General features: G+C 37.0%; 4 protein-coding genes and 1 long non-coding RNA gene across 6 annotated transcripts; 1 reads left to right on the top strand and 4 right to left on the bottom strand.

Annotated features, from left to right (window-relative positions):
* Positions 1-2871: 2871 nt before the first annotated feature.
* On the bottom strand, positions 2872-4332 carry LOC111461952. The gene is made up of 2 exons (XM_023105594.1): positions 3857-4332; positions 2872-3601 (listed from the first exon to the last, which is right to left on the bottom strand). The coding sequence occupies exons 1-2, from the start codon at positions 3989-3991 to the stop codon at positions 3017-3019; spliced, it is 720 nt and encodes a 239-aa protein (XP_022961362.1). The 5' UTR covers positions 3992-4332; the 3' UTR covers positions 2872-3016.
* A 3259-nt stretch (positions 4333-7591) lies between these two features.
* On the bottom strand, positions 7592-10865 carry LOC111462127 (nuclear transcription factor Y subunit C-9-like). Of its 2 annotated transcripts, XM_023105830.1 has the most exons (4): positions 10769-10827; positions 10599-10644; positions 7966-8781; positions 7592-7933 (listed from the first exon to the last, which is right to left on the bottom strand). In XM_023105830.1, the coding sequence occupies exon 3, from the start codon at positions 8772-8774 to the stop codon at positions 8016-8018; it is 759 nt and encodes a 252-aa protein (XP_022961598.1). In that variant the 5' UTR covers positions 8775-8781; positions 10599-10644; positions 10769-10827; the 3' UTR covers positions 7592-7933; positions 7966-8015. The 2 variants fall into 2 exon arrangements, with proteins under 2 accessions (XP_022961598.1, XP_022961597.1); XM_023105829.1 differs by having other exon boundaries at positions 10599-10865.
* Positions 10866-32236: 21371 nt separating this feature from the next.
* Positions 32237-37047, bottom strand: LOC111462064 (cation/calcium exchanger 5). Its single transcript, XM_023105742.1, has 3 exons — positions 35967-37047; positions 32568-33311; positions 32237-32528 (listed from the first exon to the last, which is right to left on the bottom strand). Exons 1-3 carry the CDS (start codon positions 36816-36818, stop codon positions 32508-32510), a joined length of 1617 nt encoding a protein of 538 aa, XP_022961510.1. The 5' UTR covers positions 36819-37047; the 3' UTR covers positions 32237-32507.
* Positions 37048-41365: 4318 nt separating this feature from the next.
* Positions 41366-44113, bottom strand: LOC111462065 (signal peptidase complex subunit 3B-like). Its single transcript, XM_023105743.1, has 6 exons — positions 43844-44113; positions 43654-43701; positions 42353-42415; positions 42017-42070; positions 41852-41938; positions 41366-41750 (listed from the first exon to the last, which is right to left on the bottom strand). The coding sequence occupies exons 1-6, from the start codon at positions 43967-43969 to the stop codon at positions 41625-41627; spliced, it is 504 nt and encodes a 167-aa protein (XP_022961511.1). The 5' UTR covers positions 43970-44113; the 3' UTR covers positions 41366-41624.
* A 1562-nt stretch (positions 44114-45675) lies between these two features.
* Positions 45676-69925, top strand: LOC111462088. The gene is made up of 3 exons (XR_002713701.1): positions 45676-45686; positions 54680-54689; positions 69788-69925. It is a non-coding gene; the product is annotated as an uncharacterized LOC111462088 (long non-coding RNA).
* Positions 69926-72089: the final 2164 nt, after the last annotated feature.

Below are 72089 nucleotides of genomic sequence, written 5' to 3'. Positions count from 1 at the left end.
AACGGTTTGGAAAGGGGTTAAAATTGAGAAAATCCGAGGGAAGGTCAAGTTTTGGGTTGACATGGTCGGTTCAATTGAAGCGGCCACATCATCGTCTTCTTCCTCCAAATGGGAAGAAGACGCAGCCGACATATAGCACCGCCGTCTGAAACTCGCCCTCCCCAGCTCTGATCATGCCGTTTCTCCCCTCGATTTCTTCATGAAACTTAAAGATGGTGTTACAAGGAAGAGCTAGGGATTGCTTTCCTACCTTTTCATGGATTGTAGCCTAAGATATTCGCTTCCAAAATTCGTCCAAAATATGATTTCTCGCCGGAGTAAAAATAGAGGATTTCTTATTGGGTAGCCGATTCTAGGGGTTTTCGAGGCCCGATTTCTTCACAAAACCTCTTCCTTATTCTGCACTCAAGATAAAGGAATTGGTTTGGAGGAACGACTTTGAGTGTGGGATCTTAATTTTGAGAAACCACTCTCAGTCTGCAAGTTACTCGACACCTCCGATTTTTTATCTCTTGGGTATCTTGTTCTATGACGTTTCAGCTCTCGATTCCTTCAGCAAAGTTACTCGACTTCTTCCTATGAAGTTGAAGGGATCCTTAATTTGAAGGAAAAGAGGTCATAGATAGGAATTCGACATTTACCCCCAATTTGAACCCAAAACGGATTTTCTTCAATTGGGCACGTTTATGAGGTTATTTCTCTTCTTGGTCTTCTATGGAAATATTCTTTCGAGGTGCATAAACTTATTGGGATCGTCCTTGATCGGCGAATTCTTGTGTATCCTCGAATTGGAATTTTGAGTTTTCCTTGAAGCTCTTTAACCGAGGATTGGATTGGGGGAATGGTTTCTGGGCAATTTCAAGACTCTATTCCTTCATAGAACTTGTGGGTAATCTTGTTTAGAAGTTATGAGAACAAGTTTGAAAGGAAATGGTGAAGAATTGCTCTGGAATTTGGAAGAAACCCGAGAGTATGAGACCTAAAATATAAACGCTTATTGCCAACGACTAGGAGCTCAACCTTGCTCGATTCTTGATCCAAACTATTGCCCCAACTTCAGAATTTATAAGAGAAACTTAAACCGATATTGAGAGCTCTAGAATCGTTGTGAATTGTCGATTGGATTTTCTAAAAAATCCGTCGGAAATATCTACTCCGATCAGAGCCTCACCGACTTTGGTTTTGAATCCTAGTCGTTGGATGTGACGATCCGTGAGTGTTCTGGATTATATACAAGTTTGGAGGAGATCCAACGGCGGAGAGTTGAGATTCGAAGGATTTTGTGTAGAAGGCACGGTGAAGGTTCTGATTTTTTAGCAGAATGTCACATCCGTAATTATCCTTAACTTCAAGGGTATTTTGGTAATTTGCCACTTTCAGAATATTTTATTATTATTTTCTCAAAAAATCCATAATTTTCCTAAACAGTCTTCATCCCTTTTTGGTCATTTGTCCCTTCTTGAGCATCTTAAAATTCATTCTAGATAAGGAATTAAAAATCCGAAAAGATCCTTGATAATTGGTAAAATGACCTTTTCATCCTTTTCGCTTAGGCTTTCATTCCCAATCCTTCTCCAAAGGTCTCACGTCCTTAAGATTACTTCTTAGGGTATAGAAATGACATACTAAGACCCCTTTCCTTGCTTAAGCCTTATAATTTCCTTCCTTGGATCCTTTGGGTCTTACATAGGTGGCTTTCCTTTATTTTTGGGGTGTTACACGTACCTTACGATATTTATGTTTACCATGATATTATGTGGGTCATTTCCCTTCGTAGCATCCAATAGTGCAACTGTGACCTAGTCTGACGAGCCAAGCCTAGGAGGTATGGTATGAACCAAGAGACATCAATCATACAATATGCTTCAATGAAGATGTGAAGAAAATATTGTTGAAATTATCAAAAGATATTTCGATTCATGCCACATTGAAGAAGAATGAAGTTTCATGTTTTAAATTTTGGGTGGATTACAATTTAGAGTAATTTAGAGTTATTGTATTCCATTAATGTATTTTAAGACTTTTAATTTACTTTAGGTTACATTTACATAATGGTTAATTATGATCATTAAGTATGAATGTTACAACTCTTGGAATGTCTTCAGTAGTTTCATTTTGAGGCTATATAAAACCATGTATTTTGCATTTGTAAGAAGACTTGGAAAATACAGTAAAAGAAGCATTTGTGCTTTTATTTAGCCAATGGTTAACTTTCTTTGCAATTGTATGTTGTTTAGGTTGCATGTAGAATCATTCAAGCTCGACATGATCAATCTTGCTGGTGGAGTGATTCGAATCTCAATCAAGTGTTCTTGCCTTGAGATATTTGATCAACAAGAATCCTTCAAGCTAGACATGATCGATCTTGCTTGTGGAGTGATTCGAATCTCAAAACAATGTTATTGCCTTGAGATATTCGATCAACAAGGTAATCCGAATCTTACTCCCCTTCTAGTGATTCCTTATCATATCAAGGTACGTATATGAGCGTGCGCTAGACTGGTGGGTCCATGTGCGTGTGTGTGAGCCATGTATAAGAAAGTACTACATATCCAACTCTGCCTCCCGGAAAGTGAAGCCCAAGGGCATGCCATGATATTTTTAAGAAATACTTAATGAGTAATTTTAAATACTCAAGTCACATGCTGCCTCTTTTTTAGGTAAAAAGGTAAGACGCCCTTGTACAAATGATAGCGTCACTATGAAGGTCATGGAACCAAAGCTAGGACCGTTGTGTTTCATAGTCAAATTATGACATTTTCATTGTTTTTTTAACTTGCCATTTAATTTCCGCTATTTTTTTTTTATATTTACTTTTAATTGAAATGGGTTTTTACAAATGTTTAAGTCCACGACATTATTTACGAACTATTTTAAACAAAAAAATTCGTGCATAGTAGTCATACATACCGTGACAACCTTGTTTTTACGGAATCACTCCACAAAATTCTTAATTCCTAAGACATCCCACGGACTAAATCTAAGCAAGTAACATGAAAGCTCCTACCACCAAAATTCAGATCAAGTTGTATACACTCAACCTCGAAGAAGACAAAATCGAAAAATCGAACCGATCAATCGTTTTGCTACCTGACCAACGCAAACCGATCTCTTGTCCATAATCAAGACCCCGTTTCTTTACTATGTGTCGAAACGGCTCGATCGAATAAACAAACGAAGATTGATATTTCTTCGACGACTTCTCACCAACCAAAGGCAATGGTTCAAACCAAAATGCCTCTTTTTTCACCAACTTTACCTTATAAGTCTCACAAATATCAACATCAAAGATTGATATTTCAATAGGGATCATCTCATTCAAATCTCTATAGCTTCCTTCATTCATATTCCTCAACATCATTTCCTCGAATTCCGTGCCTTCCGAGATCTTGAGACTATCCCAACGTAACCGATCCGTCGACAACTTCATCCGATATGGCCAATAGTTACCACCTCCATAAATCCTACTAATAAGCTCTTCTTTATCCTTCATATCGATCCTCCCACATGTTGGATCATCCAAGCCTCGAGACTCCGAGATCGTTAGACCTTTTGTAAGAAAGGGAAAACTCGACTCGAATTTGTCCAATGATCCAAAAACCTGTCCAAAAGTTATGTAAGTTTCAGCAAAACGCTCAAGAGTCGGGTTACAAACCGAAGCTCTCTCTCGTTTGGTGTATATATAGGATTAGATTAGAGATATGACAGTGTTTTCTTTCAATGTTTAAGCTGTAAATTTCAAACTTTTGGTGTTTGGTTCAGCTCATTAACAGCTGGCCAAGCTGTTAATGCATTGTATTTGAATGCCAGCAAAGAAATTTATGCTGTGCAAGATAAGGTAAGAGCTGCAACGTACCAGAATGTCTCTGTCTTGGTTTGACAGGACCGTATGCACGACAACATGCGATAAAACAAAGAATGTCTTGTAGAAAAGGCTGCACATGTGTTCAAATCGACAGTGGAGCAAGACAAAAGCTTCCAAACTTGTCATCGTTGAATCTGAACAGATAATTTCCCATACGCTGGCAAGGTTTGAATGTCATTATGCTGCCCTTTCATTGTCTCAACCTCCTTTTTCATCGGATTTATCTCGTTTTGTGTACTCGTCGTCACAACCCGGCTTTCTGTTTTTCGGTAACTCGATCCAAATGCTCGTTCTTCATAATGTGCCTGCAAAACTTCGAAAAAATTCATGTTAATATCACTCAAAAATCGATCTTTAGATGAAACTTACCATTTCCCGAGCGATATATAAACGGGACTTTCCTTCCATTCAGGTGAATATCGTTCTCTATCCACCCGTGTGAGATCCCACATTGGTTGGAGAGGAGAACGAAGCATTCCTTGTAAGGGTGTGGAAACCTCTCCTTAGTAGACGCGTTTTAGAACTGTGAGGCTTACGCGATACGTGACGGACCAAAACGGACAATATCTGCTAGCGGTGGGCTTGGGCTGTTACAATCGTTCTCCTGTAAGATTTCACCACCCGAGTAATAACAGCGAGATTGTAAACATTTTCATCATATCCATAGCTCTTGACAAGTAAATCAGAGGCATGTCAATTACCCAACATCATGGCCAATCTACAGCCTAGTTAACAATTCAGAGACAATCTTCATTGCAGATCCCGAGGTAACCGAATTTCTTCTACTGAAAGCAACCGAATCAAACTTTCAACCGCTTTCAACTGTCAAATTCTCAAATACATTCATAGTCACCGTCAGAACAGCATTTCGGGATGCGAAGCCATTTGGCGCTTCGGGGTGATTGTATGAACACGAAATGATAGGTGGGATCTTTTGAACGGAGATGCACGTGTCGGTGTATGAGGAGTTTACCAATTCTTGTTACTTCTTTCCATAGACTCAACAACCATGCTTGATTCGACTGGAAACATGAAACACTTACGTCGGAATTTCCCGATCAAAATTCGTCCTTCCTTCTGTTATCTCGACAAGATCAATGGTCGTAAACCGATACTCTAGACAAAACTAGAGACAACAATCATTACTTTTTTGTTCTTCATTTTCATCCACAAAACAAAGAAGTTGATGACCTCACCTTTGTCTGTCATTGTCTTCCCCAATGCAGCCACTATCACAATTCTCATTCATATCATTAGCTGTTATACCATGAAATCGAATGTTTCATCCTCAGCTGAAGCTCACCGCTAGTAAATATTGTCCTCTTTGCGTTTTCCCTTCTGGACTTCTCTTCAAGGTTTTAAAACGCATCTACTAGGGAGAGGTTTCCACACCCTTATAAAGAATGCTCCGTTTCCCTCTATAAACGATGTGGATCTGGGCCCCAAAGGGGGTGGATTGTGAGATCCCACATCGATTGAAGAGGGGAACGAGTGCCAACGAGTATGTTGAGCCCCGAAGGGACATGGGTTGTGAGATCCCACATCGGTTGGAAAGGGGAGCGGAGCATCTACTAGGGAGAGGTTTCCACACCCTTATAAAGAATGCTCCGTTCCCCTCTATAAACGATGTGGGATCTGGGCCCCAAAGGGGGTGGATTGTGAGATCCCACATCGATTGGAGAGGAGAACGAGTGCCAACGAGGATGTTGAGCCCCGAAGGGGCGTGGATTGTGAGATCCCACGTCGGTTGGAAAGGGGAACGGAACATTCTTTATAAGAGTATGGAAACCTCTTCCTAGCCGACGCATTTTAAAAACCTTGAGGGGAAACCCGAAAGGAAAAGCCCAAATAGGACAATATCTGTTAGCGGTGGCCTTGGACTATTACATGTATGGTCTAAAATGTTTCACAACTATTAAAGAAACGAACACTATATAAAAAAAGGAAAAAGGAAACCTTCCTACAAGCTCGCCTCTCGTACGAGTGTTCAAGTGTTCAAGTGATTAGCATGTGTTTATCAAATGTTGAACTCGTACAAGTGTTCAAGTGTCCGACACATGTCCAACATAGATACACTAGTCAAACTGAAGTGTTCATGTTTTTTTACCGAATGACTTGTTCATTTTTCAAAGCCGCTAATTTTTAACTAAATCAGGTAGATAGTATTTTATTTTGAATCAAACAAAAGTTGTCTTATAATATAACATTAAGTAGCAAGAAAGAAAAAGAAAAAGAAATCTACATCTTTTTTATATGGGTTCGCACGTGTGGATCGTGTGTCGGAAAGTACTGCACATCCAATTTTGTCTGAACTGAAGGCCACCTCTATGATGATTTTCAATAATAGGTCTCTAATCATGTTTTGCATGTGTTTGCATCCCCGACCCCAACAGTTGAGTCACTTACTGAGTATTTCTTAAAATACTCAAGCCATGTGCTACTTCTATATTTTAGGTAAAAGTAAAAAATCCTGTACAGCTGACAACAGCATCACAATTAAAGACCATGGAACATGCATAGGGTAGTCGTATTTAATTTCGTAGACTTTAGGTTAGTATAAGGCTTTACTGGTTTAGGGTTTAGGAAAGTACTGCACATCCAATTTTGTCTGGATTGAAGGTCACCTCTATGATGGTTTTAAATAATAGGTCTCTAATCATGTTTTGCATGTGTTTGCATCCCCGACCCCAACAGTGGAGTCACTTACTTAGTATTTCTTAAAATACTCAAGCCATGTGCTACTTCTATATTTAAGGTAAAAGTAAGGCATCATTGTATGGCTGACGACAGCATCACAATTAAAGACCATGGAACATGCATAGTATAAGGCTTTACTGGTTTAGGGTTTAGGAAAGTACTGGACATCCAATTTTGTGTGGACTGAAGGCCACCTCTATGATGATTTTAAATAATAGGTCTCTAATCATGTTTTGCATGTGTTTGCATTCCCGACCCCAATAGTGGGGTCACTTACTGAGTATTTCTTAAAATACTCAAGCCATGTGCTACTTCTATATTTCAGATAAAAGTAAGGCATCCTTGTACGGCTGACGACAGCATCACAATGAAAGACCATGGCACATGCATAGGGTAGTCGTATTTAATTTCGTAGACTTTAGGTTAATATAGGGCTTTACTGTTTCATTTTTATTTATTTTAACATTTCGATCGTTATTTAAACATGTAAGTCTATGACATAGTTTCATGAAGATGTTTTTAAATGATTATTTCCGCTTGAGAATTGAAGGATGAACAGAAAACGAAGACTTTTTCAAGCTCAATCAAGATTATCGACTCTCGTCAAGCGAAATATCTACATAAAGTATGATGCAGGGCTTTAGACCAAATCTTCTATGTAAATTCTCCGGTCAGTCTATTGTGTGTCTGTGTGTGGTTCGGAACCAATGTGAGCTTGCTTCAGAGGAGACTCCGTCCACAACAATTGACACGAAAATGGTGAGTATAGGCCAAATGGAAATCTAATCTACGAGGCGATTCATGAAGGTGTTCGGTTCTCGAGTTCGAAAAGTTTGAATTTGTGTAGCCTAGAGTTGAGAAGCCAAAGTTTGGATGGTTCGGGACGAATTTTTATAAGGAATGAATCTTCGTTGCAGTAGCAAGCTTATATAGTTCGGGTTCGACATTGATTTGTGTGTTTGTGATCACTGTTTATGTAGTTCATAGGATCTACAAATCCATAGTCTAAGATATGCAAACACAAATAGAGATTCAAGAACTGTAAGCTGTATGTATGATTGAAGATAATATACTCATAATGCATTTTACAAGCCAGTGTTTTCACTAAAACGTGCATTACTGTAATGACCCCGGCCCACCGCTAGCAGATATTGTCCTCTTTGGGCTTTCCCTTTCGGGCTTTCCCTCAAGGCTTTAAAACGCGTCTGCTAGGGGAAGGTTTCCACACCCTTATAAATGGTGGTTTGTTCTCCTCCCCGACCAACGTGGGATATCATAATTACATCATAATTACAGAAGACTAAAGAGAATCTAAACACAAAAACATAGACATAATGAAGCATATATATATATATATATATGTACCAGCACACAACATTCATTTTGAATAAAAGAGATGCCACGAAAAGGACAGAGAGACGTACGGTTCTCCTTCACCTCCGTGCACAAGCTACTATTGATGGGTCGGGGTTCGATCTTGGCCGTGCTGCCACATTTGTGGAGGCATGTAAGGGTGTGATTGTTGAGCATAACTACCTGGGTCCATCACGGGCTTGCCCATAATCATTCCTGGTGTCCCAACCTGAGGTGCGTGCTGAGACGACATATAGCAATAAGGAAGTGCATCTCCGGGGGGCCCGACCGTTATTGAGCCTCTTGGAATCGACGTGAGTGCTTCATCTTTCAGATCCTCCCTTGGCACGATATCAACGAGAAAGTCGAAGATATCAGTTCTTGTGATAGCTGCAGCAATGTCATTCTTTTGCAGTGTCCTACGCTTGTTCTCTTCGGTATGATTCCATGACCGTAAAGTCAATTCTAGGATGAACATTTCACATGCTCTAGCGAATAAAACAGGTGCCTCGGCTGATATCATTCGCACGTCTTCGTCAGCCTTCATGATCTTCTTGATCCTTGCTAAGGGAAGACTATGGTTCTTGAAGTCTATTACTCTCTCAATCTCTTGGTATTGATTTGACCAAAAGGCCTGGAGCTGTTGTTGAAGCTGTTGCTGCTGGTGGTGGTGGATATGCTGATAAGCAAGTTGATGTTGAGCAAGCTGAGCTCCACTTGGCTGACTAGTAGACTGAGATCCAGATGTCGGGCCGACAGTCATTTGGCTGGGATGGTACATGCTGCTACCATACGCTATCTGACCTCCGCTGCCTACCGCTCCCATGGATGGAGACTGGCCATGCCCGTGCTGATCCATCCGACAGCTTTTGAAAAGAAGAACAACAAATGGAATAATCAAATCATATGCACTACACAGATAAGCACTACATATAATCTATCATACAGAATCTTTACAAGACAGAGACCATCAGAACCACCGAGCTCGTCTAAAACAAACTCGATGCACATTAAGAGAGTGATCGTCGATCGAAGTAAAATTTCCCCAAAATCAGTAGATCTGTGATGTCCCAAATTGGTTGGGGAGGAGAACGAAACACCCTTTATAAGGCGCATTTTAAAGTCTTGAGGGGAAACCCGAAAGAGAAAGCTCAAAAAGGACAATATCTGCTAGCGGTAGACTTGGGCCGTTACAGGATCTCCTCATGTTCTTTCATTATTCAAACCGGTTCAAGTAATGCCCAAACCTTTCTACTGATAAATTTCAAGTCATTACAGAAAGTTCTCAAAGCTGCAATAATCAAAGAAGTCCAAATGTTCAAGAATCTATATCTACGTGCTTCCTGACCTTATGTTTCATTGAACAAGCTAAGCAAAAACAGCTACATAAATCTTTAATGGCACAAAAATAAATCACATCCAAGCCCCAAATCCCGTGCATGTTGGGAGGGAGTCCCACATTAGCTAATTTAGAGAATAGGAATACATCTCCATTGGTATGAGGTCTTTTGGGGAAGCCCAAAGCAAAGCCATGAGAGCTTATGCTCAAAGTGAACACTATCATACCATTGTGGAGAGTCGTGATTCCTAACATAGTATCAGAGTCATGCCCTTAACTTAGTCATGTCAATAGAATCCTCAAATGTCGAACAAAGAAGTTACGAGCCTTGAAAGTGTAGTCACAAGTGACTCAAGTGTCGAACAAAGGGTGTAAGTTGTTCGAGGACTCTAGAGAAAGAGTCGAGACTCGATTAAAGGAGGTTGTTCGAGGGCTCCGTAGGCCCTAGGAGAGGCTCTATAGTGTACTTTGTTCGAGGAGAGGATTGTTGGGAATGAGTCCCACATTGGCCTAATTTAGTGAATGATCATGGATTTATAAGTAAAAAATACATCTCTATTGCTATGAGGCCTTTTAGGGAAGCCCAAAGCAAAGCTGTAAGAGCTTATGCTCAAAGTGGACAATATCATACCATTGTGGAGAGTCGTTATTCCTAACATGGTATCAGAGCCATGTCCTTAACTTACCCATGTCAATAGAATCATCAAATATCAAACAAAGAAGTTGTGAGCCTCGAAAGTGTAGTCACAAGTGACTCAAGTGTCGAACAAAGGGCGTAATTTGTTCGAGGACTCCAGAGAAGGAGTCGAGACTCGATTAAAGGGAGGTTGTTCGAGGGCTCCATAGACCTCAAGGGAGGCTCTATAGTGTACTTTGTTCGAGGAGAGGATTGTTAGGCTTTTTAGGAAAGCCCAACACAAAGCAACGAGAGCTTATGCTGCAAATGGACAATATGTGAAGAGTCGTTAGCAATGCATGGTGATTAAATGGGCTGCAAAAACAATTTCTACAAACAACCCACAAGCTTATAAACTCCCCTTTACTGTTGATTTCCCTCACAGGCATTTCATCAAACAGGTAGAGGGCAAAAAAAGAAAGGAAAAAAAAAAACCCAACAAGCAGTAGAGAGAACCAATCTTCCCATGGAGTTAAGCTCTGTTCATTACAGAACATCATCATCATCATCCGACAATTAGAGAGACCACGTAGCAATATCCAGAACAATCATTAATTTCCACAAAAACCAAATCATGTACCAAAAAAAACAAACGACCCAGAAAGAAAATCACACAATTTACCGAGATTAAGGATCAAGCAACCAAGAGAGAAACAGAGTTTAATTACCTTTCAAGAAACAGATGGTACTCAATAGACCAAGATCTTAGAGACCGTGAAGGAAAAACGAAAATAGATGAGAAAGAGCTTCAAAAAGAGATCTATGGCGAAGAAGGGAAGACGACCCATTTCATATTTTATCATTTTTCTGTTCGTTCGGGTTTGGAACTTCTTCTTACATGAGCGATGAGAATTTTTTTGTTCCGAGAATTTTGTCTCGATTGTATTCGCCTACAAAAAGAAAAGAGAAAATCAGACATGTTTTTTTTTTTTTTTTTTTTGAAAAGATTAATGTTCAGAAAAGACATGACATTTTTTTTTTTTTGTAAAAATAATTTTATGTAAGTTAATATTTTAATTAGAGATATTTAAGGTGTGAGGCTTATTTTACCCGAACCGTTTGAATTAGCCTTCCGATCGTATTTCTCCCGAGATTAAAGAAAAGATAGACATTTTCAGAGCTATCGTCCCACTGAAAAATATTCTTGTGAGACGGCTCTCTCCTAGTGTATTTCTCCCGAGATTAAAGAAAAGATAAGTATTTTCAGAGCTATCGTCCCACTGAAAAATATTCTTGTGAGAGTGCTCTCTCCTAGTGTATTTCTCTAGGGATTAAAGAAAAGATAGGCATTTTCAGAGCTATCGTCCCATTGAAAAATATTCTTGTGAGAGGGCTCTCTCCTAGTGTATTTCTACTGAGATTAAAGAAAAGATAGGCATTTTCAGAGCAATCGTGCCACTGAAAAATATTCTTGTGAGAAGGCTCTCTCCTAGTGTATTTCTCCCGAGATTAAAGAAAAGATAAGGCATTTTCAGAGCTATCGTCCCACTGAGAAATATTCTTGTGAGAGGGCTCTCTCCTAGTGTATTTCTCCTGAGATTAAAGAAAAGATAGGCATTTTCAGAGCTATCGTCACACTGAGAAATATTCTTGTGAGAGGGCTCTCTCCTAGTGTATTTCTCCTGAGATTAAAGAAAAGATAGGCATTTTCAAAGCTATCGTCCCACTGAAAAATATTCTTGTGAGAGGACTCTCTCCCAGTGTATTTCTCCTGAGATTAAAGAAAAGATAGGCATTTTCAGAGCTATCGTCCCACTGAAAAATATTCTTGTGAGAAGGCTCTCTCCTAGTGTATTTCTCCCGAGATTAAAGAAAAGATAAGCATTTTCAGAGCTATCGTCCCATTGAAAAATATTCTTGTGAGAAGGCTCTCTCCTAGTGTATTTCTCCCGAGATTAAAGAAAAGATAGGAATTTTCAGAGCCATCGTCCCACTGAAAAATATTCTTGTGAGAAGGCTCTCTCCTAGTGTATTTCTCCCGAGACTAAAGAAAAGATAGGCATTTTCAGAGCTATCGTCCCACTGAAAAATATTCTTGTGAGAAGGCTCTCTCCTAGTGTATTTCTCCCGAGACTAAAGAAAAGATAGGCATTTTCAGAGCTATCGTCCCACTGAAAAATATTCTTGTGAGAAGGCTCTCTCCTTGTGTATTTCTCCCGAGATTAAAGAAAAGATAGGCATTTTCAAAGCTATCGTCCCACTGAAAAATATTCTTGTGAGAAGGCTCTCTCCTAGTGTATTTCTCCCGAGATTAAAGAAAAGATAGGCATTTTCAGAGCTATCGTCCCACTGAAAAATATTCTTGTGAGAAGGCTCTCTCCTAGTGTATTTCTCCCGAGATTAAAGAAAAGATAGGCATTTTCAGAGCTATCGTCCAACTGAAAAATATTCTTGTGAGAAGGCTCTCTCATAGTGTATTTCTCCCGAGATTAAAGAAAAGATAGGCATTTTCAGAGCTATCGTCCCATTGAAAAATATTCTTGTGAGAGGGCTCTCTCCTAGTGTATTTCTACTGAGATTAAAGAAAAGATAGGCATTTTCAGAGCTATCGTCCCATTGAAAAATATTCTTGTGAGAGGGCTCTCTCCTAGTGTATTTCTACTGAGATTAAAGAAAAGATAAGCATTTTCAGAGCTATCGTGCCACTGAAAATTATTCTTGTGAGAAGGATCTCTCCTAGTGTATTTTTCCCGAGATTAAAGAAAAGATAAGCATTTTCAGAGCTATCGTCCCATTGAAAAATATTCTTGTGAGAAGGCTCTCTCCTAGTGTATTTCTCCCGAGATTAAAGAAAAGATAGGAATTTTCAGAGTCATCGTCCCACTGAAAAATATTCTTGTGAGAAGGCTCTCTCCTAGTGTATTTCTCCCGAGACTAAAGAAAAGATAGGCATTTTCAGAGCTATCGTCCCACTGAAAAATATTCTTGTGAGAAGGCTCTCTCCTAGTGTATTTCTCCCGAGATTAAAGAAAAGATAGGCATTTTCAGAGCTATCGTCCCACTGAAAAATATTCTTGTGAGAAGGCTCTCTCCTAGTGTATTTCTCCCGAGATTAAAGAAAAGATAGGCATTTTCAAAGCTATCGTCCCACTGAAAAATATTCTTGTGAGAAGGCTCTCTCCTAGTGTATTCCTCCTGAGATTAAAGAAAAGATAAGCATTTTCAGAGCTATCGTGCCACTGAAAAATATTCTTGTGAGAAGGCTCTCTCCTAGTGTATTTCTCCCGAGATTAAAGAAAAGATAAGGAATTTTCAGAGCTATCGTCCAACTGAAAAATATTCTTGTGAGAAGGCTCTCTCCTAGTGTATTTCTCCCGAGATTAAAGAAAAGATAGGCATTTTCAGAGCTATCGTCCCATTGAAAAATATTCTTGTGAGAGGGCTCTCTCCTAGTGTATTTCTACTGAGATTAAAGAAAAGATAGGTATTTTCAGAGCTATCGTGCCACTGAAAAATATTCTTGTGAGAAGGCTCTCTCCTAGTGTATTTCTCTCGAGATTAAAGAAAAGATAGGCATTTTCAGAGCTATCGTCACACTGAGAAATATTCTTGTGAGAGGGCTCTCTCCTAGTGTATTTCTCCTGAGATTAAAGAAAAGATAGGCATTTTCAGAGCTATAATCACACTGAGAAATATTCTTGTGAGAGGGCTCTCTCCTAGTGTATTTCTCCTGAGATTAAAGAAAAGATAGGCATTTTCAAAGCTATCGTCCCACTGAAAAATATTCTTGTGAGAGGGCTCTCTCCTAGTGTATTTCTCCTGAGATTAAAGAAAAGATAGGCATTTTCAAAGCTATCGTCCCACTGAAAAATATTCTTGTGAGAGGACTCTCTCCCAGTGTATTTCTCTTGAGATTAAAGAAAAGATAGGCATTTTTAGAGCTATCGTCCAACTGAAAAATATTCTTGTGAGAAGGCTCTCTCCTAGTGTATTTCTCCCGAGATTAAAGAAAAGATAGGCATTTTCAGAGCTATCGTCCCATTGAAAAATATTCTTGTGAGAGGGCTCTCTCCTAGTGTATTTCTACTGAGATTAAAGAAAAGATAGGCATTTTCAAAGCTATCGTGCCACTGAAAAATATTCTTGTGAGAAGGTTCTCTCCTAGTGTATTTCTCCCGAGATTAAAGAAAAGATAGGCATTTTCAGAGCTATCGTCCCACTGAAAAATATTCTTGTGAGAAGGCTCTCTCCTAGTGTATTTCTCCCGAGATTAAAGAAAAGATAGGCATTTTCAGAGCTATCGTCCCATTGAAAAATATTCTTGTGAGAGGGCTCTCTCCTAGTGTATTTCTCTCGAGACTAAAAAAAAGATAGGCATTTTCAGAGCTATCGTTCCACTGAAAAATATTCTTGTGAGAAGGCTCTCTCCTAGTGTATTTCTCCCGAGATTAAAGAAAAGATAGGCATTTTCAGACCTATCGTCCCATTGAAAAATATTCTTGTGAGAGGGCTCTCTCCTAGTGTATTTCTACTGAGATTAAAGAAAAGATAGGCATTTTCAGAGCTATCGTCCCACTGAAAAATATTCTTGTGAGAAGGCTCTCTCCTAGTGTATTTCTCCCGAGATTAAAGAAAAGATAGGCATTTTCAGAGCTATCGTCCCACTGAAAAATATTCTTGTGAGAAGGCTCTCTCCTAGTGTATTTCTCCTGAGATTAAAGAAAAGATAGGCATTTTCAGAGCTATCGTCCCACTGAAAAATATTCTTGTGAGAAGGCTCTCTCCTAGTGTATTTCTCCTGAGATTAAAGAAAAGATAGGCATTTTCAGAGCTATCGTCCCACTGAAAAATATTCTTGTGAGAGGGCTCTCTCCTAGTGTATTTCTCCTGAGATTAAAGAAAAGATAGGCATTTTCAGAGCTATCGTCCCACTGAAAAATATTCTTGTGAGAGGGCTCTCTCCTAGTGTATTTCTCCTGAGATTAAAGAAAAGATAGGCATTTTCAGAGCTATCGTCCCACTGAAAAATATTCTTGTGAGAGGGCTCTCTCCTAGTGTATTTCTCCTGAGATTAAAGAAAAGATAGGCATTTTCAGAGCTATCGTCCCACTGAAAAATATTCTTGTGAGAGGGCTCTCTCCTAGTGTATTTCTCCTGAGATTAAAGAAAAGATAGGCATTTTCAGAGCTATCGTCCCACTGAAAAATATTCTTGTGAGAAGGCTCTCTCCTAGTGTATTTCTCTCGAGATTAAAGAAAAGATAGGCATTTTCAGAGCTATCGTCCCACTGAAAAATATTCTTGTGGGAAGGCTCTCTCCTAGTGTATTTCTCCCGAGATTAAAGAAAAGATAGGCATTTTCAGAGCTAGCGTCCAACTGAAAAATATTCTTGTGAGAAGGCTCTCTCCTAGTGTATTTCTCCCGAGATTAAAGAAAAGATAGGCATTTTCAGAGCTATCGTCCCATTGAAAAATATTCTTGTGAGAGGGCTCTCTCCTAGTGTATTTCTACTGAGATTAAAGAAAAGATAGGCATTTTCAGAGCTATCGTGCCACTGAAAAATATTCTTGTGAGAAGGCTCTCTCCTAGTGTATTTCTCCCGAGATTAAAGAAAAGATAAGGCATTTTCAAAGCTATCGTCCCACTGAGAAATATTCTTGTGAGAGGGCTCTCTCCTAGTGTATTTCTCCTGAGATTAAAGAAAAGATAGGCATTTTCAGAGCTATCGTCCCACTGAAAAATATTCTTGTGAGAAGGCTCTCTCCTAGTGTATTTCTCCCGAGATTAAAGAAAAGATAGGCATTTTCAGAGCTATCGTCCCACTGAAAAATATTCTTGTGAGAAGGCTCTCTCCTAGTGTATTTCTCCCGAGATTAAAGAAAAGATAGGCATTTTCAGAGCTATCGTCCCACTGAAAAATATTCTTGTGAGAAGGCTCTCTCCTAGTGTATTTCTCCCGAGATTAAAGAAAAGATAGGCATTTTCAGAGCTATCGTCCCACTGAAAAATATTCTTGTGAGAAGGCTCTCTCCTAGTGTATTTCTCTCGAGATTAAAGAAAAGATAGGCATTTTCAGAGCTATCGTCCCACTGAAAAATATTCTTGTGGGAAGGCTCTCTCCTAGTGTATTTCTCCCGAGATTAAAGAAAAGATAGGCATTTTCAGAGCTATCGTGCCACTGAAAAATATTCTTGTGAGAAGGCTCTCTCCTAGTGTATTTCTCCCGAGATTAAAGAAAAGATAGGCATTTTCAGAGCTATCGTGCCACTGAAAAATATTCTTGTGAGAGGGCTCTCTCCTAGTGTATTTCTCCTGAGATTAAAGAAAAGATAGGCATTTTCAGAGCTATCGTCCCACTGAAAAATATTCTTGTGAGAAGGCTCTCTCCTAGTGTATTTCTCCCGAGATTAAAGAAAAGATAGGCATTTTCAGAGCTATCGTCCCACTGAAAAATATTCTTGTGAGAAGGCTCTCTCCTAGTGTATTTCTCTCGAGATTAAAGAAAAGATAGGCATTTTCAGAGCTATCGTCCCACTGAAAAATATTCTTGTGGGAAGGCTCTCTCCTAGTGTATTTTTCCCGAGATTAAAGAAAAGATAGGCATTTTCAGAGCTAGCGTCCCACTGAAAAATATTCTTGTGAGAAGGCTCTCTCCTAGTGTATTTCTCCCGAGATTAAAGAAAAGATACACTGAAAAATATTCTTGTGAGAAGGCTCTCTCCTAGTGTATTTCTCCCGAGATTAAAGAAAAGATAGGCATTTTCAGAGCTATCGTCCCACTGAAAAATATTCTTGTGAGAGGGCTCTCTCCTAGTAAAAAATATAGTGAAATCACTTTTTCTATTCTTTCCCAACCGTGCGACTAAGAAAGATGTTCACTTCTTGGCGGGAACAGGGGTAGGGTCAGATTTATCCCGACGAGGTTAAGAGTAATAATAATGTTTATAATGCTACAATAGTCGGTATATTAAGCAAAATAATACGAAAAGAAAAAAGGAGGATATGAAATAACCATAGTGGATGCATCGAATGAGCGTTAAGTGGTTGATGAATTTATGATTAAGGATTAAAACCAAAATGTTTGCTAAAGAAGTGAAAATTCGTTTTTAACGAAGCAATAATATATATACATACATATATATATATATATATATATATTAACTGTATAAAAATTTCTTAAACATCTTAGGGCGTTTCAAATATGATTTCCTCTATCACTTTTTATTGCGATAATAATCACAAAGACTATATTAAGAAAATTATAAAACATCAATGTGTTTAGAGTATGATTTCGAGAGACAGTGACCAATATGACTTTTTAAGGATAGTCATTTTGATTATATAAAAAGACTCTCCAAGCTAAAGTGTTTGAGGGTCACCTAGAATGTCTTGGATTACAAGACATGTCTCATCTTCTCTACGTTAAGTGGGAGAACATGTTCGGTATAGAATATGTTCTAGGACACATGTTTCACTTGCTTTAGTGCAAGTGGGAGATTGTCGGGATTTATGCCCTAAAACCTCGTAATTATTTACTTTTTTTTAATATTTTACTTAAACTTTAATATTATTGAAGAGGGGGAGTTGGCCTCCCTGTTCCTTATTTCATTTTATCCTCACTTGAACGGTTTGAAGCCAATTGGAGAATAAACGACTCAAGACCGACATTTTGGCTGATCCTACTTGGGTTTGATACGCTCAGACCCTTTCCCCTAATTTTAACTTTTTGGAAGCGTTTAAAGTTAGTATGACTATTTTTAAATTATTAGAATTATTAAAAGTAATTTAAATTATTTTATGCAAAATTAGAATTAGCTAATTTAAATTATGAAGAGCAAGTTTAAATTATTTTATGCAAAATTAGGTCAACCAACTCCTATATTAGAATTATAATTTATGGTTGTTGGACTACTTAGACACAATTAAATTTTAGAGAGCAGCGTTAAGCTAGCATTAAGAAGTCGTAGTAGATTCGGCCTAGGCCAACCCAAGTAAGTGGCCTTATTATCAGCTCGGTCGGAAGACTTGTCTTATGTATGACGATATATGCCCAGTGGCTCTTGCACGTGTCATTTATGTTTTATGTTATATGATGATGTGATGGTGTTATATAATGACATGATGATGTATATGATGATACGAGATGATGACATGATGATGATGATGCATGTTAACATGATGATGTAAAATGCATGATGATGAGATGACTTAATATGATGATATTCCATATTAAGATGATGTACATGTATTAAATGCGATGATGCATTATGATGACGAGTTTTCTAAGATAAAACCCTAATTGATGTTAATGGTGATGAACGTAAGAAGGTCAATGCATGCATGGTACCTATGGTAATATTTGAATGATGTATAGGGTTGGTGTCATAAAAATAATTTAAGACGAAAACTATAGGAACCTCATGCATATTGTGTTTTCATATACATCAGGTTACTTCCCCATTTATGATCATGTGTACGAATGCTTATACTATGATGATGATGATAATGATCACGCCTCGTATGCTACTCAGGGGTTTGCTGACCTCCAGACGTCTCGCTACGGACAACTATCCTGACTATAATGGGAATACGGGGTGCAAACCACTTGGGGATTCACGCTTGCACGTGTGGGTCGTGTGTAGGGAAGTACTGCACATCCAATTTTATCTAGACGAGAGGTCTCTAATCATGAGTTGCATGTGTTTGCATTCCCTAATCTCAATAGTGGTCTGAGTATTTCTTAAAATACTCAAGTCATGTACTACTTCTATATTTCACGTCAAGACAAGACACCCTTGTACGACTGACGATAACATCACAATTAAAGACCATGACACATGCATAGAATAATCGTATTTAATTTCGAAGACTTTAGGTTAGTATAGGACTTTACTATTTTTTTAAATTTATTTTAACATTTTTTTGTATTGTTTTCAAGATCGTTATTTAAAACTAGGAGTGTACACCCAATCCGAGGACATGAGAATCCAACCTGACCCAACCCAAATTATAAGGGTTGGATTGGGTTCATTTTCTTGAACTTGACCCGGTTCGGGTTCCAAAAGAAATTGATTTGGTCAACCCAACCCATCCCGAAAACATTAAAAAAAAAAAAGCCCAACGGCCCCAACCAAACTATTGAACGGGTCGAGACCCAAACCTGAAGCCCAAACCCAAAGCCCACGTCCTGCCAACGTCAAACTACCTCTCGTTGCGTCTTGCGACACTATACATGTCTAGCGTCCTCCACTGTACACGTCTAGTGTCCGCCGTACTATCTCTCTCTAACAGCGTCTGGCATCCGCCGTTTGACCTTGAGCCTAAGACTTTGTCTCTCAGACTCCTCTCTAACCTTCTTTGTCTCACTTTCACCGTTCCACTCTCTCAATCTCTCCCTCTGAGCCTCTTATAGTCCTCTCTAACCTTCTTTGTCTCACTTTCACAGATGGTTTGTCATTTTTTTTAAGACAGATTGTTTGTCATTTTTTTAGGACAGATCGTTTGCCATTTTTTTTTTTTGGGACAGATCATTTGTTATGTGTTATTTGTTAGGACAGATCGTTGTTATGTGCTGTTTTTTAGGACAGATGCGTTTGTTATGTGCCATTTTTTAGGACAGATCGTTTTTATGTGCCATTTTTTTCAGGGCAGATCGTTTTGTTATGTGTCATTTTTTTTTTTTAGGACAGATTAGATCGTTTGTTATGTGCCATTTTTTTTTTAAGGACAGAGGTTTGTTATGTGCCATTTTTTAGGACAAATCGTTTGTTATGTGCCATGTGCCATTTTCTAGGACAGATCGTTTGTTATGTGCCATGTGCCATTTTTTTAGGATAGATTGTTTGTTATGTGCCATTTTTTAGGACAGATCGTTTGTTATGTGCCATTTTTTATGACAGATAGTTTGTCATTTTTTTTAGGCATTTTTTAGGACAGATAGTTTGTTATGTGCCATTTTTTTAGGACAGATCGTTTGTTATGTGCCATTTTTTAGGACAGATCGTTTGTTATGTGCCATTTTTAGGATAGATCGTTTGTTATGTGCCATGTGCCATTTTTTAGGATAGATCGTTTGTTATGTGCCATTTTTTAGGACAGATTGTTTGTTATGTGCCATTTTTTAGGATCGTTTGTTATGTGCCATTTTTTAGGATCGTTTGTTATGTGCCATTTTTTTAGGACAGATAGTTTGTCATTTTTTTTAGAATAGATCGTTTGTCATTTTTTTTAGGACAGATCATTTGTCATTTTTTTTAGGACAGATCGTTTGTCATTTTTTAAGACAGATCGTTTGTCATTTTTTAAGACAGATCGTTTGTCATTTTTTTTTAGGACAGATCGTTTGTTATGTGCCATTGTTTAGGACAGATCGTTTGTTATGTGCCATTTTTTAGGATAGATCGTAGAATAGATCGTGTTGGATGATGGAAGTCCCACATCGACTAATTTAGGGTGTGATCATGGGTTTATAAGTGAGGAATACTACCTCCATTGGTATGAGGCCTTTTGGGGAAGCCCAAAGCAAAGCCATGAGAGCTTATGCTCAAAGTGGACAATATCATACCATTGTGGAGAGTCGTGTTTGTCTAACATGGTATCAGAGCCATGAAGAAAAGGAGCCAAGCCCCTCCTCGAAGGCAGTCAAAAAATGGTCATTTTTTTAGGATAGATCGTTTGTCATTTTTTTAGGATAGATCGTTTGTCATTTTTTTTAGGACCATAGATTGTTTGTTATGTGTCATTTTTTTTAGGACCATAGATTGTTTGTTATGTGTCATTTTTTTAGGACAGATCGTTTTTCATTTTTTTAGGATAGATCGTTTTTCATTTTTTAGGATAGATCGTTTGTCATTTTTTTTAGGACAGATCGTTTGTCATTTTTTTTAGAACAGATCATTTGTCATTTTTTTTCATTTTTTTAGGATAGATCGTTTGTCATTTTTTTTAGGACAGATCGTTTGTCATTTTTTTTAGAACAGATCATTTGTCATTTTTTTGTAGGACAGATCGTTTGTCATTTTTTTTAGAACAGATCATTTGTCATTTTTTTGTAGGACAGATCATTTGTCATTTTTTTTTAGGACAGATCATTTGTCATTCTTTTTAGGACAGATCGTTTATCATTTTTTTGAAGCATTTTTTTTAGAACAGATCATTTGTCATTTTTTTTAGGACAGATCATTTGTCATTTTTTTTAGGACAGATCATTTGTCATTCTTTTTAGGACAGATCGTTTATCATTTTTTTGAAGACAGATCGTTTGTCATTTTTTTTTGGACAGATCGTTTGTTATGTGTCATGTGCTATTTTCTAGGACAGATCGTTTGTTATGTGCCATGTGCCATTTTTTAGGATAGATCGTTTGTTATGTGTCATTTTTTTAGGACAGATCGTTTGTCATTTTTTTAGGACAGATCGTTTGTCATTTTTTTTAGGACAATAGATCAGAGCCATGAAGAAAAGGAGCCAAGCCCCTCCTCGAAGGCAGTCAAAAAATGACTAAGACTCCAAAGGAGTCGAGCCTTGATTAAGGGGAGGCGCACTTTGTTCGAGGGGAGGTGTTGGATAGATTGTTTGTTATGTGTCATTTTTTTAGGACAGATCGTTTTTCATTTTTTTAGGATAGATCGTTTGTCATTTTTTTAGGATAGATCGTTTGTCATTTTTTTTAGAATAGATCGTTTGTTATGTGCCATTTTTTAGGACAGATCGTTTGTTATGTGCCATTTTTTAGGACAGGTTTGTTATGTGCCATTTTTTAGGACAGGTTTGTTATGTGCCATTTTTTAGGACAGTTTGTTATGTGCCATTTTTTAGGACAGTTTGTTATGTGCCATTTTTTAGGACAGATCGTTTGTTATGTGCCATTTTTTAGGACAGATCGTTTGTTATGTGCCATTTTTTAGGACAGATCGTTTGTTATGTGCCATTTTTTAGGATCGTTTGTTATGTGCCATTTTTTAGGACAGTTTGTTATGTGCCATTTTTTAGGACAGTTTGTTATGTGCCATTTTTTAGGACAGTTTGTTATGTGCCATTTTTTTAGGACAGTTTGTTATGTGCCATTTTTTAGGACAGTTCGTTTGCCATTTTTTTAGGACAGATCGTTTGTCATTTTTTTAGGACAGATCGTTTGTCATTTTTTTAGGACAGATCGTTTGTCATTTTTTTAGGACAGATCGTTTGTCATTTTTTTAGGACAGATCGTTTGTCATTTTTTTGAAGACAGATCATTTGTCATTTTTTTGAAGACAGATCATTTGTCATTTTTTTGAAGACAGATCATTTGTTATGTGTCATGTGCTATTTTCTAGGACAGATCGTTTGTTATGTGCCATTTTTTTAGGTCAGATCGTAGAATAGATCGTTTGTTATGTGCCATGTGCCATTTTTTAGAATAGATCGTTTGTTATGTGCCATGTGCCATTTTTTAGAATAGATCGTTTGTTATGTGCCATGTGCCATTTTTTAGGATAGATCGTTTGTTATGTGCCATGTGCCATTTTTTAGGATAGATCGTTTGTTATGTGCCATGTGCCATTTTTTAGGATAGATAGTAGAATAGATCGTTTGTTATGTGCCATGTGCCATTTTTTAGGATAGATATGTGCCATTTTTAGGATAGATAGTAGAATAGATCGTTTGTTATGTGCCATGTGCCATTTTTTAGGATAGATAGTAGAATAGATCGTTTGTTATGTGCCATGTGCCATTTTTTAGGATAGATCGTTTGTTATGTGTCATTTTTTAGGTCGTTTGTTATGTGTCATTTTTTAGGTCGTTTGTTATGTGTCATTTTTTAGGTCGTTTGTTATGTGCCATTTTTTAGGACAGATTGTTTGTTATGTGCCATTTTTAGGATAGATCGTAGAATAGATCGTTTGTTATGTGTCATTTTTTTAGGATAGATCGTAGAATAGATCGTTTGTTATGTGTCATTTTTTTAGGACAGATCGTTTGTCATTTTTTTAGGACAGATCGTTTGTCATTTTTTTAGGACAGATCGTTTGTCATTTTTTTTAGGACAATAGATCGTTTGTCTAACATGGTATCAGAGCCATGAAGAAAAGGAGCCAAGCCCCTCCTCGAAGGCAGTCAAAAAATGACTAAGACTCCAAAGGAGTCGAGCCTTGATTAAGGGGAGGCGCACTTTGTTCGAGGGGAGGTGTTGGATAGATTGTTTGTTATGTGTCATTTTTTTAGGACAGATCGTTTTTCATTTTTTTAGGATAGATCGTTTGTCATTTTTTTAGGATAGATCGTTTGTCATTTTTTTAGGATAGATCGTTTGTCATTTTTTTAGGATAGATCGTTTGTCATTTTTTTTAGGACAATAGATCGTTTGTCATGACAGATCGTTTGTCATTTTTTTTTTAGGACAATAGATCGTTTGTCATGACAGATCGTTTGTCATTTTTTTAGGACAAATCGTTTGTGATGTGCCATTTTTTAGGACAGATCGTTTGTTATGTGCCATTTTTTAGGACAGTTTGTTATGTGCCATTTTTTAGGACAGTTTGTTATGTGCCATTTTTTAGGACAGTTTGTTATGTGCCATTTTTTAGGACAGATTGTTATGTGCCATTTTTTAGGACAGATTGTTATGTGCTATTTTTTAGGACAGATCGTTGTAGGACTGTTATGTGCTATTTTGTAGGACAGATCGTTGTTATGTGGTAGGACAGATCGTTGTTATGTGCTATTTTGTAGGACAGATCGTTGTTATGTGCTATTTTGTAGGACAGATCGTTGTTATGTGCTATTTTGTAGGACAGATCGTTGTTATGTGCTATTTTGTAGGACAGATCGTTGTTATGTGCTATTTTGTAGGACACGTTGTTATGTGCTATTTTGTAGGACACGTTGTTATGTGCTATTTTGTAGGACACGTTGTTATGTGCTATTTTGTAGGACACGTTGTTATGTGCTATTTTTTAGGACAGATCGTTGTTATGTGCCATTTTTTAGGACAGATCGTTGTTATGTGCCATTTTTTAGGACAGATCGTTGTTATGTGCCATTTTTTAGGACAGATCGTTGTTATGTGCCATTTTTTAGGACAGATCGTTTGTCATTTTGTTTAGGACTTTGTCATTTTGTTTAGGACTTTGTCATTTTGTTTAGGACTTTGTCATTTTGTTTAGGACTTTGTCTCATTTTTTTAGGACTTTGTCATTTTGTTTAGGACTTTGTCTCATTTTTTTAGGACTTTGTCTCATTTTTTTAGGACTTTGTCATTTTTGTTAGGACTTTGTCATTTTTGTTAGGACTTTGTCATTTTTGTTAGGACACATAACAAACGATCTGTCATAAAAAAAAATGACAAACGATCTGTCCTAAAAAAAAATGACAACCGATCTGTCCTATAAAAAAATGACAATCGTTTGTTATGTCCTGTTTTTGTTATGTCCTGTTTTTGTTATGTCCTGTTTTTGTTATGTCCTGTTTTTGTTATGTCCTGTTTTGTTTGGGACAGATCGTTGTCATTTTTTTTTAGGACAGATCATTTGTTATGTCCTGTTTTTTTTTAGGACAGATCATTTGTTATGTCCTAAATAAAATGACAACGATCTGTCCTAAAAAAAACAGGACATAACAAAAACAGGACATAACAAACGATCTGTCCTAAATAAAATGACAACGATCTGTCCTAAAAAAAACAGGACATAACAAACGATCTGTCCTAAAAAAAAATGACAACGATCTGTCCTAAAAAAAACAGGACATAACAAAAACAGGACATAACAAACGATTGTCATTTTTTCTTAGGACAGATCGGTTGTCCTAAATAACAAACGATCTGTCCTAAAAAAACAGGACATAACAAACGATCTGTCCTAAATAAAATGACAACGATCTGTCCTAAAAAAAAACAGGACATAACAAACGATCTGTCCTAAAAAAAATGACAACGATCTGTCCTAAAAAATGACACATAACAAACGATCTGTCCTAAAAAAATGACAAACGATCTGTTTTAAAAAAATGACAAACGATCTGTTTTAAAAAAATGACATACGATCTGTCGTAAAAAGATGACATACGATCTGTCGTAAAAAGATGACATACGATCTGTCGTAACAAATGACACATAACAAACGATCTGTCCTAAAAAATAGCACATGACAAACGATCTGTCCTAAAAAAAAATGACAACCGATCTGTCCTAAAAAAAAATGACAAACAATCTGTCCTAAAAAAAAATGACAAACAATCTTTCTTAAAAAAAATGACAAACGATCTGTCCTAAAAAAAGACACATAACAAACGATCTGTCCTAAAAATGACACATAACCTAAAATGTCACATAACCTAAAAAAATGGCACATAACAGATATATCCTAAAAAATACTACATAACAAATGGCACATAACTAGTATCTGTCCTGAAAATGGCACACGAAAATGGCACATAACAAACGAACTGTCCTAAAAATGGCACATAACCTAAAAAATGCCACATAACAGATATATCCTAAAAAATGCCACATAACAAACGATCGTCCTAAAAATGCCACACAACTAGTATCTGTCCTAAAAAAATGGCACACAAGTAGTATCTGTCCTAAAAAATGGCACACAACTAATATCTATCCTAAAAAATGGCACAGAACCATCTGTCCTAAAAATTGGCACATATCAAACCATCTGTCCTAAAAAATGGCACATAACAAACGATCTGTCGGCACATAACTAATCATTTGTCCTAAAAATTGGTACATAACAAACCATCTGTCCTAAAAAATGGCACATAACAAACCATCTGTCCTCTAAAAAATGGCACATAACAAACGATCTGTCCTCTAAAAAATGGCACATGAAAATGGCACATAACAAACGATCTGTCCTCTAAAAAATGGCACATAACAAACGATCTGTCCTCTAAAAAATGGCACATATCAAACCATCTGTCCTAAAAAATGGCACATAACAAACGATCTGTCGGCACATAACGAACCATTTGTCCTAAAAATTGATACATAACAAACCATCTGTCCTCTAAAAAATGGCACATAACAAACGATCTGTCCTCTAAAAAATGGCACATAACAAACGATCTGTCCTCTAAAAAATGGCACATAACAAACGATCTGTCCTCTAAAAAATGGCACATAACAAACGATCTGTCCTGAGAAAATGGCACATAACAAACGATCTGCCCTAAAAAAAATGACAAAGTCCTAACAAAAATGACAAATGATCTGTCTTAAAAAAAATGACAAACGATCTGTGTTAAAAAAAATGACAAACGATCTGTGTTAAAAAAAAACAAACGATCTGTGTTAAAAAATAACAAACGATCTGTGTTAAAAAATAACAAACGATCTGTGTTAAAAAATAACAAACGATCTGTGTTAAAAAATAACAAACGATCTGTCCTAAAAAATGGCACATAACAAACGATCTGTCCTAAAAAATAGCACATAACAAACGATCTGTCCTAAAAATGGCACATAACCTAAAAAATGCCACATAACAAACGATCGTCCTACAAATGGCACACAACTAGTATCTGTCCTAAAAATTGGCACATAACAAACCATCTGTCCTAAAAACCTAAAAAATGCCACATAACAAACGATCGTCCTACAAATGGCACACAACTAGTATCTGTCCTAAAAATTGGCACATAACAAACCATCTGTCCTAAAAAATGGCACATAACAAACCATCTGTCCTAACAAATGGCACATAACAAACCATCTGTCCTAACAAATGGCACATAACAAACGATCTGTCCTAAAAAATGGCACATAACAAACGATCTGTCCTGAAAAATGGCACATAACAAACGATCTGCCCTAAAAAAAAATGACAAAGTCCAAACAAAAATGACAAACGATCTGTCTTAAAAAAAAAGACAAACGATGTGTCTTAAAAAAAATGACAAACGATGTGTCTTAAAAAAAATGACAAACGATGTGTCTTAAAAAAAATGACAAACGATCTGTGTTAAAAAAAAAATGACAAACGATCTGTGTTAAAAAAAATGACAAACGATCTGGCTTAAAAAAAAATGACAAACGATCTGGCTTAAAAAAAAATGACAAACGATCTGGCTTAAAAAAAAATGACAAACGATCTGGCTTAAAAAAAATAACAAACGATCTGTCTTAAAAAAAAATGACAAACGATCTGTCCTAAAAAAAATGACAAACGATCTATTCTAAAAAAATGAAAAACGATCTGTCCTAAAAAAATGACACATAACAAACAATCTATCCTAAAAAATGGCACATGCCACATAACAAACTATCTGTCCTAAAAAATGGCACATAACAAACGATCTGTCCTAAAAAAATGACAAAGTCCTAAAAAAATGACAAAGTCCTAAAAAAAATGACAAACGATCTGTCTTAAAAAAAAAATGACAAAGGATCTGTCCTAAAAAATGGCACATAACAAACGATCTGTCCTAAAAAAAATGACAAAGTCCTAACAAAAATGACAAAGTCCTAAACAAATGACAAAGAACTAAAAAAAATGACAAAGTCCTAAAAAAATGACAAAGTCCTCAAAAAAATGACAAAGTCCTAAAAAAAATGACAAACCATCTGTCCTAAAAAAATGACAAACCATCTGTCTTCAAAAAAAAAATGACAAATGATAAAAAAAAAAATGACAAAGTCCTAAAAAAAAATGACAAAATCTGTTTAAAAAAAAAATGACAAACGATCTATTCTAAAAAATGACAAACCATCTGTCCTAAAAAATCGCACATGGCACATAACAAACTAAAAAATGGCACATATCCTAAAAAATGGCACATAACAAACGATCTGTCCTAAAAAAAATGACAAACGATCTGTCCTAAAAAAATGACACATAACACATGATCGTCCTAAACATGGTACACAACTAGTATCTGTCCTAAAAAATGGCACACAACTAATATCTATCCTAAAAAATAGCACATAACAAACTATCTTTCCTAAAAAATAGCACATAACAAACTATCTTTCCTAAAAAAATAGCACATAACAATGATCTGTCCTAAAAAAATGACAAAACGATCTGTCCTAACAAAAATGACAAAGTCCTAAAAAATGGCACATAACAAACGAGTCCTAAAAAAAATGACACATAACAAACGATCGTCTTAAAAATGGCACACAACTAGTATCTGTCCTAAAAAATGGCACACAACTAGTATCTGTCCTAAAAAAACGATCGTTGTTATGTGCCATTTTTTAAGACAGATCGTTTGTCATGTGCCATTTTTGTGTGCCATTTTTAGGACAGATCATTTGTTATGTGCTATTTTTGTGTGCCATTTTTAGGACGAATAGTTTGTTATGTGCCATTCTTTAGGACAAATAGTTTGTTATGTGCCATTCTATAGGACGATCGTTTGTTATGTAGTATTTTTTAGGATATATCTGTTATGTGCCATTTTTTTAGGTTATGTGTCATTTGTTATGTAGTATTTTCTAGGATATATCCGTTATGTGCCATTTTTTTAGGACAGATCGTTTCTTATGTGCCATTTTTTAGGACAGATATTAGTTGTGTGCGACAAATAGTTTGTTATGTGCCATTCTTTAGGACGATTGTTTGTTATGTGGCATTTTTTAGGATATATCTGTTATGTGCCATTTTTTAGGTTATGTGCCATTTTTTAGGACAGATATTAGTTGTGTGCCATTTTTAGGACAAATAATTTGTTAGGTGCCATTCTTTAGGACGTTTGTTATGTGACATTTTTTAGGATATATCTGTTATGTGCCATTTTTAGGTTATGTGCCATTTTTTAGGACTTTGTTATGTCATTTTTTAGGATAGATAGTTTGTTATGTGCCATTTTTAGGACAGATTGTTATTTGCAATTTTTTAGGACAGATAGTTTGTTATGTGCCATTTTTAGGTTATGTGCCATTTTTTAGGACTTATGTGCCATTTGTAGGACGGATCTTTTGTTATGTGCCATTTTTAGGAAATATCGTTTCTGATGTGCGATTGTTATGTGCAATTTTTTTAGGACAAATAGTTTGTTATGTGCCATTTTTAGGACTTTTTAGGACAAATAGTTTGTTATGTGCCATTTTTAGGACGGATCTTTGGTTATGTGCCATTTTTAAGACTCAGGACAGATAGTTATATGCCATTTTGTTATGTGCCATTTTTAGGATTGTTATGTGCCATTTTTTAAGACAAATCCTTTGTTATGTGCCATTTTTTTTAGGACAAATGGTTAGTTATATATAATTTCTTTTGACAAGAGGGTTGGTTATGTAGTAATTTTTTTGGGAGGGGTGGTCATGTGGCATTATTTTTTACATAGGGTTCCTTACGAATGTGGTTAATTTCTTTTTTATAATAAGTTATACCAAATAATACGAGAGGCTTCTTATCCTAAAATATTTTGTAGGTTAATTATCTAAAAAAATTATTTTATCTTTATGTTTTTGGGTTGAATGTTTGAATAATACTAGTTTTATTTCAATAGATGGAAAACAACCGTGCACGTGGATGTGAAACTCCGTATTCTAGCTCTAGCTCTAGTAATTATAACGCATCGAAGTCACCATTAGCATAAGAACGCTAGTAAATTAACAATGCTGGATCATTTTATATAAAGACTATGTTTTTTTTTTTACTAATTCCCGTGAAAGCACTTAAAAAATCAACGTAGAAAGTACCGAGTGGAAGATGAATAACAAACCACCCTAAGTTTTCAACGTTCAATAGATGGAAAGGGTGGTTGTAATATTGTCACTTCATTATTTAGTCCAAGAGCATGTAGAGCAGTATGTGTCAAGATGATAATTATAAACCAGTTGTCATTTAAATTCATACAGAATGAGGGTTTCAGATTGTTTTGTCGTATAGCACGTTCTAAGTTCATGTCTTACCACTATAAGTTCGCATAAAGAGACTATTGGCAAGATTATTAAGAGTTGTTTATTGGAATCGAGATCGATAAAGTTAACTCTATTAGAGTTGATAATGCAAGTTCCAATGATATAGCTATTTCTTATATCAAGAGAAGGCTTAGAAGTTGGAATTCACTTGTATTAGATAGAAAAATATTACACGTGAGTATTGTGCTCACATAATTAACTTGATTGTGAATGACGAGCTTAAAGAAATGCATGATTCCATTTCTAATGTTCGGGATGCAATTGAGGTATGTTAGATCATCCCGAATAGATTGACAAAATTTAACGATTGTGTTCGAACAAGAAAAAGTCAAATGTAAAGCGCTTGTTTGTTTGGATGGAACGACTCGATGGAATTCCACTTATTTGATCCTTGATCCTGCCTTGAAATTTGAAAACGCTTTCAAAGTACTCGAGAAGGAAGAATTAGATTATGTTGAGTACTACAAAGGAGGGGATCGTGGAAATAAAAGAATAGGGCTACCAATCATCGATGATTGGAAAAATGTTGCAGTGTTTGTAAAGTTTTTAAGGACTTCTATGATGTCACTACGAAGATAAATGGTTCTTTATCGGACTTCTAATTGTTATTTCCATGAACGTTGGGGTATTCAAGAAATTTTAATTTAGGAGAGTACAAATGTGAATGAATTAACAGCGGTTCAGTCGAAAGAATTAATAAGTTGATATTCGTAGCAGTGATACTCGATTCTCGTTACAAATTAGATTACATGTCATTTTGCTTTTCGAATGTATATGACGATGGTGGATGACATAAAAAATTATTTAATTCACTTGTATGATTACTACATGTTTTATGATAGTGCTCAAGATCATCACCAATCTGAACCCGGACTTACTTCTAATTCTATGAATATGTTCACAATGAAATGAATTTGAGTGGTTTAATATTAATATTATCACGATACAAACGAAGAAGAGAAAAACAAAATTCACTAGAGTTAAAAGAATGACGTGGATCGATATTTATCTGACTCCAATGAAGAACTTGGTGATAATTTTAATGTTTTGGCACGGTGGAAAGCAAATGAGTTTAAATACGGAGTTTTATAAAAAAATTGTCCAAGATGTTTTGGTCGTTCCAGTGTCGACTGTAGCTTCTGAATCAGCATTTAGTACGGGTGGGACGATTCTGGATTCCTTTAGGAGTTCTTTGACACGTAATAATATGTCTCAAAATTCGAAAGAATTAGAGGAGGGTCGTTTCATTTTTGTATCAAGAACGAAGAGGTTCAATAGATAAGAGAATTAAGGATACCCACTAGAAAAACTAATCCAATCCATATCAATGTATCGGAAAATACAACATTTTTGTTCGCCGACCAACCTCCAGGAGGAGCAAATGCAACGGGCACACTAACCAGTAAGATTATTGAAGTAATAATCATGCTTCTAATCCTCTGTATTATTAAAAAAAAATATACTATTTGATCTCTTAACCAGTCAGCCAAATTTTTTATAAAATGTATCGGTAGAGATTTTACGATGAATGTATCAATTCTATATTACTTCTTCGTAGAACCTTTGATATGTACATAAAATTGGATCGATAAAAAATCAGTATCATTAGATCTTCATCAACAATTTGAAGATCTGTAGATTTATTCTAAAATTAAGACAGATAACTCCAAATCTATTTATTGTCTATTTGTTCCAATTCACTCTATATTTATCACAATTTTCTGATAAATAGCTCCACAGATGTCATGCAAAAATAATTATTTAATTTTGCATTGAAATGAGAGAACTACAAAACAAGGCTTTAGTATCATCTAGGAATGTACATGGTCCGAGTTAGGTCGGGTTGAGAGGTTTTTTTTTGACCCAACCCAAAAGTTCGGGTTGGTTGGATTGGTAACCAAAATTAACAGTGTCAAAATAACATATTTTGAGTATTTTCGGGTTACTAAAGACAACTTAAATATCGGCATTTCTTGAGTATTTGTCTAGCATTGAACTCGGGCATGGATGTTTTAAACTAACCTCTATACCACTCTAGCAAATCCATTAATACAAAAGTATTCTTAATATATTTTATATATTTTTATTTGGCTTGGGTCAACCCGAAGGTTTTACTCACGAACCCAAACTCGAAACTGAACCGATTCAGTTCGGGTTCAGAAAAATGAACCCAACCCAACCCTACCCTACCCGAAATGCTTATCCAACCCATCCCAACCCAACCTTTACAATTCGGGTTGGGTTGGTTTAGATTGTCAGGTTGAATGTACACCCGTAGTATGAGTCTACTTCGGTTGATTCCCATCCTCTGCTTTAGCCACTCACAACGTTTGATCATATACCAATCTCCCAAGCTTAACATTATCTTTGTAAGCTTAAACAGATGCTTGGGGTGCCTTCCCTTTCAACTCATGATATCAAAACTTTAGTACATTTATAGGAAGTAAACAACAAATGGACCCTAAATAAAATGCCGGTTCGAGTTACAAAATTTACGAACATCCCTTCGGTTAACCATACCTTCACTGCAACAGAACCAGACGCCACTGGCAGAACACCAATCTTCTTTTGCTATATGTTAATGAAACTCGGTAGGAATTGAAATATTTACATTTGCTTGCTAGAAGTGGCTCGAGGCTGTTGAGCAAAGACGCTTCATGCCTAGGCTACACGGTTAAACCGCCTACTCTACCATTCTCGGTTGCTGCCCGAACACTGCTTCATTGGCATACATGGAGTTTCTTGGTCTTATGGTTCAGTCTAGAAGGATGTTTAATCATGGAGAATACTCAGCCATGTCTAGAAGGATGTTTAATCATGGAGAATACTCAGCCATCAGTAAACTGGTAGCCATGAAAACAATGTAGAGCACAACAAGGCAGAATCCCCAAAACCGAGGCACCCGAAATCTGCACCAAATAACTACAAGCAAGGAACCCATCAGGCTGAAAAGTAGGAACACGAACGCAATCACGATTCCGATATGGAATTGAAGCTGATAGGCCTCTGGATAATTGTTAGCTGTTTGTATAACCAATGCCGTTCCGAGCCCGACAAGCATGTTAAACATCGGTCCTGCAAAGCATCCAGCCATAGCCAGCAAGGGCTGGCCTGCTTTTGCAAGAGCAACATCAGCAACAAGATCCCCAACTGAGTTTCCCCAGGCAAGCACAGTAAGCCCAAGTAGAGCTGCTGGGAGTTTGAGAAGCACTCCAAGAGCTGCAAGACAGTTCAGAAGTTCACCTGCGGTGGTCGAAATCCAAAATACACTCATAACAAATGCTGCAAGCACAACAGGGACTTTCTCAGTTTTCGGGGGCTCGGTTTCGGTGATGAAGTGCAGAATTGCAAGAGAGGAGCTTGCTAAGAGTACTACGAACCAAAGAGGTAAATGCGTATTCGGTAAGAGGAAAGCAATGGGATGGTTAAAAGACATGAATGAGTTACAGGCATACAGAAGAGCAATGGGACACAGAGAAATATTGGCTGAGGTAAAGAATCTGCTCCATTCGGAAGGTGCGGGTTGGGGAATGGTAAGCTTCAGAAGAAACACGACCGGAGCCTCCCATGCTTTCGGGATCTAAACATTGAAACGAAAAGACGAGAAATATTACTAGTCAAGGAAACTTCTAGTTTATATACAAAAAAATAACAAAAACAGCAAATACAACCAGAAAGGGATCGGCCAAGAAGATCGATAAGCATTTGAAGAACGAAGAAAATCAAGAACCGAACGTTGAAGCTATAAGTAACACCTTCACCACTTCAAACATTCCAAAGAAAATCAAGAACCAAGCACCAACCAACAATATAACTACCAAAACTAACGGCAAGGTAGTTCGTCGCAACAAACATCAGAAAACGTCTCGATCAAATCGATAGAATCCAATACATCTCCCAACATTCAAGCCATCTTATGAACCAACAAATTTAATTTAAAGCAATAAATTTCTATTTGTATTGGTTTTTAGTGTCAATAACATTTCAAATGTAAGAGAACAGAAAGAAAACGACAACATGGAGCGATACTCGAAGACAATTCATGAAGTTTGCACCAAAAGATAACGTTTAGGTGTCTTTTACAACGAGCTTCGGATCAAATTTTCATTTCGACAAGTAATCAACCTGCAGTTTCATTTTAGCAGTCTACAATATCCTTTTCTAAAAAATTTAAAACATATGGGTTTGCCTTTCCAGTTAATCGATAACACTTCATCGATATCACATAATCGAAGAGCGGGCACAAAAAAGAAAAATACAAGTCTCAACCAATGGGAGAACAACACAAAGAATCAGAACGAGAAAAATTACAGTAAAGAGCCTCCGACTATTGACAATCTTTTCGAACTCCAGGGAATCTAGGTACAACCTATAGAACTAATCATGTACGACTAAGATCATGCCTTGACTATTGACAATCTTTTCGAACTCTAGGGAATCTAGGTACAACCTATAGAACTAATCATGTACGACTAAGATCATGCCTCGACTATTGACAATCTTTTCGAACTCTAGGGAATCTAGGTACAACCTATATAACTAATCATGTACGACTAAGATCATGCCTCGACTATTGACAATTACGAAAACAACATTACAAAAGCCAGTTAAAAAGTTTTTTTTGTAAAAGTGTGGAAAATACTCTCTCCTCTCGCCTGTCCTCTCCATCCCTTCCCTTCTTTACTTCGGTTTATTTGAATATCTCTTTTAGCTTTCATCCAGTTCTTCATCATTAGCGTCTTCTAAGATGAGTATTTTCCTTTGTGGGTTCCTTTTGGACTTTGTAGTAAGATCGAAAGCAGTGATGGTATTGCCAATAAACCCTTATTTGTTTCGTTGTCTCACGGAATTTACCTCGTGGAAGAAAGGGAAAAAAGTGGCACTCCTGTTTTCAAAGGTGTGTTCCGAGTTTAAAAGTGTGAAGAATATAAAAAAAAAAACTCTTTTATCAGAGCATATCCCTCATAGTTTTAGAAACCTCCCTTATGGATTTTGAGATTTCCAAGCTCCTAAGTGCTAAAGGGGAAGAATGGTTACATATAAGCCTATCATTTGTTTTATTCTTGTAAGAAAGGAGGCCTTTTCTTCTTTCCATTCAAATGAAGAAAGATGTACATGGCTTTTAGCATACTTGAACCAGAATGCCCCTTCACTTATCTTATCCCTTATCAACCATTTTGTCTTTACTCCTTTGGCTTCGGATTTAGATTTAACAAGAGAAGTTATTCATTCGACAAAGGACCCTACACCTCATGGTGGCGTCTCTGAGGTTGATTCCGAGGTAAGTTTGAGTAGTGTGGAATCAGTTGATTTCAGTATGGAGGTTGATGTTCATGAAGATTCTTTTTCTAAAGCTTTTGACTTACTAGGATTGTGACAAGAAGAATCCACCTCCTTTAGATTTAGAAGTATGAACTTAAATAGAGGCGTGAAAGTTCGTTAATAACTTGACTAATCTTGACCTCCCGACGATCAATCAAAATCTTTAAACAAATTTTCCATGTAACTAGTTCCATGAATGAACGTAAATAGAGTTGTTCAGATAACGAGATCATCTGAACCTCCTCCCGAGTCCCATAATCAATGAAAATCTTTACAAAGATTGACCATGTAATCAGCTCTACGAATGAACTTAAATCGAGGCATCAAAGCGCACTGATCCCAAACCGTCTCCTATGATTTATCACAACCAATAAACAAACAATGTAATCAGTTCTATGCATGAACTTGAATAATCAGTTCTATGCATGAACATGAACTTGAATAGAACTGAACTCAAACCTCCTCCCACATAATCTTTTAAAGTATTACAAAAATTTGACTAATCAATCAAATACTAAACCTATTAACCACCTAACAAGTTCTATGAAAGAACTAGAAAAGAAGTCTTCAAACTGTTACGTGAACACGACTCTCCACAATGGTATGATATTGTCCACTTTGAGCATAAGCTCTCATGGTTGTGCTTAGGGCTTCCCCAAAAGGCCTCACTCCAATGGAGAGAGTATTTTTTGATTATAAACCCATGATCATTTCCTAAATTAGCTGATGTGGGACGTTCATCATCCAACACAAACAACCCGTCCATGATTCATTTTGAATTACTAAAACACAATAAACTATCTAAGAACGCATACTAGAAAAACTGATGGTTCCATGATTAATCAAATCAAGTTCAAATATAGAACATAATCACAAGTGCACCTCAAATTAGAATCTGGTCAAAGAAACATACCACTCGAAGAGCTTCCCATAAGCCAGAATTGGTTTTTCCTTCATCTACATGTCTGTAGCCTTCTCCCATCTCACAGTCTTGATGCAACTCACCCTCAGCTTCTCTAGCCACTCCCATATCAGCCCCACTCTTAGCCTTCCCATTCCCCAAATCCATCCAAAACACCAGCCCAACAAAGAACAGATAGAATCCAACAAACCCAACAGCTTGCCACAAGAAAATCTCTGCACTAAGATACACATAGAACAAGAACAACGCTGCAGTCAAATAAAACAACACATCCCTCACAAACTGTGCCGGATTCACCGAAAACGGAGCAGCATAAATGGCCACAAATCCAACCACAAAAGCCGAAACAAACGTGCCGGCAGAGAGAATTGCACCGAATCCAGTTCGATAATGCCCACCACGAACGGCAGCAACAGATGCAAAGACATCAGGAGCGCCATTTCCCAAAGCCAAGAGCGTCACAGCAGCCATACTCGGGGACAAATTGAGGTGAAAAGCGAGCTTGGAAGTGACAATGGAGAAGTGATCCTGAGCGGTTTTGATGAGGATGTAGAAGTGGAAGAGAAGAATGAGAATAAGAAACGGAACAGAGAGAAATGGGTTTCGATCGAAGACGCAGAAATGGAAATACAAGTAGTTAACGAGGCCATCGAAGTGAGATTCACGAGAGGAACAATATGGGATCGAAGACGCATTGGAATTGGAGTCGCCGGCGGCGATTAGGGACCTTCTGGACGAGGATTCCGGCGAGTGATTTGGAGTGAAGAGGAGGAAGAAGATGAAAACAGAGAGAATGGTGAGAGAGAGAGCAGAGGATTTGAGAAAGGGGAGAGAAATTGCCATGCCATTACCAAGAACAGATCAAAGCATCTCTCGGAGACTGAATCTGGGAAACAGAATTTGTGGGAGGGATCGATTGAAGAACAATTTGAAGATGGGGAGAAATTATGGATCAATTGAAGAGCTTAGTGGGTTCCTGACGCTGAAAAACGGAATCGAAACTGAGAACGCGGCGTCGGTGAGGAGAGGATTCCGATTCTCGAACGCGTTTTTGGAAGAGTGAGTGAACCAATTGTGATGACACCCAAATTAAAAATTAAAAAATTAAAAAAAAAACATTTTAATGTTGGATTGAATTATGACGTCAAATTGTTTTTTTTTTATATTTTAAAAAATAGTACTTATTTATCGCACATATTACATTAATAATTAAAATTTCATAAAATTCAAATATAATTATTCACGAGTAATAATACATCAGTTATAAATGTTAAACCCCAGACTGATTCTACCATAGAGGCCAACGACAATAACTCCTCCCGGAACACAGCTTACAACTTTCATTGTACTGTGCTCTCCAAAGAGCAACTCGGAATCCCATTCTAACTAAGGATTCTTGTGGTTCTGGAGAATCCAGCTACAGGAGAACCAGGAACGGAGAGCTTTCCCCCTGGTCTTAAGAATGCTGGTGGATTCTTGTGGTTCTGGAGAATCTAGCTATAGGAGAACCAAGAACGGAGAGCTTTCCCCCCGGTCTTAAGAATGCTGGTGGATTCTTGTGGTTCTGGAGAATCTAGCTACAGGAGAACCAGGAACGGAGAGCTTTCCCCCCGGTCTTAAGAATGCTGGTGGATTCTTGTGGTTCTGGAGAATCTAGCTACAGGAGAACCAGGAACGGAGAGCTTTCCCCCCGGTCTTAAGAATGCTGGTGGATTCTTGTGGTTCTGGAGAATCTAGCTACAGGAGAACCAGGAACGGAGAGCTTTCCCCCCGGTCTTAAGAATGCTGGTGGATTCTTGTGGTTCTGGAGAATCTAGCTACAGGAGAACCAGGAACGGAGAGCTTTCCCCCCAGTCTTAAGAATGCTGGTTTTAAGTAAGAATGAGTGATTGCCCTTCTCTGCCCCTTACTGCCCAACCGGATGATTCCTGTGGTTTCGGAGAATTCAGCTACAGGAGAACCAGGAACGGAGAGCTTTCCCCTCGGTCTTAAGAATGCTGGTTTTAAGTAAGAATGAGTGATTGCCCTTCTCTGCCCCTTACTGCCCAACCGGATGATTCCTGTGGTTTCGGAGAATCCAGCTACAGGAGAACCAGGAACGGAGAGCTTTCCCCTCGGTCTTAAGAATGCTGGTTTTAAGTAAGAATGAGTGACTGCCCTTCTCTGCCCCTTACTGCCCAACCGGATGATTCCTGTGGTTTCGGAGAATCCAGCTACAGGAGAACCAGGAACGGAGAGCTTTCCCCTCGGTCTTAAGAATGCTGGTTTTAAGTAAGAATGAGTGACTGCCCTTCTCTGCCCCTTACTGCCCAACCGGATGATTCCTGTGGTTTCGGAGAATCCAGCTACAGGAGAACCAGGAACGGAGAGCTTTCCCCTCGGTCTTAAGAATGCTGGTTTTAAGTAAGAATGAGTGACTGCCCTTCTCTGCCCCTTACTGCCCAACCGGATGATTCCTGTGGTTTCGGAGAATCCAGCTACAGGAGAACCAGGAACGGAGAGCTTTCCCCTCGGTCTTAAGAATGCTGGTTTTAAGTAAGAATGAGTGACTGCCCTTCTCTGCCCCTTACTGCCCAACCGAATGATTCTTGTGGTTTCGGAGAATCCAGCTACAAGAGAACCAGGAACGGAGAGCTTTCCCCTCGGTCTTAAGAATGCTGGTTTTAAGTAAGAATGAGTGACTGCCCTTCTCTGCCCCTTACTGCCCAACCGAATGATTCTTGTGGTTTCGGAGAATCCAGCTACAAGAGAACCAGGAACGGAGAGCTTTCCCCTCGGTCTTAAGAATGCTGGTTTTAAGTAAGAATGAGTGATTGCCCTTCTCTGCCCCTTACTGCCCAACCGGATATCGGACAGCTAATGCGTTCTACTTATTGAACAGGGTTCTATGGTCGGTCCGCGACCCCTGGATACCGAAGGCATCCTTGGGGTGATCTCTATCTAAGTTCCTACAAGGTGGAGAAGATGGTGTCGGTCCATAAATTTCATAAAATTCAATTCAAATATAATTATTCACGAGTCATAATCTTCATAACACAGTGGATTGTAACCCTATTTTCAAGATGGTAAGATTTAGTTGGGTTCTCGAGTATATGAACACTACTAGGAAATAAGTCGATGAAAAACGGAATCGAAACTAAGAATGCAGCGTCGGTGATGAAAGGATTCTAATTCTCGAAAGCTTTTCCAAACCAATTGTGATGACACTCAAATTAAGAACGAATCCATTGAGAACGAATCCATGTGTCATCAAGCATTGCAACTCACTCGGTCATGCCACTGAGAACGAATCCATGTGTCGTTCATAACATCGAAGCATCCCGAACATCTATCCATCCGAGTTAAATCGAGGCATTGGCCCTCCTGTTCCTTTGTCATGTCATTTACGAACTCCGTATTGGGTATCGAGTGCAAAATCCAACCTCTAACACATGGGCTTGGGTGCAAAACCAATACACTTGAGCCGCCTGATACTGTTCTTGAAAGACCTATTTCAAAGGAAGTCGCCCAAGACACTCGTCTCACAACGCTCGCTCTCATTGTGACACATGTATGTGCTACAAGTTAGCTCGCTTAGGCTACTGAGCCAAGGGTGGTGGAGGCCTAAGCATCATGCCTCCCCTCTTAAAGACATTTTGAGACATTTTCAATCCTACTCGACTAGACGTCATTTTGGCAAACAGTCATATGAACACTGGATACCACAATAGGACATTCAACAAATTTCATATGACGAGCATTTCCGACTTTCGAGGTTAAGGCCCAGGTCACTACCCAGCCCTTCAACAAGTCTATCTTTGACACTCGTGTCTATTCGTGGAACATATCTTGCTTATGCCTCATCTTCTCTTCAATGCTCACTCTATGTGGTGTGTAGAATGATGCATCGTTCTCCCCAATTGCATCATAACACTTGTTTAGGCCCTCGCATAACCGAATGGATACAACTTGAGGGTCGCCATTATCACAACGTAAGAGTCACAACCTACTCTTTTCATAATATGACTGTGTCATTGATCGGTAGCATGCCCCTCACTAATCACACCCACTTTGGTTTTTTTTTTTTTTGTCAACTCACGATCTTAATAATGCCCACAAAATTATGATTTATTCACTATTTTGCTTTTCAATTGCCAATTTACTTTGATATATTAATACCTCGCGCTTTACTTTTAAAGGTTAATATCTTTTGTTTCTTGGCTTACATTATCTATACACAACCCGAATATAGAGAATTGGGTTGGAAAACAATTTTGGGGTGAGCCGAGTTACAAATCAAACAAAAAAAACCAAACCTTTTAGGTTAGTCCAAACAAATTTCTCAATTGAACACTCCTAAATTTTAAGGGCATATACATATACATACTATTCAACACAACTCTTCGTGGAAAACATTGAATTTTTTAAGAGCATATACATATACATACTATTAAACACAACTCTCCAACACAACTCTCCGTGGAAAACACTGAATTTTAACTCTCTGTGGAAAACACTAAATTTTTTAAGAGTATATACATATACATACAGTGTTGAACACAACTCTTGGTGGGAAACACTTGCACACTTTATTAAAGCCAACACTCGATACTTTATTACGGTCAACAACACAACTCTTTGTGGGAAACACTCGCACACTTTATTAAAGCCAACACTCGATATTTTATTAAGGCCAACACTAGTTTCTACGTGGAAACTATTGTTTTCTCCATAGAAACTATTGTTTTGTATTGCCTAGGGACGATGAATTAAGAAGGGTACTGTATGGTTCAATCTATTCCTAAAATAGATAAATCATTTTCCTAAATTTATTCCTAAAATCCCTAAATCATTTTTCTAAATTTATTCCTAAAATTCTAAATCATTTTCTTAACATAGTCACTCATACATGGTTAAGCTTAACCCTATTGGGCTAGTGATGATATTTTAACACACAAACATGTATTTCATTCATATGCAAACGGATGCATCACGTCACAGTATAACCACCTACTACCTCCATTTCAACAATTACATTCCCCTGATATGAACGCATTCATATCAATTGCATCTATTGGACTCAACAAACACATACTTGAAAGTTGCATCCAGTCGTTAGCACTTACACTTAATTGAACTCAAGAGACACCTAGGCTCTAAGAGTTGCATCTCACTAGAAAAAGGGTAAAACATGTATAATATATATATATATATATATATATATGTATATATATATATATATATATATATATCTAAGGCTATAGATTAGAGATTATTGATTATTAAAAGCTCAAAGACCAAAGTAGTTCATTTTGAAATCTCAACGAACAAAACGGACCGAACGCACCTATTACTGAAAACGTGGGACAAAGAACGTAATTTGAAAAATATGATTGACACAAGGTGACCTATTGAAGAAAAATTATAAACATATACTTTGACCATAATAAAAGTGAGTCATGTTATACCAACTCTAGTGAATCAAAAGGGCGAGGCCAAAGTTAATGAAAAGAAGGATGAATCAAAAAGTCCAAGCAAGAAAGACTCGCTATGTATCTATCTCATACAACCAACTTTTCTCCTGTCTGAAAATTTCTAACTCAGCTGAACTCAAGTTTTTGTATTCTCATATATGTGAGAGTAAGTTTTAAATACCATATCGATGCGTCTTCATCGATAGTCCACCGGTAAGCGATACCCAGTCATCACTATCTTATCGGCAGACATTTTACCCGTCTTCGGCATCACATGCCAATGCAGTGTCAAGTTGAATTCTTTACCTCTTAGATTGCTTCCCTAAAAGATAAAAACAGGGTATAACAAGATAAGTTTGATGTAGACGAAACGGTAACTTCATCTAATATTGCGGAGATTAATGTAACATAGCTATAGCTCACCTGATCGATGAAACGGTACTTGTTTGAAGTGTGAATCGAAAACTTTGCATTCTCTTTGGAAGGTATTATACCATCCCACAGCGAGATCTGAAACACGGCGTCATAACAACTGAATAAGATAAGCAGCAGGATTAGAAATCCGGGAGATGTTTCAATGGAGCTTACCTGGTTCAAGGAGTTCTTAGGAGTTTCATACTCAGCAGCTACAAAAACAAAAACCTGTAAACTTGTATTAAAATCTAATAACCGTATTCGCTTAAGTCAGCTAGTCATGATATGAAAACAAACTACCGAAGCCTATCAAAGCTGGAAATGAGATGAGACGAGTACAGACTACAACATAATTTTTGTGTCCATATTCCGAAATCAATGACAAGGATCTCAAGTTGGATCCTCAGTACAATAACTCAAGATTCAATATTCAAATATCTCAAAAGCCATCCAAATGCCACAAAAATCACAAGGAAAAAGACCAAAATTATGAAATAGGTTGTTCCAAACCTGCTTTGTGTTCCATGTAAATAAGGACTGCAAGTCCATCGAGATATTTAGGGTCATGGTGACCTGCACAGTTAAAGAACTTCAGTTCAGACTCTAAGGTATAAAGCTATAATAAATATCAAAACCATCGTGATGGATGGTTATCCTTGTTCGTAACGTAATTAACATCTAAAAACCAACAGAGAAATTATCGATTTGATTACTATTGCCTGAGTTTCGAAGTAACTGAACAACATATATTTGATACTTGATACCAACTTGAAACCCATTTCAAGGCAAGAGAATTAAGCAATGCACGTCTAATAATCCGATATCACATTGGATAACCACCATGATCATGACAGCATCTATTCAGTAATATGAGCTGCCTAGTGCCCTCTTTCAATGTATCCTCTACAGAGTGTTTCTGAGATAAGTTTTAAATTAGTGATACCCTTCAAGAGTATTGCTATGAGATCCCACATCGGTTGGAGATGGAAACGAAGAATTCCTTATAAGAGTGTGGAAACCTCTCCTAAACAGACGTATTTTAAAACCGTGAGGCTGATGGTGATACGTAACGAGCTAAGCGGACAATATCTACTACAAGTGGGCTTGGGCTGTTACAATTACATCGTCCGTTTTCACAATTTCAATGACCTAAGCTGATTAAAGAGCCTGAGGAAAAGAGCAATTTGAAACGTTCTCAAACTTCAAGCAAATTTGAAGACGGTTAGAAGAAACCTCTATGAATATTTCATGAAGATATAGAACCTATACAGATATCCTTTTTCTTTTCTCTATATCTCTCTTTCTATCTTTTTGGAGCAAAACACTTACTTATAATACAAAAACACTTACAAAAAGAAAACCCAACCACAGAAGGATCCAAATCACAAATCAATACCAGAGATTAGCCATAAAGAAGCTAACTAATCTCCACATTGGCTGCTTATCCTGTCTAAAAATTCTCTTATTCATCTCAAACCAAATACTCCATAAAACAGCAAACAACAGATATGTTCTATCAATTCTCCAAGATCGCATTTGGCTTTAAGATCGCAGGACTAAGGATTTTAGGAAACCATTAAGTGGTCGGACATTCATCATTTCTCTCCTTCCATTCTTTCAATCAATAAACACGTACAAAGATGTAACTAGCAAGAAAACAAATTCGGACATCATTGTCCAAAAGATTCCATAGATTCATAAGAATCAAACCCCAAAACAGGCTTCGACGATCACAAAAAAGAAACAATCTGAACCATTCAATTCAAGAATCGAGGAAAAGACGAAATCAAGACGAATCTCCAAGAATATACCTCGTCATTTCCATGAATCTGCTTCTGAAACCGGTTAATGCTCAACACCTAAAACAATCAGAACAAACAAAATGCACAACAAATCTCAATCGCTCCGAGAAATCAAACCAAAATCCAAACCGTCTGAGCCACAGATCTAACCAAAATAAAAAAATTTAAAAAAAATATCAAGAGAAAACGAATGTTCGACCTGAACCCGAGCCGTGGGAGAGGGAGAGTTGAAGTTATCGGAGAAGGAGGCCATGGTGCACATAATTGCAAGAATCGTAACGGCGAAAGTGACCAAAGCATTGGCTCGATAACCAAAAGAATGCATATTTTCTTCTGGTTTCGTTTCGGTACGGAATCTGGTTTCGATTTCGCCTTGTTCTTGATGCTGTTCTTGCTGTTTCTGTGGTTCGATTCTTCTTCTTTGACTCGTTGGTCTCTTTTTGGTTCGATGGAAATGGCGCTGCGTTGGCTTCTTCGACCATCAAAAGAGTTTTTATTTTCATTTAAAAAAAATAATAATTATTATTTTTAAATAGTAAATTAAAAAAATTAGTCGATTTTCTGATTATTTGACATGATATATTAATTTATTTTATAATTACATTATTTTAAAATTTTCTTTTATGGTAAATAATAAATGGAGTTAATATTAGAAATTACTATGCCATTTTCCATTGATAATCAAATTTATTAATTAATAAATTCGTTGATTATACCAAATATTTTACCTAATAAGTATGTTTTAATTATGCTTTCTCATTTAAAAAAAAATTCATTATTATCTTCAAATTTTGAAATTTATTAAAAAAAATTATCATAATATAACGATTAATGTGTAACGTCAACACGAAAAGGTTTGGGTCATCTCGAGAGTATGTATATATATATATATATATATATATATATATATATATATATATATATATATATATATATATATATATATAGGATTTTTTCTAGTTGTCGTAGGCGGTAAATGATTCTCGTAGATGGTAGAACCATTCTTGCTCTCGCACTTTGCAAATGACACTCCCCTTGGAGACCACTCGCTCATAGCCAACTCCTCTTAGCCTCGTTAGTAGTCCTCACAACTCCTCACCCAGTCGTCCTCGTATAGCAACCAACCATCACACACCCCTCGCCCCCGCACTTGCCAATATCACCTTGCATCACGTTGCAAGCCCACACTCGTCGTCCTCGTATAGCAACCAACCATCACACACCCCTCGCCCCCGCACTTGCCAATATCACCTTGCATCACGTTGCAAGCCCACACTCGTCGTCCTCGTATAGCAACCAACCATCACACACCCCTCGCCCCCGCACTTGCCAATATCACCTTGCATCACGTTGCAAGCCCACACTCGTCGTCCTCGTATAGCAACCAACCATCACACACCCCTCGCCCCCGCACTTGCCAATATCACCTTGCATCACGTTGCAAGCCCACACTCGTCGTCCTCGTATAGCAACCAACCATCACACACCCCTCGCCCCCGCACTTGCCAATATCACCTTGCATCACGTTGCAAGCCCACACTCGTCGTCCTCGTATAGCAACCAACCATCACACACCCCTCGCCCCCGCACTTGCCAATATCACCTTGCATCACGTTGCAAGCCCACACTCGTCGTCCTCGTATAGCAACCAACCATCACACACCCCTCGCCCCCGCACTTGCCAATATCACCTTGCATCACGTTGCAAGCCCACACTCGTCGTCCTCGTATAGCAACCAACCATCACACACCCCTCGCCCCCGCACTTGCCAATATCACCTTGCATCACGTTGCAAGCCCACACTCGTTGCTCACTATCGTATGCTGCATGCCCACGTCGCTTGCAGTCACATGCCACTCCCACCTCGACTCTCAGTCGCATGCCTAACCAATCAAATAGAGTAACAAGTTACATGTGCCGATGCCGCTTATGATACTACCTCTTTTGGAACTAGCATGTTATGGATGTTAAGTTATGGAGTATAATGTTTATTTATAGCATGCTCAATCGCTATATATATATATAGTAAACTATATTCTCCGTACCTGTACATACCATAAGTCATCAATATAAATCTCTAAGTGTAGGTGTCTGTGGTTGAACAAGCTTGGATTCCTCACAAGCGATGCTCGATTGGCGAAGACAAACCTCATCTAAGGTCCGACGAAGCTACAAAGCCGGGGTGAAAAATATATATGGGGCTTAATTCCCCTTAAGGCTAGTCGTGAGCATGTCAAGATCACGACGCAGCACGGTAAAAAATGTAGGTGGATTTACTAGCTTGATGTTACCATATATATTTCTCTTTGTGTTTTTTTCTCTCTTGTTCTTCATATTCTTCATTTAGATCGAGTGTGTAAGTTGTACAATCCTAACCACTGGTACTAGAGTTACGAGAGATTCACCATAATCTGTGAAGATGAAAAGCTCAAAGATCCAAATAAAAAAAGTTTGATGAATCTGATTTTAATTTTTAGAAGATTCAGATTGAAGATTACCTGTACCATAAAGATTTTCATGAACCCTTTTGATAAGAAAACCCTGGTCAGTTGAATCTAAGAACCCTCGTAAGTGTCGGGATATGCAAACCTCTAGTTCATGAATGCTAAAACTCCCAAATCAATTTAATTTCACCTCAAGGGAAAGTAAGACTCAGATTACCTTGTTGATAAAATTTCTCGAGACCAGAACACTTCTTCGAATCTTCTCAGCCAATAGCAAGTTTCTAAGTTTTACTTAAGTAGAGAACGGTTTTCCTACTAAATTATTCTGCTTATAAATTGAGCTACGAACAATGAAAAGGTAATATCATCGTCTCTACTTCTTCCTTGCAACACCATCTATGAGTTTTATAAAGCAATCGAGACCAAATAATCACTAGAAGAGACTGTAGAACACCATTTTCAAGTGAAGGTGATAAGCGAGCTACTTGTCTTTTTTACCTTTCTGGAGTAAAAAGATGATGATGTGGCTGGTTCAAGAACTATCCACGTCAGTCTAAAACCCGACTAGCCTCGATTTTCTTTAAATTTTGACCTTTTCCAGACTTGTTCTCATGATTTTTTTTTTGTTCCTCGTAATATACTAAAAGATGGAACTTTGAAAAAAAACTTGGAGCAATTCAGATACCAAAAGCTCGAAAACCAAGGACATGAAGTGTTGATGACCTAGTTTTAAGGACAAAAGAAATTTTGCACGGTTTCAAAGTCATTAGAGCACGAGAGAGGTAAACAAAATATTAAGGATAAAAGGACCAAAATGCCCTTAGGATTTCCGTAAGCTATTTCAAGATCAAAAAACCCTCCAAATGACTTACAATTTCAATTAAGGCCTATATAGGAACATAAAAGTTTTTCCAAAAAGTCAAATAGTTCGGGACAGGTTAAGAACTTTAACCAAGAAATGAGGTAGTAAATGACCAAAATTCCCGTACAAGGACAGTAAAACGTTTTCAAGGTCCTAAAGAACTTCAAATGTTATGAAACCTTATAAGAGACTTATGTATGAACTTAATGATAATTATGCAAGTTTCTAATGGCAGTACTACATGTTTCGGTATACACAATGATTTAAAGTAAATGACGAAACTACCCCTAAAGGCCCTAATAAGGATCCAAAATATGCCTAAGAACCTTAAGACACATGTTAGGATCTTTGTGAAAACTTAGACAAGCTATTATGACAATTTCACATGTTCATGATTCATGAGCTTGAATTACGACTTAAAAGTTCGTGATAAGACTTATTTCATGATTGTTCCTTAAGAATAACCGTTGCAACAAGAACTTAGGAACCTGTGAGACTAAGAAAAGAGCACAACAAAAGCCCTAAACCCATCGAAAATTAGGGATCAGAACATGTTTGGGGTATGAACCAATATTCAAGTGGTAAAAGATAAAAATACCCAAATGTTCTCCTTATAAGAATTCACGAAGATTCTATAAACTCTAAAAGTTATGTGATGACAAGTATAATGTTATGAATCGTTAGGATGATACGTTAACATGAATAAGATAGGTATGCTTACTTTGGGACCATGAATTCTAGACATGTCATACGAAGTTAGGGTGTGTTACAAGTATGTATTACTTTAGGGTTAGCCATGATATTATTCAAGATTGCTACCCTAAACACATGAACAAGTCAAAGAACATAACCCCTAAGAATGATAGGTAATACTCTAACAATGGTGTATACATGGTGTACAACGTATCAGTATATTTCATGAGATGAGTTGAGCAAACTTTAGCGAGATGATCATGTTTTCCTCCTCTAGCTGAGACACCCTACATCAGCTTTAGCAGGATGACATGTTCTAGGATTTTCTCACTTGGGATAACCGGTGTAAGTATAGTAGAATGTCATGTAATCTAGATGGGATGTCTTATGTCACAATCATGCTTGTCTAAAGTGTGTTGTTTATAGCCGCATGTCAGATGTCTTATTCATGCGTCCATTCTAAACCTTTTTACATTCTTTCATGTTAGATAGGGCTTTACTATTACTGTTGTGTCAATACAGGGGTGTATAACCGGTCACGAAAATTCTCTCTACACCCAGAAGGACTAAAATACCCCAAAATATACTATAAGGAGATGTGACTAGCTGTCAATTCTTCTTACTCGAGTTATATGCTATCAAACTGTTGTTGCTTATTCGCTTTCAGTTTATAACATTTCTTTCTTTACAATTGTTTTTAACATATTTCCTCTCTCAAGTTTTCTAAAATAGTTCTTTCAAACGTGACTCGAGATTGAGCATACACCAATATTATTTGCGAAATCTGAATTTCACACAACTGACTTGTTCAATAGGTTAGAACAAATGTCGCACAATCATTGTCTCACTGTTGCAAGCGTGCAATTGTCATAAGTGGTATTTGAGTTGAGTCTGTAACGACCCTAAATTTTTACATACTCAGAGTCGCCACTAATGTCTTATACTCATCTATAATGTGAAATATAACTCTTACATTAACATCATTTATAACGTAAATTTCAAAATACGCTTAAAACAACTTCTTCTCTGGAAAACACATTCATGATCTTACGTGTTTAAATACGAAATACTGAAATTTAGAGAAAATAAAAATAAACACAAAATAATTTAAAACAATGAAATGCAAAACAACCTATTCTAACCTAACACTAGGAATTTAAATATGAGTCTACCCGATGCACATGCTACAGTCTTTGCTCGTGATGCTGCCGCTTTCTGTACAAGTGCGCCTTGCCTTTACCTAAAAAAAAATGATGTGGCACACGACCTAAGTATTTCGAAGAATACTTAGTAAGTTGCCCCAATGCAAACACATGCAATTATGATTTAGGGACTTATCTCTAATCATCTTAGGGGTGGCCTCTAGTCTTAGACAAATTGAATGTGTAGTACTTCCCTACACACGACTCACACATCCGAGTGTGAATCTCTAGGGCGCTCGCACACCCCTTGGACCCTTTGGTCAAGCTAATATGTAGCGACGTCCGGAGGTCAGCAGAACCCCATAATGTCATGCGCCTCATGAACACCCTCATCTGTGCGCATTTGCACTCGTGCACATTCGCACTCATCATCATACTATGCGCGTCTGCACTCATGATTTCTAGGGGAAGTAGCCCTATGCTTATGAATATACAATATGCATGAGATCCCTCTAAATCCATCAATGTCTCTTCTGACACAACCCTCTAGTCTCATCTCTTTGTTACTCTAGGTAACACATACTCGTGGATATTTGTACTAATATCGTTTTCATGCTCTTAGAGTTGTGTCCTATGTCGATCTAACGACATGATGCAATATGACACTTATCATCATATATCATGCTCAATATCGAAAACATCATCGTATTAAGGTAAATGTCACACAATCATCATACTCATCATATTGCCATAAAGTGCATCAAGTATATCAAGTACGTCATTCATCGAAATATATATACTACGCACATCATCGAGCATCATAACTCATACATCATCATATACTCATACGGCATCATATGATACAACTCATACATCATCCTAACTCATATAATTTTTAGTCTATCCTACAGTAAGGCCACTTAGCTGATTAACTTATATGGTTGTCATCAATTTATCCTTAATGAAAGTACGATTTTGTCCTTTGTATTCAATTTATCCTTAGGAATTATTTAATATGTACCTTATATATCTCTATTCACTATTCCGTAAATCTGCTTCTACGGTAAGGTTTCTGTTTCTTTTTGCAGGATCTGTGATATTTATTTGTCTGTTTCTTTGTGCCCGATATTTTTTTTCGTTTGTTTTCATGATTTGTGGTATCATAGAGTATAGGGTGGGTTGAGGAGAGATAATGGAGAATGAGAGGTTAGTGCTTTTAATTTTATTTGTTTATTTATGTATTATGATTATTATTTGGGCTATTAGAGAGTCCATTCCATGAATTATAGTACACAAATATACAATTGGTCCCAATTGGTAAAGATCGAAGATCAGTTCCTCTACCTTAGTTAAGATCCTAAAGGAATTGAGCTTTTGGAGTCTTGCATGAATGAGATTACCGCGAAAGACGACATGATTGACGAGATGGTAGGCCCCTTGAGGAATTTCTTGTTCGTACATTAATGGTTAGGGTTGAGGCTCTATAAGACAAGACCACAACTACTGGTAGTTTCGAGCGTGGGGATAGCTCGATGGGCTCTTTTGCTCAGATGGAGGAACGCATCGAGGGCTTATAAAATGCCCAACAAAGGATCGTTCAGATGGTTTCAGAAATGTCTGAGGATTTGGGAGCAACCTTTGGAGTAGTCAGGGCTAAAGTGGCAGATATGAAAGCTAGACTAAATCTCACCATAAGGGTGGTGGGGAACAAAACATCAACTAGAGGTGTAGTACAATTCAACAAGATAAAGGTTCTAGAGCCCAAGCCCTTCTGTCGGGCTCTAAAGAACTTTATCTTCAATCTCGAACACTACTTTCGGCAACAATGCTTCTAATTGATGATGCAAAGTTTTCGCGGAGATCTAAGTTAATGGATATTCAAGATGGTTTATGTACGGTGGACACTTGGGAGAGATTAAAATAAGAATTCTGCTCTCATTATTTTTCCTACAGAATGTCAAGATAATAGCAAGGAAGAAGTTAAGTTAGTTGAGTCATACTAAAAGTATACTGAGGCTATGTTGGATATTCATGATAGGCGTGAGAAAGACAAGGTCTTCAGTTTTGTTGAGGGGATAAAGTCATGGGTGAAGGGCAAACTTTCTGAACAAAGGGTCTAGGACTTTTCCATGGCCTATGCTACAACTGAATGATTATTTGACCTTAGCAACGATCAATCCCAAGACGAAAGGCACAATCAGTCTTATGTAAATGGGGGTAATAAAATTGTCGACCCAACTACCCTAAGGGTTGGGGAGGTGATAGACTTGAAGGCAGAGGAGGGGAAGTGAGTCCTCTCGATAGAGAGGTAGAACCAATGCCAGAAACCTAATAATGAGAAAAGTCACAATTAAGACTCTTTGTCTTGCTGCATATGCAAGTTGGCCCATCGAGAAGCTGAATGCCCACAGTAGGCGACACTATACACCTTCCAAAAAAAAAAAAAAAATTGGAGTGAATCTAGAAGACGAGTATGAGATGGTAAGAACAAAATTATCGTTAGTTGAGAATGTTAAACATCCCACATTGGGGCATTTAAGTACTTATACGCTCTCCAGAAGATAGTAGAAGAGATAGAGGAGCTAGTAAAACGCGATCTTATTTATGTCAAGGTCTAAGTTCATCACAAAGCGACCAGGAACTTCAATGTCGATTCTAGAGTCATCCACAACTTCATGATGGAGACGGAAGCAAAACACTTGAATATCCTTTGGCATTGAGGCACATGAAAGATGAAGGTTGTCAATTTGGCAGCTTTACCTGTCTTAAGTATTGCAAAGAGAACTCCTATCAAGGTGGGACTTAGGACTAGACAAACTGATTTTGTAATACTTAAAATGGATGACTTTGACATCTTGTTAGAGTTTGACTTTATGCTAAAACACTGATCATTAGTCAAAAACCCATCAACCAAGAGGGTTGAAAATGATGTGGGCACTACAGTTTAGAAATGAACATCTCTACTCACGATAGGAGGTAAAATGGACATCTCTATGCTTGTTGCCATTGTCACAGTAGAAGAGGGGAGCTCGAGTGAGTCAACCCCAAGAGAAACCTCGCGGCCACTACAAAAACATCGTGACACAAAGCAAGAAGGTCAAACAAAGGATTTATCCCTACCATGAGAGATAAATCACAAGATTGATTTTAAGTCGGGGGCGAGATCACATGCCATGAATGGATGCCATACGATTCAACATGAGCTAGTTGAATTCTACAAATAGCTAAATGACTTGTTGACATTCAAGTTCATTAGACCTGAAATATCCTAGTCAATGATCACCCAAATACTGGGGAGAGACACCCAGCCAACACCTCTGCTAAAGAAGGGAGATAGAGACAAACCTCTGAGCAACACATGTTCACGTAGAAATACCATGAAGGGAAGGATCGGTCGGAAGCATTGGTCACAAAAATTTTAAGATGAAAACTATAGGGACATCATGCATATTGTGTGTTTATATACATCGGGTTACTTTCACATTTATGATGATGAGTGCGGGCGCATACAATATGATGATGTTGATGATGATTATGCCTTGCATGATATTCGAAGACAATATTGCATGATCTTTCCCACTTCTCTCCACTAACCTCTCATCCCTTCCCAATTATCTCTTCTCAACAGACGCTTATGAAAAAAAAAAAAACATAATTTTAGGAAAGAACAGACAAACATCAATGACACGATTTAATTGGAGGAAAAAATCAGAATGGTCTTTAGTCGGTTGAGAGTTAATGAATGGAAACTTATTAATTAAAGAGTTTAATTAATTAATTTTTTATCATTCAAGCTTATAATCGGTAGGTTCATAAGGTCCCCTCACTAGCTTGTAGTAATGCTAAAGGTTCAATTTATTTGAAAGAAAATTTGAAGTGTTCAAATTGGTATTTAATATATGAGATAGGTTAAATGCAAAGGAGAAAATAAATTTAATTTGATGTCAAATTAATATTTAATATATTAGATATATTAAATAAATAGAGAAAATATATTTAATTTGAAGTGTTCAAATTATAAATGAAGAAAAAAATATTAACTTCAAATTAATATTTAATATATTAGATATATTAAAAAGAAAAAAATATATTTATTTTATTTGTTGATACAATAAATAAAAATATATTTGAAATTGAGCTAAGACCATAAAAATTTAAAATGTATATACTTAAATTGATTGGTGAATGACATAAATGTCTTTAAAGGAAGCTGAGCTTAAGTGTCTTTAAAGGAAGCTGAGCTTTAAAACTAGCAAGATGTGAAAACTTTCCTGCCTTAATACAGAATTGAAAATTAAAAAAATAATAATAATAAATAATAAAACCGCAATTATGGAAGTTACGAGGTGATTTAAAAGTATCGAGCCACAGTTTGGATGAGACATTACGATCATGGTCGAAATTTTAGAGGTATATGGAGAGGGACTACCATATGAGATTGTCAAGATACCTTAAATTTAAGAAACCATGATTTAAGATAGACTTGGGTGGGGGATACACGAAGATTACAGTGGGACATTGTCTCTAAATCAACTAGAAGTTTTGTGGTAAGCCTCCTTATGGTACACGAATGCCACTCAGAAAGCTCAGCATAAACAAATTGTGGTAGAAAATTATAGATGAATTTTTTCTAGCAATGTCAACTTGGTTAAAAGGTATTACCGTAGTTACGGTTTCAAGACTATTATCTTAAGTTTGATTATTAAGTATCCCAAGTTTTATGGCATCTGAGGATATCAACCATATTTATATAATACCAGAATTTTGTTAAGCCCCTTCTTGATATTACAAAGGCGTTGAAAAAAAAAAGGTTGTGGTGCATTTCCGTTATGGTACTTTTTAGATTCTTGTTCAGTTCTTGATTCATTCTCCAAGACACTCTTCCTTGAATTTACGGTATTAGTCATGAACCTGATAACCTGTGTCCAAGGCTTCATGCATTTCAAGTAACACAGTCTTAACCTAGGTCCAAGATTTCATGCATTCCAAGCGACGTAGTCTGAACCCGCATCTTACAGCTTGTCCTTCGATACAGCCTAAAAACCTATGCCCAAGGCTTCATGCGTTCCAAACGACATAGTCTGATAACCTACATCCAAGGCTTCTTATGTTCCAAGCGATGTAGTCTAATCCTGCATTTAGGGTTTGCCTTGTGATACAACTTGAATACTAGGGGTGAACATCCAACCCGACAACCCGAACCAACCCAACTCGAATTATAGAAGTTGGATTGGATTAGTATTTCGAATTGGGTTAGGTTATTTTTTCTGAACTCGAAATCAATACATCGTAATTATTCATGATTTTGTCAAAATGGTAATTTGTTCTTAAAACTCTACATGTACAAAAGTTCAACTACGACTCTAGTTGAATTCATTTTTATATACTTTAGTTTCTTTTATATTATTTTACCGGTTAGAAAGCAAGTTTAGATATATACTTTAACATTGTTGAACTATGTTAAGATATTATAATCTTTCCTCGTTTTTTTTGTTGATAAATTTATTTATTTTTAAATGATAAAAGATTTATTTGTGTTTGTTTGTGAACTTTTAATATCTTTTTTATAAATGGTATAAAATAATTATGAATTATGGATAAATAAAACTAAAAAAAAAAAAAAAGTTAACAATCTGACAACTCAACCGAAAAATAGAAGGTTGGATTGTGAAAATTTTAGGTTGAGTTGGGTTACCAATCCAACCAACCCGAACTTCTGGGTTGGGTCAAAAAAATCTCTCAACCCAACCCAACCCGAACCATGTATTCCCCTACTGAATATCTATGTCCAAGCTTCATGAGTTCCAAGCAGCATAGTCTAAATACCTAAGGTCAAGGCTTCATATGTTCCAAGCAGCATAGTCTAAGTCTTGAGCATGTTATACCATGGGAGGTCTTAAGAGGTTCTTGATTCATGCCAAGGTAATTAATTCTCTTCTTGTTCCATCATGGCCCTAGCTTACTCCCTATGACATACCATAAAGGTCACGTGATCGGTACAAAACATGAACATGACATCCTGCAATTCTTAGGGTACCCATACATGGTGTAGAGTATCTCATTTAGGTGAGGGAAACATGAGGCCAAACATCACATCCTACAAAGAAAACATGGTGCAAGGTATCCCACTTTGACTTCTGAAAGTGCCACGTGGTGGGAGTTCATGGGTCAAAATTGGACGAGTATTAACTAGCATTCTTGAGTTTCTGTATCTGAGGATCTTAGTCCCTTTTCCTTGAGTGGTACGTAGCATTCTTCATACCTTGGTAGTCATAGAGCTTGTTTGGTATTGGTCTTGATTTTTAATCTTATATGTTTCTAAGGTTCATAATTCATTGAGGCATAAGTTGTAACATGCATTCATATGAACCTATCATAATAACAAACCTGAGTTATTCTAGAAAGTTATGGAGTCATAGTGAATTCTTGAGAGGCTTCTAAAAGAGTCTTGGTCTTGAGGTGTTTCCTCTAAATTTGCCGTAATCAACTTGAAATCTCAAAAATTCTTCATGCCCTTAAGAATAGGCCTTATAGAAAGTAGTAGGTCATTTAGAGCACATAGGCCTTGAAATATCTCAAGTGGTCGTGGAGGCATTTTGGTTATTTTCCCCATAAATCTTGATTTTGCTACTTAACGTGTTCCAATAACTTTCAAATAGGGGTGTACACCCAACCCTGAAACCTGAGAACCCAACCTGAAATATAAGGGTTGGGTTGGGTCCATTTTTTTAACCCGATCTGATTTGGGTTGGGTTCGGGTACAAAAAAAAAATGATCGGGTCAATCCAGCCCAACCCAAAAATATTAAAAAAAAAAAAAGAAATTAAAGCCCAAAGGCCCGAAGTCAAAGCACAATCTACAATCTTGTCTAATCTCCGACCAAAGTCCAAGCCCAAGCCCAAACCTGACACTTCGAAACCTAATAATTACTTGATTAGTGAAAGAAATTTTTCTCTTTTGCTACTCTGCGTCTTAGGCAGTAGGCACCCTCCCTCTGGTCTCTGCGTTCTTTAGCTCGAGGGAAGTGCCTCCCTTTCTTAAATTTCTACATAAATCCATCTGCTCTTTCCACTAGCTCTCTACTATCAACCATTTCTACCTTTAAGAGTCATTTCTACCTCTCTCCTCAACTTCTACATAAAAGTTAAAGATTCTCTCTCTCCTTCTCTCTCAGCCATACAAAATTCTCTCGGCCTCTTCTCTCACAACCTCACCTCACAGCCTTTTTCTCTTTTCTCTCTTTCACACCCACGTCAAAATACAAACCTTCCGTCAAAATACAAATATCTCTCGACACTTAGTCTCTCACAAGGAATTTGATCTCAATAGCATTCTCTCGCATTCTTTGTCTTGTTTCTTTCTCGTGCGCCGTCTTTCTCTCTTTAGTCTTCTAGAACGCTAAGTTTTTTCTCTTTTTGTTATATCCCCTTGCAGAGACTGATTGTATATTTGAACTTTGATACATAATAATTGTTTATATTGGGTTAAATGTTTGAATCATAATAGTGCAACTCGATACCACCATTGGTTGCACAACCTGAATTTAAGAAGAAGAAACCCAGTAAATCAACCGTGTCATCACTTTACAAGATTAGAGAACAATAAAAAGAGGTGCAAGTGCAACTATTGTTTTAAGGAGTATGCTTGTGATACTAATTCTTGTGGAACTAGGACGTTATGGAAGCACTTAAAAAAATTATTGTAGAAAGTACACATATAAGGTGGAGGACAAAGAACAAACCACTCTAAGTTTTCAACGTTCAATAGATGGAAAGGGTGGTAGTAATATTGTTACTTCAGTATTTAGTCAAACAAGATGTAGAGAAGCATGTGCCAAGATGATAATTATGGATGAATTGTCATTTAAATTTGAAGAGAATGAGGGTTTCAAATTGTTTTGTAGTATTGCATGTCCTAAGTTTGACCCTCCGTCAAGAGTAACCATTGCTAGAGATATATTTCAGCTCTATCTAGAAGAAAAAAAAGAAGTTGAAAGATTTTTTAGTCAGTCATTTCAAGAGGGTTTGTCTTATCATTGACACATGGACTTCGTTGCAAAACATCAATTACATGGTAATCACCGCACATTTTATTGATCCAGACTGGAATTTGCATAAAAGAATTCTGAACTTTTGTCAATTTGGTAACACAAAGGAGAGACTATTGGCAAGATTATTGAGAATTGTTTATTGGAATGGAGAATCGATAAGGTTTTATCTATCACAGTTGATAATGCAAGTTCCAATGATATAGCTATTCATATATGATGAGAAGGCTTAGAAGTTGGAATTCACTTGTCTTAGATGGAGAAATATTATGCATGAGGTGTTGTGCTCACATAATTAATTTGATTGTGAATGAAGGGCTTAAAGAAATGCATGACTCCATTTCTAATGATAGATTATCCCCCCAATAGATTGACAAAATTTAAAGATCATGTTGAACAAGAAAAAATTAAATGTAAAGCACTTCTTTGTTTGGATGTGGCGACTCGATGGAATTCCACTTATTTGAGATCATGTAAACAAAAGAATAGGGCCACCAACCATTGATGATTGGAAAAACGTTACATTGTTTGTAAAGTTTTTGAAGGTTTTCTATGATGTCACTACATAAGTGGTTCTTTATATGTGACTTCTAATTCTTATTTTCATGAACTTTGGGGTATTCAAGAACTTTTAATTTAGTGGAGTACAAATGTGAACTCTGTTTTAAGTAACATGAGATCAAATATGAAAGTTAAAGTATGACAAATATTGGGGCTCAGTGGAAAGAATTAATAAGTTGATATTCATAGTCGTGGTACTCGATCCTCGTTACAAATTGGATTACATATCATTTTGCTTTTCGAATATTTATGAAGATGCTATGGCTAAAGTGATGGTGGATGGCATAAAGAATTATTTAATTCGTTTGTATGATTACTACAAGTTCTATGATAATGCTCAAGATATCATCAATCTGAATCAAGACTCACTTCTAAGTCCATGACTATGGAGATGGACACAATTGATGAAGAGAATTTGAGTGGTTCAATATTAGTATTATCAAGATACAAACGAAGAAGAGGAGATAAAAATTCACTCGAGTTAAGGAATGATGTCGATGGATATTTATCTAACCCTAGTGAAGAACTTGATGATAATTTTGATGTTTTGGCATGGTGGAGTTTAAATATAGAGTTTTATCGAAAATTGCCCAAGATGTTTTGGCCGTTCCAGTGTCGACTATATCTTCTGAATCAGCATTTAGTAGGGGTGGGAGAATTCTTGATTCTTTTAGGAGTTCTTTGACACCAAAAACAGTGGAAGCTCGTACACTTGGATCGGTTGAAAATTAATATCGTTACATATTCCTCAACAACTTGAAGATTTGGAGATTTGTTTGAAGATCAAGACAGGTAACTCCAAATCTATTTATAGTCTATTTGTTAAGATGTATTTATATCACAATTTATATTCTATTTTTAAGATGATACATTCAAGCTCCACCAATGTCATGGAAGAATAATTATTTTTCAATGTAATTAAAATATTTGAAGTTACAATATGCTTTATCCAAACAATCATTACTAAATTTTAATATGCTATTTTTCTGTGGCAGGAATTAAGAATGCAATAGAGGGTTGGATATTTTTAAATTTTTAGGCATTTTTGTTGAATGTTGTAACTTTGAAATTAATTTATTGAATATTCTTTACATATTTATATGTGAATTTTTAGGCATTTTGTTGAATGATTATATATGGTGAAGGTAGATAATTTAATTAGATGTGGTAACTTTAGAATTGATTCATTGCATATTCTTTATATATTTATAGGTGATAATATGAATGCAATAGAGAGTTTGATACTTTTGATCTATCGCTTGTGCGTAGTAATTGTTTTATCATTTTAGGTCATACAAATTAAATTTTTTAATTATTTTTAAACCAACCCGAACCCAAACCGAAAATAGAGAGTTTGGTTGGGTTGAAAATTTCTTTGGGTTGGGTTGGGTTACCAATCCAGCCAACCCGAACTTTTGGGTTAGGTAAAAAAAATCCTTCAACCCAACCCAACCCGGATCATGTATACCCCTACTTTGAAACTTCACAACATCATCCAACATTATAAAATAAAACCTATTATAGAGTTTCATAGCGTTTGTAGGTCATCTAGGTCATGAACCAAATATAAATTACCTTAGGGACATGATGATCATTTTACACCGTTCCTTGGTTTACCTACTTATCCTTATCCAATGAACACCAAATTTCATACATAATCTCAACATGCTATAGTATGTTAGCATTAAAATTTCATAGGCAGCGGACTTCATTTTGTGGGTTTTTATAATGTTACTTAAATCCTAAGCAGTTTGATCGGTTCAAGGCCTTAACTCAGGGTTCTTTTAGTTTTTTTTTTTCTTTATATATCCTTAATTCATACTTGGTTTAAGTTTCATATAGAAATCTAAGCGATTCCTACAAGTATTTCTCAAGAAAAGTTTAAGGTGGATACTTACCTTGTCGTCGATGTTCGGGACCTCCGCTCTCGAGCTTCCGGTATCCAAATTATTCTAAATTTTCTTTATTAGATTCATTTTTAAGTCTAGTTTCAGGAACCATAAAGAAATTTGTGAGAAATTTATGAAGTCCAAAGTTCAAAGTCTAGTTTCAGGAAGATCATGAAGTCCAAAGTCAAAAATCATAAAGAACTACTAAACTTTCTTCATGATCTTCCTTGGTTTCCGAAAACGTTTAGATGAAGTTTCAAAGAAGAAGTCCATACCAATTTCATACCTTGTCGTAATCTGTAACTCGAGTGATAACCTTGCAAAGTTCATCGAAAAACATGCTTGAATAAATCTAGAAACATTTTTTTACTGCGCAGCTGATTATAGAGCTTTTAAGGACTGGATTCCTTCACGAAACTTGTTGGAAATTCCATTTGGAATGTGTAGGAGTTGGTAGGAGCAAAAAACATTAACCATAGCTCTCAAATTTCTAAATTTGAGGAAGAAAAACCCATAATATAAAAAACTTCAAACTCAGTGGTAGGAATCCTCATTGTTAGGTTATATAGCCTGCTAGTTATTTATAGCTTTGTTAATGGTTATAAGAATTTATGATAAATGACATATAAATTAAATTATCATAAATAGTGAATAGCTATGTATAGTACATAAATAGTGAATATAGTAAAAAGCTATATACGGTAAAGTTATATATAGTAAGGTGAACCATATATATATCTCATCAGGCAGAGCTTTGAAAATGTACTTTTTGTATTCTCTGTATTCTCTGTATTCTCTCCTACAGTACATCCTTGAAGTCATCAATATAAACCTTTAGCCAAGATTCTCCTTGCATTTTCTCTCTCCTATTTTTTGTGTTCATCTAGATCGAGTGCGTGCGTTGTTGTGCGATCCTAACAACTAGTATCAGAGCTAGGCAGAAGTCACCACGATCTGTGAAGATGGAAAGTTCAAAGATTAGAATTGAGAAGTTCGATGGATTCAATTTCAGATTTTAGAAGATGCAGATTGAAGATTATCTGTACCAAAAAGGTCTTCACGAACCCCTGTTGGGGGTGAAATCGGATACCATGACCACGGAACAGTGGAAGCTCAAGGATTGACAAGCCTTAGGGCTGATCCAGTTGACGCTATCCAAAAACGTGGCGTTCAACATCATCAAGGAGAAGACAACATCAGATCTGTTGAAGGCGCTGTCGAATATGAACAAAAAACCGTCGGCTATGAACAAGGTGTATTTGATGCGGAGATTATTCAATCTACAAATGTCTAAAGATGGATCTGTTGTTGATCATATAAATGTATTCAATATGATCGTAAGTCAACTGAGTTCGGTGGAAATTAATTTCGAGGATGAAATTAAAGCATTGATTTTGATGTCATCTTTACCCGAATCGTGGGATACTATTGTTGCCACAATCAGCAGATCCCAAGAATCTAATAAGCTGAAGTTTGATGAAATTCAAGATGTAGTTCTCAGCGAAAGTATTCACAAACGAAAAATTGGATATTCATCTAATAGTGCTCTCAATATTGACCAACGAGGAAGAAGTAAACCGAAGAACCCAAACAAAAGGCGATCAAAATCAAAGAATCGAGAAAAATCTTCAAATAGACCAAACGTAACGTGTTGGAATTGTGGAGAAAAAAGGCACTTTCGGACAGATTGTACAAAACCAAAGAGGAAGCAAAATCACAAATCTAGAGATGATGATGATTCTATAAATTCACCAGAAGACATTGGGGATGCTCTAATCCTCAGCGTGGACAGTTTGATTGAATCCTGAATTTTGGATTCAGGTGCATCTTTTCATTCATCTCCAAAAATATAGAGTTGTTCCGAAATTTCAAGTCTTAAAATTTCGAGAAGGTGTATCTTGTCGACAACAAAGATTTGGAAATTAAATGAAAAGGGGATGTCTGCATAAAAACTCCGGCAGGAAATCAGTGGACATTAAAGGATGTCAAATATATTCCTAGTTCAAGAAGAACCTGATCTCTATTGGTCAGTTGGACAGCACAGGTTATGCAACAGAGTCAGGGAAGAGTTCATGGAAGATTATGAAAGGTGCTGTGGTGGTAGCACGTGACATAAAATCTAGAACTTTGTACACCACTGTAGGGTGTATGAACATGGCTGCTGTTGCTGAGTATGCTTCAAATTCAAGTCTATGGCACAATAGACTTGGACATATGAGAGTGAAAGGAATGAAGATGCTGGCTGCGAAAGGAGTTTTAAAAGGTATGAAATCTGTTGATGTGGGTCGTTGTGAGAACTGTGTTATGAGCAAGCAGAAACGAGTTAGCTTCACAAGGACTACCAGAGAATTGAAGACAGTGTGGTTGAAAATGATCCATACAGATGTGGAGCAAGGTTCCAAGACAACGAAGCAAGGGTGAGTTGAGCTTGAATTGCAGGGAAACTCATCTAGTAATGTTGTAGCAGATACTCATGAAACTCCTGAGATTAATGCAGAGAAACCAAATGTGGAGCAAGGTTCCAAGACAACAAAGCAAGTGGGAGTTGAGGTTGAGTTACGAATAAAATCACCTAGTGATGTTGTAGCAGATACTTAAGAAACTCCTGATACTGTTGCAGAGGAACCAGCAGTAGAGCAAGTGACACTTGAACCGGTGTAAAGAAGATCATCCAGTACTATCAGAGTACCAGATATGTATGTATCTTCATTATACTATTTGTTGCTAATGAAAGGGAACCAGAGGCTCTACAGTTGGAGAATACAACCAAGTGGGAGTAAGCCATGGATGTTGGGATATCTAGGCTTCAAAAATGTGTTGTACTGAGGCTGAGTACGTGGCAATAGCTAAAGCTGGAAAGAAAACGATATGAATGACTGACTATCTAAAAGAATTGGGCATGAAACAGCACGAAAAGATTCGTTATAGAGATAGTCAGAGTGTCATACAGTTGGTGAGGAACCCGATCTAACATTTAAAGATAAAACACGAAAGGCGATACCATTTCACTTGCAGATTAGTAGAAGATGATGATGTGTTTTGAGAAGATAAGGGGTGCAAAGAATACAACAAACATCTTGACAAAATGTGTTGATGTTGGAATATTGAGGTTGTGCAAAGCCTCAATTGGTATGGTGTAACGACCCTAAATTTTCACATATCTAGAGTCGCCACTAACGTCTCATGCTCATCTATAATGCAGAAATACAACTCTTACATGAACATCATTTATAACGTAAACTTCGAAAAACGTTTAAAACAACTTCTTCTCTAGAAAACACAGCTATGGTCTTACGTGTTTAAATACAAAATACTACAATTTAGAGAAAATAAAAACAAATACAACATAATTTAAAACAATGGAATGCAAAACAACCTATTCTAACTTAAAACTTAGAATTTAAATACGAGTCTACCCTATGCACGTGCCACAGTCTCTGCTCGCGATGTCGCCGTCCTCCGTACAAGTGCGCCTTGCCTTTACCTGAAAAATGATGTGGCACACAGCCTGAGTATTTCAAAGAATACTCAGTAAGTGGCCCCACTATAGGGGCCATGCAAATGCAAACACATGCAATCATGATTTAGGGACCTATCTCTAATCATCTTTGGGGTGGCCTCTAGTCTCGGACAAATTGGATGTGTAGTACTTACCTACACACGACTCACACGTGCGAGTGTGAACCCCCAAGGCGCTCGCACACCCCCTGGACCCTCTGGTCAAGCTAATCTGTAGCGACGTCCGGAGGTCAGCGGAACCCCGTAGTGTCATGCGCCTCATGAACACCCTCATCTGTGTGCATTTGCACCTGTGCGCATTCGCGCTCATCATATGGTGCGCGTCCGCACTCATCATCTCTAGAGGAAGTAGCCCTATGCTTATGAACATACAATATGCATGAGGTCCCTCTAAATCCATCATAATGTCTCTTCTGACACAACCCTCTAGTCTCATCTCTTTGTTACTCTAGGTAACACATACTCGTTGATATTTATATTAATATCATTTTCACGCTCTTAGGGTTGTGTCCTATGTCGATCTAACGACATGATGCAATATGGCACTCATCATCATATAGCATGCTCAATATGGAAAACATCATCATATTAAGGTAAACGTCACGCAATCATCATACTCATCATATTACCACAAAGTGCATCAAACATATCAAGTACGTCATTCATCAAAATATATGTATACTGCACACATCATCAAGTATCGTAATCCACACATCGTCATAACTCATATACCGCATCGTACGATATAGTTCATACATCACCATAACTCATACAATTTTTAGCCTATCTTATAGTAAGATCACTTACCTGGTTGGCCTTAGTCGAAGTATTCCCTAATTTAATTAACGTAAGCTCCCGTTCCTCGAAAGCTGCTCCGAAGGTTGCTAGAGTTCACTTCATATCGAACCATTTGTCACCTTTCGTTAGTATTTCACAATTTAATTAATAATCCAACTAAAAATGTCAAATATAGCTCTAAAACAGTCTTAGTAAAAATCGAATTCCTCGTTTTCATTGTTTCTAAATTTTGGTGGGTAGTAAATCTTAAATTGAAAATATGTCAATATTATTTCACGCTGATTCAATCATTCAATCCAACTATGTTTTGTTATAATATTATATTCTTTTGGTACAAATAATAATAATAAACAACATTCAATCAATTCTCCTTCCTTGTATGACTATCAATTAACAGAATCCATTTTTAATCTAATCTGTTTTCTTCTTTCCTAAAAACTAGTATCATTAACAGAAGACATTTTCAAATTCTGTTTTCTTCTCTTTCCTAAAAACTACTATCATCTGAAGCTCAATCTATTCTGTTTTCTTCTCTTTCCCCGTGACTATCCAATTCAAGAGTCATTTTCAATCTATTTTAATTTTCTTTAGTAAAAATGTCTATGCATCAATCAATTATAATTTTTTCCTCTGTTCTGTATTTACTTCATATCTTCCCTTTTTTTCTATCTATTCTGTATTTTTTTTTCCTATCCTGTTGACAAATATTTGCCTCATTTATTTTGGTTATTTTCTATAACCTAACATCATAACCAAAAATCTAAATAACTGGTCAAGCTAACTAAATAACTGGTCAAGCGAACAAGAGAATTAGACAAAGGAAGAGGAAATCTGATTGATTTCTTATGAGATAAATGAAGATGAGATCTGAAATATGACTTACAGTAATAACAAAGCAAGTAAATCTGTTTGTTGGTATTTTTTTCTTTCTTTTTCTTTGGTTGTAGGAAACACCGAATGCATCCTATATTCTGGATTTGTGAGTGGGTTGAGGAGAGATTGTATTCTCTATTTGTGAGTTGGTTGAGGAGAGATTGTATTCTCGATTTGTGAGTTGGTTGAGGAGAGATAGTCGATGCATCCTGTAGGTGGATTGAGATTTTGACTCATGAGGTTGTTGAGGAGAGATAGTTTGGGAGAGGAGGAGGGGTGGGGGAGAGTAGTTGAGGGAAAATTATTATTTTAATTATTTAATTATTTACTTATTATTATTATTATTATTTTTTTTTTTTTTTGGGTCGTTACATTATCTACCCTTAAAAAGAACTTTCGTCCTCAAAAGTCTCAAACTCTTGTACTAGCTCGGGATATTTTTCTCTTATTTCGTCCTCACGCTCCCACGTGGCTTCCTCACTGAGGTGATTCCGCCACAATACCTTAACGAATGCAATATTCCTGTTGCGTAAGGTTTTTACTTCTCTAGCTAAGATTTTTACTAGTTTTTCCTCGTAGCTCAGATCTTCATTGAGTTGAAGTGGTTTGTAGTCTTTCGTGGATAGGATCCGTAATGTACTTCCTCAGCATCGACACATGAAATACATCGTGTACTCCTGAGTGGGCTGGAGGTAGGGCTAACTTATACGCTACTGGACCAACTCGCTCTAGGATCTCGAATGGTACAATGAAGTTAGGACTTAACTTGCCCTTACGTCAGAATCTTAACACACCTTTCATTGGTGCCACCTTGAGAAATACTGGGTCCCCTATCTCAAACTCTAGGCTTCTACGTCTTACATCGGCGTAGCTTTTCTGTCTACTTTGAGCGATACGCATCCTACCTTGAATTTTCTAAACAGCCTCATTGGTGAGTTGGACCAGCTCGGGTCCTACTAGCTCTCTCTCGCCTACTTTGTCCCAGCATAGTGGGGACGTACACCATTTAACCGTACAAGGCCTCAAACGGTGCCATTCCATTAGTTGTTTGGAAGCTGTTATTATACGAGAATTCCATGAGTTGGAGTTTAGAATCCCAACTTCCCTTAAAATCTAGTACACAAGCGCGTAACATGTCCTCTAGAAGTTGGTTTAAACGCTCCGTATGTCAATCTGTTTGGGGGTGGAAAACGTTACTAAAGTCGAGGCGGGTACCCAACGCTTTTTGAAGTCCGAGCTAGAACGCTGACGTAAAGCGTGGGTCCCGATCTGACACTATAGATAGTAGGACTCCATGTATTCTTACTATTTCTTTCACATACAACTATGCCCAATTGTCAACTGTATATGTAGCGTTCCTAGGTAGGAAGTGTGCTGACTTGGTCAACCTATCGACAACTACCCGATCATTGTATAGCCTTTAAGCGTTTTGGGTAATCCTACTATGAAGTCCATTGCTATGTCTTCCCACTTCCACTCTAGTATGCTTAAGGGCTGCATCAACCCCGCCGCTTTTTATCTAGAAGGTTTCACTTGTTGACAAACTAAGCACTTGCTCACAAACTCGGCCACGTCCCTCTTCATGCTCTTCTACCAGAAGTGTTGTTTTAAATCTTGGTACATCTTAGTACCTCCTAGGTGCATGGCAAATGACGAGTTGTGAGCTTCGTCAGTATTTCTTTCCTTAGCTCCTCTATTGTTGAGACATATAAGCGTCCCTGATACAATAGCCCTTCATCTGAGGTCTTCGAGGATCCATTTACTAGACTCTCAGCTAGCTGGCTTAGGACTTTCTATAGGTTTGGATCCTCTCGTTGGGAGATAACCATTCTTTGCCTAAGTGTAGGTTGCACTGTAAGTCGAGCCAGTTGTGCTATGACTCTCTCAGTTGCTACAACTATGTTGGCTCCCTCGAATTTTCTTTGTACCCTTACTTTCCTCGTAATGAGGGCCGAAGAGTGGGCCGCCTTTCCACTCAAAGCGTCTGCGACCACATTTGCTTTTCCAAGGTGGTACTGGATGTCTACATCGTAGTCCTTCACCAATTCTAATCACCTTCTCTATCTCATATGTAACTCTTTCTGGGTGATGAAATATTTAAAATCTTGTGGTCGGTTGAAATTTGAACTTTCTCTCCATACAGGTAGTGTCACCAAATTTTCGAGGACGAAAGTTCTTTTTAGAGGTAGATAATGTAACGACCCAACAAAAAGAATAATAATAATAATAAGTAAATAATTAAATAATTAAAATAATAATTTTCCCTCAACTACTCTCCCCTCACCCCCTCTTCCTCTCCCAAACTATCTCTCTTCAACCACCTCATCAGTCAAAATCTCAATACAGATGCATCTACTATCTCTCCTCAACTAACTCACAAATCAAGAATACAATCTCTCCTCAACAAACTCACAAATCGAGAATACAAGATGTATTCAGTGGTTCCTACAACCAAAAAAAGAAAGAAAAAAATACCAACAAACAAATTTACAAAGAGAGTTGGAGATTTAATTTTTGGAGAGATGGATCTTGGTTTGTTATTACGGTAACTCATATTTCACATCTCATTTTTATTTATCTTAAATCAATAAGAATCAGATTTTCTTTTTCTTTGTCTAATTATTCAGAATTAGATCTCTTGTTTGCTTGCCCAGTTATTTAGATGGTTGGTTATGATGTTAGGTTATAGAAAATAACCATAATAAATTAGGCAAATATTTGTCAATAGAATAAAAAAAAACATAATAGATAGAAAAAGGGAAGATATGAGGTAAATACAGAACAGAGAGGAAAAGAGAATAATTGGTAAATAAGGAAGGAAGGCTTCCGAAAGAAAATTTATCTGTAAAAAATTAACAGGTAAATAAGAGATGAAAGATGGAAAGGAGAAAGGAAAGATTTGGAAGGAAGAATTAATTAGAATACCAAAAAAAATAGAGAAGACTAGAGAGAAGCCAAATACTATTAACAAAATATATATATATAGATGGTAGGTGAAATACATAAAAGAAGAAATAAATAAATAAATAAAGAGGAGGAAAGAAAGAGAAAGGAAATACAGAGAGAAGGAAGAGAAAAATAAAAGGGAAGAGTTAGAGAGTAAGAATCTATAGAAATTGACCAATAATATGATTAGGTAAGAATGAATTAAAAATTGGTCAACAATATGTCTTGAACAAAAATTGGGAGAAAAAGCAGAGTACACAAATAATATCAGAAGACAAGAAAGTAGTCACTCGAAATAAAAATAGAAAATGAAATCTTAATATAAATAGAATATATATATAATATGTATATATATTTAGATGTAATGATGTATATTATAACGTTCCAAGACTTTGTCCATGCAAAGTCTTTAATGCTCGCATGAAGTTTAGCACATGAACCATTGTAAGAGTTAGAGAATTGAACATGAAATTGATGTCACGGATTCTTATAGGTTGGCTTGAATACAGAGGGAAAAATCGAACTTTCATTAAGGATAAATTGGTAACACCTGTATAAGCTAATCAGATAAGTGGCCTTACTATAGGATAGGCTAAAAATTGTATGAGTTACGATGATGTATGAACTATGTCGTACGATGCGGTATATGAGTTATGATGATGTATGACTTATGATGATGTGTGGGTTACAATACTTGATGATGTGCTCAGTATATATATATTTTGATGAATGTCGTACTTGATATGTTTGATGCACTTTGTGGCAATATGATGAGTATGATGATTGCGTGACGTTTACCATAATATGAGGATGTTTTCCATATTGAGCATGCTATATGATGATGAGTGCCATATTGCATCATGTCGTTAGATCGACATAGAACACAACCCTAAGAGCGTGAAAATGATATTAATATAGATATCCACGAGTATGTGTTACCTAGAGTAACAAAGAGATGAGACTAGAAGGTTGTGTCAGAAGAGACATTATGATGGATTTAGAGGGACCTCATGCATATTGTATGTTCATAAGCATAGGGCTACTTCCCCTAGAGATGATGAGTGCGGACGTGCACCATATGATGAGCGCGAATGCGCACAGGTGCGAATGCACACAGGTGAGGGTGTTCATGAGGCGCATGACACTATGGGGTTCCGCTGACCTCCGGACGTCGCTACAGATTAGCTTTACCAGAGGGTCCAGGGGGTGTGCGAGCGCCCTGGGGATTCACACTCGCACGTGTGAGTCGTGTGTAGGGAAGTACTACACATCCAATTTGTCCGAGACTAGAGGCCACCCCTAAGATGATTAGAGATAGGTCCCTAAATCATGATTGCATGTGTTTGCATTTGCATGGCCCCTATAGTGGGGCCACTTACTGAGTATTCTTTGAAATACTCAGGCCGTGTGCCACATCATTTTTTTCAAGTAAAGGCAAGACGCACTTGTACGGAGGACGGCGACATCGCGAGCAGAGACTGTGGCACGTGCATAAGGTAGACTCGTATTTAAATTCTTAGTAATAAGTTAGAACATGTTGTTTTGCATTCCATTGTTTTAAATTATTTTGTATTTGTTTTTATTTTCTCTAAATTTTAGTATTTTGTATTTAAACACGTAAGACCATGACTGTGTTTTCCAGAGAAGAAGTTGTTTTAAACGTTTTTTGAAGTTTACGTTATAAATTATGTTCATGTAAGAATTATATTTCCACATTATAGATGAGCATGAGACGTTAGTAGCGACTCTGAGTATGTGGAAATTTAGGGCCGTGACATATATATAGTAGATGGTTATATCTGGTAAAGTTATATATAGTAAGTTGAACAATATATATATCTCCTTGCATTTTCTCCTTTCATTTTCTCTTACGGTTCTTTGTGTTCATCTAGATCGAATGTGTGCATTATTGTGCGATCCTAACACTCATCACTCAATTCTTATCTAAAAACATTATTTTGGGTCTGCATACAAACTCATTAAATTTAAGAAGTGTTATTTTGAAATGTTAAAGAAAAAAGGATTGTTTTGCAAGTTTGTGATAAAAATTTGTCGTTTAACGCCCTAAAGCAACAATACTTTATAAGTAGTGTCGCTAGAGAGTTGTCATAGTGTCACTTGTTAGGTTCTAGAGCCTGATGCTTATTTATAACTTAGTCAACGGTAATAGTAAAACTATATATGATAAATGACATGTAAAGTAAATTGTCATAAATAGTAAAGCCATGTATAATAAAAAGCTATATCCCGTACCACTATACATGGTACACAATTATATCTGGTAAATCTATATATAGTAAGCTGAACTATATATATATATATATACCTCTAGAGATGTACTTTCTCTGTTCTCTCCCTACTGTTGAAGTCATCAATATAAACTTTTAGTCAATATTCTCTTTGCATTTTTTCTATCTTGTTCTTTGTGCTCATCTGGATCGAGTGTGTGCGTTGTTAAGCGATCCTAACAACTGGTATCAGAGCTAGGCAAAATTCACCATGATCTTTGAAGATGAAAAGTTCAAAGATTGGAATTGCGAAGTTCAATGGATTCGATTTCGGTTTCTGGGAAATGCACATTGAAGATTATTTGTATCATAAAGGTCTTCACGAACCCCTGTTGGGGGTGATGCCGAATATCATGACCACGGAGCAGTGGAAGCTCAAGGATCGACAAGCCTTAGGGCTGATTCAGTTAATGCTATCCAAAAATGTGGTGTTCAACATCATCAAGGAGAACACAACGTCAAATTTGTTGAAGGCGTTGTCAAATATGTACGAAAAATCGTTGGCTATGAATAAGGTGTATTTGATGTGAAGATTGTTCAGTCTACATGTGTCTGAAGGTGGATCTGTTGTTGATCATATAAATGAATTCAATATGATCGTAAGTCAACTGTGTTCGGTGGAAATTAATTTCGAGGATGAAATTAAAGTATTGATTTTGATGTCAACTTTACCCGAGTAGTGGGATACTGTTGTTGCCACAATCAGTAGTTTCTTAGGATTTGATAAACTAAAGTTTGATGAAATTTGAGATGTAGTTCTGAGCGAAAGTATTCACAAACGAGAAATTGGGAATTCATCTAGTAATGCTCTCAGTGTTGACCAACGGGGAAGAAGTAAATCGAAGGACCCAAACAAAGGGCGATCAAAATCAAAGAACAGAAAAAAATCTTCAAATAGACCAAAAGTAACGTGTTGTTGTGAAGAAAAATATCACTTTTGGACAAATTGTACAAGACCAAAGAGAAAGCAGAATCACAAATCTGGAGATGATGATTCTATAAATTCAGTAGAAGATATTGGAGATGCTCTAGTCCCCAGCGTGGATAGTCCAATTGAATCCTGGATTTTGGATTCAGGTGCATCTTTTCATTCGTCTCCAAATAAAGAGTTGTTCTGAAATTTCAAGTCTGAAAATTTCGAGAAGGTATATCTTGCCGACAACAAAGATTTGGAGATTAAAGAAAAATGGGAAAGATTATGAAGGGTGCTATGGTGGTAGCATGTGACACAAAATCTGGAACCTTATACACCACTGTAGGGTGTATGAACATAGCTATTATTGCTGAGAGTGCTTCAAATTCAGGTCTATGGCACAATAGACTTGGACATATGAGCATGAAAGTAATGAAGATGCTGGCTGCGAAAGGAGTTTTAGAAGGTCTGAAATCTGTTGATATGGGTCCTTGACAGAACTGCATTATGAGTAGACAAAAACGAGTTAGCTTCACAAAAACTACCCGTGAATTGAAGAAAGTGCGGTTGGAAATGGTCCATACAGATATTTGGGGACCATCTCCAGTTTCATTACTTGGAGGATCAAAGTTCTACGTCACCTTCATCGATGATTTCAGCAAGAATGTGTAGATTTATTTCCTGAAACACAAGTCAGATGTGTTTGCCACCTTCAAGAAGTGGGAAGCTGAAATTGAAAATCAAACCGGCTTGAAGATCAAATGCCTGAGGTCTGACAATGGAGGGGAGTACGACAAGTTAGAACTTAAAATGTTTTGTGCAGCTGAGGGAATTAGATTAACAAAGATAGTTCCCGCTAAAGCAAGACAAAATGGTGTTGCTAAAAGAATGAACAGAACATTGAATGAGTGGGCAAAGAGTATGAGGATTCATTCTAGATTTCCAGAGACATTCTTGGTTGATGCTGTAAATACAGCAATCTACTTGATCAATAAAGGGCCGTCAGTACCCTTTGAGTTCAAGTGGCCAGACAAAGTATGGACAGGAAAAGAACTCAATTACTCTCACTTGAGAAATTTCGGTTGTACTGCGTATGTTCGTGTTGATCTAGAGAAGAGTGACAAGCTTGACGTTGAGGTCGTGAAGTGCTACTTCATAGGCTATGGTTCTAACACGTTCGAGTACAAGTTTTGGGATAACAAGAATAGAAAAGTCCTGAGACACTGTGTTGTGACCTTTGATGAAAATGTCTTGTACAAGGACAAAGAGAAGATAAACTCTGAGACTACAAAGCAAATGGGAGTTAAGCTTGAGTTGCAAGAAAACTCATGTTGTAGCAGATATTCATGAAACTCTTGAGACTACTACTGAGGAACCAGATGTGGAGAAGGTTCTAAGACAATGAAGCAAGTGGGAGTTAAGGTTAAGTTACGAAAAAAATCACCTAGTGATGTTGTAGGTAATACTCA

The sequence above is a fragment of the Cucurbita moschata genome, unplaced genomic scaffold (genome assembly GCF_002738365.1).
Source record: "Cucurbita moschata cultivar Rifu unplaced genomic scaffold, Cmos_1.0 Cmo_Scf00026, whole genome shotgun sequence".
Lineage (NCBI taxonomy): Eukaryota > Viridiplantae > Streptophyta > Magnoliopsida > Cucurbitales > Cucurbitaceae > Cucurbita > Cucurbita moschata.
The sequence above is the reverse complement of the archived record's forward strand: the minus strand, read 5'-3'. Positions and strand labels throughout refer to the sequence as shown.

Bases quoted from the DNA above. Each gene is read 5' to 3' on its own strand.
- LOC111461952 (XM_023105594.1), bottom strand. From the start codon at position 3,991: ATGACAAGTTTGGAAGCTTTTGTCTTGCTCCACTGTCGATTTGAACAC. The intron at 3,602-3,856 runs GTACGTTGCAGC...ACTTTTGGACAG, and splicing joins ACCAAGACAGAGACATTCTG to GTTTTTGGATCATTGGACAA.
- LOC111462127 (XM_023105829.1), bottom strand. From the start codon at position 8,774: ATGGATCAGCACGGGCATGGCCAGTCTCCATCCATGGGAGCGGTAGGC.
- LOC111462064 (XM_023105742.1), bottom strand. From the start codon at position 36,818: ATGGCAATTTCTCTCCCCTTTCTCAAATCCTCTGCTCTCTCTCTCACC. The intron at 33,312-35,966 runs GTATGTTTCTTT...TTCAATGTTTAG, and splicing joins TATGGGAAGCTCTTCGAGTG to ATCCCGAAAGCATGGGAGGC. The intron at 32,529-32,567 runs ATGGCTGAGTAT...ATCCTTCTAGAC, and splicing joins TCATGGCTACCAGTTTACTG to ATGGCTGAGTATTCTCCATG.
- LOC111462065 (XM_023105743.1), bottom strand. From the start codon at position 43,969: ATGCATTCTTTTGGTTATCGAGCCAATGCTTTGGTCACTTTCGCCGTT. The intron at 42,416-43,653 runs GTATATTCTTGG...TTAACTGTGCAG, and splicing joins AGATTCATGGAAATGACGAG to GTCACCATGACCCTAAATAT. The intron at 41,939-42,016 runs GTAAGCTCCATT...GCCGTGTTTCAG, and splicing joins CTAAGAACTCCTTGAACCAG to ATCTCGCTGTGGGATGGTAT.